The sequence below is a fragment of the Centropristis striata genome, chromosome 20 (genome assembly GCF_030273125.1).
Source record: "Centropristis striata isolate RG_2023a ecotype Rhode Island chromosome 20, C.striata_1.0, whole genome shotgun sequence".
NCBI lineage: Eukaryota > Metazoa > Chordata > Actinopteri > Perciformes > Serranidae > Centropristis > Centropristis striata.
The window spans coordinates 10142241-10213349 of NC_081536.1; the positions used below are offsets into that span (position 1 = coordinate 10142241).

The 71109-nt window shown below is 39.6% G+C and overlaps 4 protein-coding genes and 1 pseudogene across 7 annotated transcripts in view; 4 read left to right on the plus strand and 1 right to left on the minus strand.

The window, feature by feature from the left end:
* The first annotated feature begins 2965 nt into the window (after positions 1-2965).
* On the plus strand, positions 2966-19502 carry thbs2a (thrombospondin 2a). Its single transcript, XM_059359668.1, has 23 exons — positions 2966-3315; positions 3651-3719; positions 3982-4535; positions 4980-5064; positions 7808-8007; positions 9310-9450; positions 9536-9629; positions 10008-10178; positions 10958-11134; positions 11438-11611; positions 11966-12093; positions 12202-12354; positions 13934-14152; positions 14243-14350; positions 14438-14597; positions 14703-14821; positions 14908-15142; positions 16598-16825; positions 16947-17218; positions 17298-17395; positions 17820-17959; positions 18607-18637; positions 18994-19502. The coding sequence occupies exons 2-23, from the start codon at positions 3656-3658 to the stop codon at positions 18995-18997; spliced, it is 3555 nt and encodes a 1184-aa protein (XP_059215651.1). The 5' UTR covers positions 2966-3315; positions 3651-3655; the 3' UTR covers positions 18998-19502.
* Positions 19503-33539: 14037 nt separating this feature from the next.
* Positions 33540-37640, plus strand: agpat4 (1-acylglycerol-3-phosphate O-acyltransferase 4 (lysophosphatidic acid acyltransferase, delta)). Of its 2 annotated transcripts, none has more exons than XM_059359414.1 (9): positions 33540-33772; positions 34543-34721; positions 34888-35057; positions 35144-35305; positions 35393-35546; positions 35683-35785; positions 35877-35952; positions 36057-36255; positions 36864-37640. In XM_059359414.1, the coding sequence occupies exons 2-9, from the start codon at positions 34544-34546 to the stop codon at positions 36953-36955; spliced, it is 1134 nt and encodes a 377-aa protein (XP_059215397.1). In that variant the 5' UTR covers positions 33540-33772; position 34543; the 3' UTR covers positions 36956-37640. The 2 variants fall into 2 exon arrangements, with proteins under 2 accessions (XP_059215397.1, XP_059215396.1); XM_059359413.1 differs by having other exon boundaries at positions 33542-33772; positions 34540-34721; positions 36864-37639.
* Positions 37641-40980: 3340 nt separating this feature from the next.
* On the plus strand, positions 40981-43735 carry LOC131993893 (tubulin alpha-1 chain-like; annotated as a pseudogene).
* Positions 43736-47189: 3454 nt separating this feature from the next.
* Positions 47190-71109, minus strand: part of map3k4 (mitogen-activated protein kinase kinase kinase 4) — a 26612-nt gene continuing 2692 nt past the window's right edge. For 2 of the 3 annotated variants that reach the window (XM_059359361.1, XM_059359362.1), the window contains exons 2-27: positions 67646-67836; positions 65686-67094; positions 64052-64312; positions 62772-62924; positions 62485-62642; positions 61764-61880; positions 61570-61669; positions 61334-61417; positions 60965-61234; positions 60731-60880; positions 60235-60396; positions 59258-59391; positions 57407-57485; positions 57229-57307; positions 56037-56130; positions 55568-55690; positions 53875-53972; positions 53704-53784; positions 53078-53269; positions 52917-52987; positions 52707-52823; positions 52460-52619; positions 49588-49710; positions 49271-49377; positions 48481-48660; positions 47190-48088 (exon numbers count right to left, since the gene is read on the minus strand). In XM_059359361.1, coding sequence (XP_059215344.1) covers positions 48068-48088; positions 48481-48660; positions 49271-49377; positions 49588-49710; positions 52460-52619; positions 52707-52823; positions 52917-52987; positions 53078-53269; positions 53704-53784; positions 53875-53972; positions 55568-55690; positions 56037-56130; positions 57229-57307; positions 57407-57485; positions 59258-59391; positions 60235-60396; positions 60731-60880; positions 60965-61234; positions 61334-61417; positions 61570-61669; positions 61764-61880; positions 62485-62642; positions 62772-62924; positions 64052-64312; positions 65686-67094; positions 67646-67836 — 4714 coding nt within the window. In that variant the 3' untranslated portion in view covers positions 47190-48067. The remainder of the gene's footprint in view (positions 48089-48480; positions 48661-49270; positions 49378-49587; positions 49711-52459; positions 52620-52706; positions 52824-52916; positions 52988-53077; positions 53270-53703; positions 53785-53874; positions 53973-55567; positions 55691-56036; positions 56131-57228; positions 57308-57406; positions 57486-59257; positions 59392-60234; positions 60397-60730; positions 60881-60964; positions 61235-61333; positions 61418-61569; positions 61670-61763; positions 61881-62484; positions 62643-62771; positions 62925-64051; positions 64313-65685; positions 67095-67645; positions 67837-71109) is intronic. The other variant, XM_059359363.1, reaches the window with a different exon arrangement.
* LOC131993447 (caldesmon-like) lies at positions 50480-51790 on the plus strand. The gene is made up of 2 exons (XM_059359364.1): positions 50480-51464; positions 51579-51790. Exons 1-2 carry the CDS (start codon positions 51011-51013, stop codon positions 51686-51688), a joined length of 564 nt encoding a protein of 187 aa, XP_059215347.1. The 5' UTR covers positions 50480-51010; the 3' UTR covers positions 51689-51790.

A 71109-nucleotide genomic window follows, 5' to 3' on the forward strand; every position in this document is an offset into this window, starting at 1 on the left:
AGTGGAGCTTTTAGCTAAAAACAGATGCCAGCATGCTAACATTCCCACAATGAAAGAAGCATGGGTAATAATTACCATGTTCACCTCTTAGTTTAGTGTATTAGCATGCTAACATTAGCTTGCGCTCCGCTGTGTTAACACATCAGTTGCTTTGGTAAAACAATCAATCACAGAACCGTAAAGTCTGGACAGTCTGAAAAATATAGTATTATCGGCTTGAAAAAGTTTAAAGTATTTAGCTAAAAGTTGTGGTTTGGCGTCCTCTAATGGATATATTTTTACACATGATGTTTTTAACTAAATATTTCTGTCAGAAAGTCCTTTTGGCTAACTTCTCCAAATGTCAAATCTCTGTCAGTAACTTTTCTTCTGAAAAATAAAACTATTTTTCTTATTTTGCATTTGTGCACAGCATGGTGTCCCAATCTCTTTCTCCAGATTATTCATTATATCCCCAACCAATGAGAATGCCATAAATTTGACCAGTATTTGTTCATAAAAGTATAGGACGAATTGAAATTAAGACCTGATGGTGGGGCTGGATGTAAAGGTATCTAATGGTCATGGCAGTCCATTCAAGAATCTTCTCTTAAAACATTGTCTTAACATTATCAACCTCCTGGTGGCGCTAAAGGGAAGGTCAATTACCTTAGTCTGGACTAAAGCAATCTTGGAACCCATTATCATTATCATTATCATGAGGGTAAGGGTTTTTCGGGGTTTCCATTTATCGAGCAGATATCTGGATAAAAGATATCTGGGACCGATCAAAGGTGTATTATGAGTACATTCTGATTTGTTATCTGATTTATAATTAGTTATTTGGCAAGACTGTCAGTTATTTTGCATGTAGAAGTTTCAACCTTTTTTGATAGAAACAATAACACATTAGAGGTTATGATAAAAAATACACCTCTACAGTATCTATAGCTAAATGGGTATAGCGGGAAGAGTCATGTGGACTTTGGAGCAACAAAGATTCATTAGATGCCACTGCCATAACTACAAGCACACTTGTGGTTTCTTACCACTAAAATACTATTATTCTATAGTAAGTGAATAGCACAGTAAATGACTAATGAGGGCAGTAACATCCAAAGAAAATGCTACTTCCCTCCAGATATTTAAATGCATACTGTACATTATGGTGCAATTGTCATCCGTCATTCCATTTGGGAGATTATACAATGATATTTTACAATGCCAGACATTCTGGCCAAATTTGTTTCATTGGCATTACTCAGCTCTTGGCATGATCAATTAAATGGGCTATTTGAAGTAAATCTTAACGAAAAAGGCCATTTCTACAGAACCTATTTATTTTCATCATTCCCAGAACTATTGTATTTTACAGAGGACGTGAGATTTGCATGTTACATGTGTCACTCTCTCCAGTTCTCGGTACTTTAAACATTCCAGGTGCCAGATTTCCTTTTTGGATTGTGCTCCTTAGTCACACTGAACCCATTTTTTTGTTAAAAACACATAAACCTCCATGGTGAAGTCACAGCTTGGAGAAGGGAGCTGGAAACTACAGTTGTTTATCAACCTAACTGACATCCATCACCTTCATTTCATGACTCTTCCAGATCTCTGGATTAAAGCATTAAAAAAGGAGGTGACATTTATGTGTGGATGTCTGCTGTCTACTAGGTAAGCATTCAATGGTGGCGTGGTCTAATTGACCCAGAAGGTTTAAAAAATATATTAAAAAATGATGGAAACCTGGACTGTGTCAGTACTGTGTTTGGAGTGAGATATTAGAGGAGCAGTGTGTTCTTGTCTCTCCCTTTATGGCACAGTTTGTTGTAAACAAGTCTGACATAGATTTTGTGCTACCATTTATTCTTCCCTTCTCATTTATAAATATTGCATGACAAAAAAAAAACCTTGCTCTGCTTAAAGCTCATACCAGCAGCATACTTTTTCGTTCCATAGCAGCATTACAACTTTGATGATTAATGATTTAAAAGATATTCAAACTGATTAAAACCCATCTTGAGAAACTCCATCTGACAGCTGCACTACCACGTTTAATGAGTGCAAGTCTGTGGAGCATTTAAACTTTTTCCACCCCTGACAGCTTTAATCTGATGTTCTCTGGTCACTGCAGAATGCTTTTATCATCAGCGAGCATCGTCATATTTTTGTACGTCTGACTAACTGTTCACTACTGTTTCTAATTTCTGTCAGGTTAGTGAATCCATGTTGTTGAAAGGCAATCTCCCCATTTGGTAAAAACTGTCTGTTCTTCACCCCCTTTTTTTCCTCTGGATGGAATGCACATTTCCAGTTGACGCAAACCATCCCTGAGACGTAGCCTATTGGTACACAAAGGCCTACCCACATCTAGCCCTATGATCCCTCTGCAGGGCTCCAAGAATGAGACGTTGTATCAGCTTTTCTTTCCCTGACACCGCAGAGGGAAGCCTTGGCAAAAAGCTGACGATCTCCAGGCGCAAGACACTGCTTGCCAGCACAGTGGAAGCATCCAAAGTATCTATTGTACTAAGGGTCATTTTCATGTTCTTTTTTAGTCTCACATTGCAGACATAACTGGGATTCTCACTTTTGAGTTATTGGGCTTTCTGCAAGTTTTGAATTAGTTTTAGTCAATATATTCAAAAGTTTTACAATATGCTTGTGTCAAGTTATTGCTTTAAAAAATAACTTAAAGAAGGCGGGGGTCAAAGCATTGTTTTGTACCTAACAAATATCTTTGTGTTAAATGTGTTACAATTTGACTGTCATTAATTTTATTTTCAAATGCTTCTTAGTTACTGACTAACTTTGTCCCTCCAGTGTAAAACAGCCCACTTTACTCCATCTCTCTTCCCCAGTGAATGTGACTTAGCCCCAGACAGAGTGGGAAGGTGGGTTTGATAGAGAGGGGATGGTGGGCATCACGGTGTGAGAGAGGAGGGGAGGGGTCACGAACCCCCATACCAGCCTCTGTCTGTGTGCGAGCTCGGATAAGAAAATTACGCCATCGGAAGACAAAATTATGTAACTCTGTCTCCTAACAACCGGTCGCAAACGGTTCATACCCAGAAGAGTTTGATTGACAGGCTCTGTGCGAGCCTCTATATAAGAGCAGGGAGGAGGGTGCCTCAGTCACTGTTGTGCCGCAAGTCCTGCAGACTGTGGATGTAGTGAACCAAAGTGGACTTACGCTTTTTACGCACGAGGTTTAAAGGAGATACTACTTCTCATTCATTTAATCATCGGCTTTTTTCCCTCCCGATTTCATCCTTTTTTTATTTTCTTATTGTCGGATATCTGACCGAATTTCAAAATAAAGGCTGCATTCGTCAGGTAAGTGGACGGAACTATTTATCGTTGCAATTTTCTGTCAAGAGATAATACAACGAGAGGCATTTAACAGCGCAGCTCGTAAAGTAATTCATTACCTGTTGACTGAAAACAGTTATTGAGCGAATTAAACTCAACAGGCTTGAGATGCTGTGTGCTGCTGTGAATTGTATCTGAAAAGCATCTACTGAAGTATTAGTATCTCGCTTTATCTTTTCCCTAATTGTTCACTGAGAGGCTCAAGTGCAACATTTGAGATGGACCCAGGTTGTCGAAAATTACGAGGCATTTAAAAACAAAACAAAAAGAAAAAAATCTGTTCTTTGTTTTTTTTAAAGGAGATATGATACTCAGGAGAAGTCTCTTGCTGCTCCTATCATTTACTTTCCTCCACGCATTAACTCAAGGTAAGTGGGAAATCTTTAAGTGACTATTATGTTGAATAATAATTATAAGAGTTATTTAAATGATTATTGAAATTAAGATACATTTTTAACCTGAGGTGATATCATCCATTACAGTTAAATTGATAAAACCTAAATATTTTGCCATTTGCTGCCTTTGTCTTAAAAAAAACTATTCTACTTTTTTTTTAAAAAGGGCTTATGACCTCTAATTCTTTCCCCTAAAGTAACGGTCCATTTGCATTTCCTTTGGTCTGATTTGTAGATGGTGAGCAGGAGGATGAGACAGCGTTCGACTTGTTTGAAATCTCCCAAATCACTCGCAGGACTCTGGGGGCCAAACAGTTCCGGGGCCAAAACTCAGATGCCCCTGCTTACCGCTTCATCCGTTTCGACCACCTGCCCCCAGTGAGCCCCCCCATACTTAAACAAATACTACGTCAGATCCAAAACAATGAGGGCTTTGTGTTTGTGGCCAGCATACGCCAGGACCGCGCCTCACGGGGCACCCTGGTTGGTTTGGAGGGCCCTGATGGCCGGCGGCAATTTGAGATTGTGTCCAACGGACGGGCCAACACTCTGGACCTGGTATACTGGTTTGATGGCTCCCAGAACGTGGTTTCATTCGAGGAGGTGGACCTGTCTGACTCACAGTGGAAGAATATCACACTTCATGTTCATGGGGAAAATGCAAACCTGTTTGTGGGCTGCAACCTGATAGACAGCTTCATCCTGGACGAGCCTTTCTATGAGCACCTGCCGGCCGAGGGAAGCCGCATGTATGTGGCGAAGGGATCCGTCCGGGAGAACCACTTCAGGGTAAGACAGAGACTACGCCTTATGGGTAGCTAAACAAGGATTTCCCAGGATCTGGAAACTTAAGTCTTTCTACTTCAGTCCTTTTGTGGCCCTTCACTATTCTGTCACCTCTCATACGTTACAAGAAACTGTGGTCTCAACTGAGCTTATAATAAAAGCACATTTTACAGTTTCCAGAAGTGGAGACAAGCATACTCCCTCTTCAAAGTGTGGCAGAGTGGCTCGGTGTTGACCCAGTCTTTTTGTGTGGAAAGGACTCCAAATTTAGACTCTAAATTGCCCCTTGTGTGCAAAATTGAGTGAAACAAGGTTCAAGAGTGATTTCTTTGTTAGAATGTTTCCCAATGCAAGCTTGAATAGGAGTAAGTGGATATATGTCACTTCTGAAGTATGCCAAAGTGGCCAAAATATGTAATAAGATACACATATTTTCTTTCCAAACAGGGGCTTCTGCAGAATGTGCGTTTCATCTTCGACACCACAGTAGAAGACGTCCTGCTGAGCAAAGACTGCGAGGTCCCTAAACAAGGTAAGAGTGGACTTCTTTTGTGGTTATCTTCAAGGTGTTTGAACCAGCATTAACCTCAAAGGCTCCATACTGGAGCAGTGGGAACCATTTCTATTTGTGTGATTTTTATATGCCAAATGATGAGTCAAAATAATTATATTTGCAAGCTGGATACCTTGCAGATGTGATTGGGAAACTCTTTCACATGCAATCCTCCACATCACGGTATCTGTGTTTTGTTAAGCATCAACCACAGCAACTTTCCAGACCAAACAGTTTAGCATTCTCAGTCGACTCCCTCTGAATGAATTCAGCTTTTTTTGGTCTTTTCTTTAAGTGGGTCAAGAAACTCACAGATTCGATATGTGGCCAGATCCCCCACCATTACTTCATGTTTACGGAAACAGCAGTGTCGATGCAGTGGCTTGAGGTCGAGCAGTGTGCGTGGTGAACAAAAGGAGATACAGATGCTTACATTTATTTCCATTGGCAGTGGACTCTGGATAATGCCCTGGGAAAGAAAAGACAAAAGAGAAAGTGAATGCTATACTGCAGAGCGGGGGAGCTTCCACTTCCAGCTGCACACACAAACACACACACACACACACACACACACACACACACACTATGAAGTCATGAATTGGCCGATTGGGTTGCTTTTCTCAGCTGAAGCTTTGCTCGCATGAGGAATAGTCCTCAGCGGGGCTCACACGAAGAGTGACTAAAAAGATACAGATCAGATCTGAGTAAATATGTACATAATCATCGTTTACAACGCTGAAAGGTCACCAGATCTGGAAACAGACCGGCAAAGTAAATCCATATGCGGTGTGCATGTTTGTGCGTGACAGGGAGGTTGTTGCATTTCTGTTGCCACAAGCAGTGTTGAATTCCAGCTCAATGAGTTTATTTGTTTAACAAGTGTCACCAAAGCCTGGAAGTTTTCTGCACACTGGCTGGTACCAGTCAAGGTTCTGCCCTGGTAGCACTTCTAACGCCAAAAGTCACTCATAAACCCACATAACCCACGCTCATAAAACCTGTCATGTTGGACATTAATGAGGAGCATTAAAGCTACCCAAGCTTTTTGCTATTTTTTAATCCTTTCTTCTATCTGCTTTGAGAAAATAAGAGAACGTCTATCAGGGAGAGAAGAATGTATAAATGCTTTCACAGACAAGCTTGCACGCGTTCACATGCACACGGCGTGAAGCCCTCCTGAGATTTGAATGAATCCAGCAGGCTGAAAGGGAAAGAAAACATAGCACTGGCTACAGTGGGACATCATTGGGCAATTTGGATGACTACTTGATTTAGTGTCCCCCAGTCTGCTATTAATCTTCACCAATTTACATAGCAAGAGCCAAACCAGTTGCAGATATGTGCTTTGCTTTGGCTGAATGACAGGCATTCCATGAGGCTTTGATATGTGTGTTGTGTGTTTGTTTTTCAGCATCAGACATTCATAAAGCTCATCATAATATCACTGATGTTCAGTAGTTGCAGATACAAGCTGCGGAAAATTGAGGGCATGCAGATGACAGACATAATTTCATATTGTTTAGCCTAATCCAAACACACAAAAATATATGGTAATGGTAATGGTGGTTTTGAAAGATAATTAGAAATCCCACTTTTTGGAATAAAACACTCCCCTTTCAAAATCTTTCAGGTGATATTTTGACATCTATCAGCAATACAACATATTATACATATATGTATTTTAACATCATGAATGCAAAATCTGCTTTGCAATTTGGCCTTGCCTCACAGTGCTGAAAAAGGGTGTGTGGTTCTACTGCAGTCCCTTTTCATTAATGTGTAACACTGTGGCTTGTAGACATCCAGTTAAATAGGTTTGTGCATTTTGGTATCAGAGTCAGATGCAAGTAATCGCAGATTCGACATCCTAGAAAAGTCATGTCCATCAGAATGGATGGGAGATCTTGACAGGTTAATGCACCCCACATTAGATGCCCTGTCCTGCTCTGTGATTCGTATTTTTGTCTGTCCATGTTGTACAGAGATCACAGCTGGCAGACACGTTACTCTGAGCTGAACTTCCTGTTTCAGATTTGCAGATTGTGCTGAGAAGACTCAACATTTAGCCGTTCAAACAACCCTGTGGTTTAAGATTGCTTTCCCTTTCACATTATGCACTTAAGGAGAAGAGTTTTTTGTGTTAGTAATGGCTGATAAAAGCTGTGACTCAAGGGATTATCGCACACTTTACTGTGCTGACATCCAGATGAGGGTATCTCTAGTGCCTGTGCTACCGATCAGCAGCAAGGACAAGACCGTGAGCTTCACAGGCTCCTTGTAAATCCGTCTGTGTGGTCACTCCGGTCTGTTAAGTTCATATTGGAAGTGTCCACTTCTCTTCTAAAGGTCGTGGAGATTTATGACAACGGTGTGGTTTATCATCACTCCAGGAACACCCAGTTCTCTGCCATCCCCTCCCGTCCTCCCACAGCCAACCCTGCTGTCATCTCTGGTGGAAAGATTTACCGTCACCATTTCAAACACATACATTTTTCAAATCAAACACACGCTGACTGAACATCTGTTTTAGGGAACACAATAAACATTGTAATCACCGCATTGTTGTGATCTCTTCGCCGGCTACAGGAAAACAGGAAATCACTCTTTTCCCTGATCAGAGTCCTTGTGTTTCAATCATCATATCTCTCAAATATGTTTTCCATCACCATTGTCGCTCATTCATTCCCTCATCCACCCTGACGTCTCTTTTTTGCCCCTCCAGATGATGCTAATATTGTGAGTGAGAGCGCGGAAATCGTGGATGTGAGTCCCTCCATCACTACAAATATTATTGGTCAGAAGACAGATGATGTGGGCGCAGAAATGTGTGAGCGGTCCTGTGAGGAACTTAGCACCATGTTCCAGGAGCTAAAAGGCCTACGAGTTGTTGTCAGCAATCTTATTGATGGCCTGCAAAAAGTGGTAAGTAGTAGAATTTACATTGTGTAAATCATCGAGTTTGTTTTTTGCTGTGCTTTACGGGCCAGTTTCAATGATGAATGTGAAAATTCTGTTTTTGTGAGAGGGAGGAAAACATTTCAGAGAAAATTGACATTTAAGGAAAACAAATGATCCAATCGTCAGCGCTGCGGCCAGGAGGTAAGAGGTTTGAATGAGGTTACTAGGTAACCTACATTGGTTTGAAAGCAAACACCAAGTAGCCGCAGGGCTGTTTATAGAGTCGCCTGTGATGGCTGAACCGGTATGACTCCTGCTATCTGTGGCAGCGTGAGTCAGACAGATTTTATGACATGTTACATGTGGATATAGGAAGTGTTCCCCTGGCAGCGCTGGGGTCCAGTCTAATGTCTGGCTGTGTTTAAACAGCCCATGTGTTTCCTCTGGGAGCCTCCCAGCAATAAGAGAGTCTGGGCATGAACCTTGGGAGAAAAAAAAACGTCTGGGATGAGAAGGGTCCCTGAGGCTCTTCCAGATCGAGTGGTGTCTTAGATTCTATTGCTGAGCACTGCTGCCTCCCTTTTCCATCAGGAGGATGCACACACACACACATACACACAAACCTTTGGCAGTGGTTTATCGACTGACAGCTCCCAAGTGTTCAGGAGTCCAGCCAGAGATCCCCTGGTCTCCAATTGGGTTGGAGGTTACAATGTGCATAACTAAGCAGCACTTTTCAATGGGCTCTTTTCCTAGAACCATTAGAGATACAAAGACTTGTAGTTAGTAGGGTAATGAGAAGCACATTTTAAAATTCAAATTTTCTCATTAATACAATGGTGACACTTTTTTGAGTTTTTTTCTTTTCACTTTTCTGATCCATTTAAAAAAAAAAAAAGATTATTCTCTTGAGGCGATCTGAAAGACAAATATTTTATAATGATATGATGACATCCACTTCAGAGCTTCACTGAGCTGGAGAGGGGCGGATAGGTTCGATGATAGGATGCTACATTTGACCCTTAACCATTACAATATGTGAAGTGATGTTTGTGCTCAAACCTGACCACTTTCAACCTAAGTAACCTCACTTTTATATGAATCATTTTTAAGTAAAAGCCAGCACTTCTACTGGAGCAGGATGTGCTATTCCTCTTGCCACACCTGTTACAAAGTAACTCCACATGTTCTCCTAACAAAATCAGCTTCTCAGCAGGTGTATACCTTCATAATGCTCCATGGAATGCGACGTACCTTTATCATGTCCTAATCGTTTCTGACTGATCTCTTTTCTGACTCCAAATCTGTCTGTTGTTGTATGTTCAGACAGAGGAGAACACCGTCATGAAGGAGGCCCTTGGGAGGATGAAGAACTCTAAGGAGAAAAACATGTGCTGGCAGGATGGCCGCCTGTTCGACGATAAGGAAGACTGGGTTGTAGACAGCTGCACCAAATGTACCTGCCAGGTAGTGCCAAGACATATGGAAATATGTACAGATTTAATGTGGATATCAGTGACCCTGATACATGTTTTATATTTATTGATGGCAGGAGTCCAAGATTGTGTGTCACCAAATTACATGCCCCCCAGTGGCATGTGCCAGCCCGTCATTTATCGATGGCGAGTGCTGCCCCGTGTGTTTGCGTAAGTATTCAGAGCTGCCTATTAGCCAATGCACCCAGCATATAAACACAATTATAAACACATGCAGTTTTATGCATGCATGCTATTTTAAATTATGCCATAAAAACAATATTCCACGCGTATTAAATTTTAATACCGCAGCAGCCAGTTTCACTTTTTGAGCGACCCACACATTTATTGGTCAAAATATGAGACACTCAGGGTGGCTACTGTGGGTTTTTTCAGATGAGGTCATGTGATAAACAAGCTGACGTAAAGGATACAGTGCAGTCATGATCCTTCGCCCTTACTTTTATTATTCTATTTTAACATACAGGAGAGAGGGATTGTCTCTTGTGCAAAAAAAAAAGTATTGAAATGTTTTGCTTTTACTTCAAGCTCAAGACAGTGATGATGGCTGGTCCCCCTGGTCAGAGTGGACGGAGTGCACAGTGACCTGCGGGACAGGAACTCAACAGAGGGGTCGGTCATGTGATGCAACCAGCAACCCTTGCACCGGACCTTCCATCCAGACCCGCAAGTGCAGCCTGGGCAAATGTGACAGCCGTGGTGAGGATGTTTTTTAAAATCTGCTGTCATTCAGTTTTCATTTTAATAAATGGCATCCAGTAGTTATTGGTGTGGTATTATCTTGACCACTGCGTAATAATCTTTAACAATAAACAGTATGGCATATGGGAGGGAGGACTATGATGGAACTGTGGAAAAATTGAGTTTCATATGCGATGAGATCCCCCAAAGTGCAGAAGACCGAGTTCACGCCTCCATAAATCTGTTGAAAATGGATCCATCTGAGTGAGTCCCAGTGAAGAGCTGGATCGCATGGTCGGGTTGCTGGGTGTGCCCGGTGAAAGTTAATTCCAAATAAATCACTTGCTGAGAGGGTGTTCCACAGTGCAATGACTCACCACTGCCTGCCATGCAAAAGAACTATATTAATGAATCTGATCATTAGATGTTCTATTTATGAAGTAGATCCTGAAACTGATGGATTGTGTGTTTGATAAATTGTGGGATTAGCATGTGTTATTACTTGCAGCTAACATTACTCTACATCTGTGTGAGTGACTGAATCAATCTAACCACTGGAGGATAGTTTACCCACAATGACAAAAATACTGGCACGAGCATCTTAGAACATCTTTGAAAGTGAGCCATCGTCGCCAGCATCAAATAATGTTTACTCGTAGAAAATGTGGTGACCGTTTTTTTTGCTTTTGCAAATTATACATGTCTGTAACTATTTGACTGAGTGGAAATCTAGAGGATAATATGGGACATGTGTTTTGGCGATCTCTGCCTGATATGTTTGATGTTTGATACCCCAGTTCGCCAGGATGGAGGGTGGAGCTTGTGGTCGCCATGGTCGTCCTGCTCAGTGACCTGTGGAGAAGGACAGATCACCAGGATACGACACTGCAACGCTCCCGTGCCACAACTGGGAGGTAAAGACTGTGAGGGAAGCGGAAGAGAGACTCAACGCTGCACTGCCAATCCCTGTCCCAGTGAGTACTTCATTACAGCAGCATCCGTGTCGAAAAATCTGACTTTCTTGTGCCTCATGGCTCCCCTGAGGCAACATTCCCCATGTGTTTTTGACTGGCCTTCTGTCCGTCGTTCAGGAAATGTTGATTCAGATCAGCTCAGAATGTTTTCTCTTGTAGTATTAGGTTCCAGGCTTCTGTCTCTGGCTGCTTTTCAGATTTAAAAGTTTACTTTATTTAGAAAACAACAGTTTGACTATTTGTGGAATGAAATGATTTGTGGCAGAAATTAACCTCTGTACATCTGTCTCCATATCTTTTTAGTTCATGGTGGTTGGGGTCCTTGGTCTCCATGGGCAACCTGTTCAGCAACATGCGGAGGGGGACTGAAGAGTCGGGCTCGTGTGTGCAACAGTCCTCAACCTCAGCATGGTGGCAATAAGTGTGTAGGGGAGGCCAATGACAGTGACAGCTGTAACAAAGAAGAATGTCCTATTGGTAAGCAACAAGCGATCAAGGCTCGACAATGGCATAGCCTTCAGTGCAAAAATCTTATTAAATAATGGCCTAAGAGAATTGTGACATCCCTACCTTAAGCTCAAAGCAGCGCTAGCATCTCTACATGTCGATAGTCCCTTCACCATGTTACTTAAGGATAATTTCATTTCATTTTCATAATTTCATTATGGCATATTTTTGACAGAATGCAGCTTTTCTCACTTCTCAGCATGAAGTTGAGATAAAAAACACCACAAATCAAAGTTGAGAAATATAACCATAAAAATATGTACAGTAATGTTGAAATCAATGTTCCTTGTTTGTACCAATTCTTGTCATCTAAATGCCTTGCAGATGGCTGTCTGTCAAACCCATGCTTTGGGGGAGTGGATTGCAACAGCTCTCCAGATGGATCCTGGGAGTGTGGCCCATGCCCTGTTGGTTTCCGTGGAAATGGTACCCACTGTGAAGACATCAATGAGGTAAAAGTTCCTGTTATTCACATGTGCATGAACCAGAGGTGTATTTAAGACTTCATTCATGTAATCATTTGTCTGCATTTTACTGATACTCTTCATTCCCTCCTCCAGTGTGACATGGTGTCTGATGTTTGCTTCAAAGTGAGTGGAACGCAGCGCTGTGTCAACACTGATCCAGGTTTCCACTGTCTGCCCTGTCCGAAGCGCTACAAGGGCACCCAGCCTTTTGGTATGGGTGTGGAGGCTGCCAAGAAGAACAAACAGGTGAGTTGAAGTTACTCTCATTCAGAGCCAATAACACATTGTATGCCATTCAAACAGTCATGAGAACAAAATGCAGTAAAGGAAAGGATAAAATGTGGTCATTTAGCTCCAAGTTAAGATTCTGTGGTATCTTAGCTCCAAATATATGACTTATGGAAGCAGCAGCTCTGGGGATACAAAAGCCTTATGTAGAGAGAGCTCACCTTGACCCAGTATCAGCAAGCAGAAGGAGAGGGAGGAGAGTTGGGCAACTCTTAACAACAAACATATGTTTCACATCTCTCTTACTTTCATTGTAAAGATCAGAGGCAAGCTGAAACTGTGTTTTTACTGTTGAATGGATCAGTGGATCAGTTTAAGCTTTTTCATAACCTTGGCTCTGCCCACTACATCTTTAAAACAGCTCAGTATTTACACTCAAGTCATAACTACTAACATATAACTGTATCACAGGTTGCACAACATGTAATATGTGAAACATTAATTACTTGCTCGGAAAACAATTTTTTCTGCCCCCTTGTGATTACTGAATTCACAGACTCCCTGGAAAACTACAAAACTTCCCCTGCTACTCTCACCGGCTCATGTATAACATCCCACATGGACTACATTGTCACTCTTTGGCCTCTGCAGCTGCTTTTCTTTGATATGATGCCCCAATTTTCACTAATTGATTTGGGAAAAAGGGAATTGTATCATCGCTGGCATTAAGGGGGCTCCATTTCACAGTTTTGATCAAAGGCCTGTCCTTGCTGTCACTCTGTGCTCTATGAGCTCATGGAGTGGCATCCAAACTGCACTTATGTTCATCCTCCCTTAATGAGTGTCAGCTGTGAATACCTTGTGCTTCAACGAAGGGGCAACAGTGGGTTGTAGTCGGATGTATGATGCATTAAGTGGGATTTTACAAAAATCAACTGTGCACAGTAGTGCCCCACACTTTGGCTTTGTCCAAAATCTCCCCCTTAAACCTTCACCTTGATTTGGAGTTTGGGGTGGCCTTCCAAAAAGAAAGCTACAAGGAGTAATGGTACAATGAGTGCCTCGACTGTATATAGGAAGTGGATGTAGCCACAGTAACATTGGTTTGTGGACCACTGTTTTGAAGCCTTAAGTTTGGCATTTTGGCGATCACCAACTTGTTTTTTTGGAGTTACCATATTTGAAGAGAGTGGAGCTAAGCTATCAGCTAGCCCTAGCTTGATTAACCATGTGCACAAATTAACAGCCAACTTCTTTTTAGTACAACTGAATGCTGAGAATGTTTTAGGTGACCAAAATGCTAAATATTTTTGAACTGATAACAAGTTCCAAAATTAAAACACGGACAACACCCAAACCAGACAACACTGTGGTAGTACCTTATCAATCCTAGGGTAGCCCCACCATAAAGCACACAAAATGCACATCATGCTGCATTGGAGAAGACTTAAAACCAACAATTGAGACCATAAACTCATTAGGAACATATTTATTGAGGTAGCAAATCAAGTTAGAAAGGTGGCATTTTCTCATAGACTAATACACAATCAGACTTTTTCTTATACTAACAATACGTATGGCCTGTCTTGTCTTTTAGGTGTGTGAGCCAGAGAACCCATGCAAGGACAAGACCCACAACTGTCACAAATACGCCGAATGCATCTATCTCAGCCACTTCAGTGACCCTATGTACAAGTGTGAGTGCAGGACTGGTTACGCTGGAGATGGCTTCATTTGTGGAGAAGACTCGGACTTGGATGGCTGGCCCAATCAGAACCTTGTGTGTGGTGCCAACGCCACATATCACTGCAAGAAGGTATTTTAGTGAACTCCATTACTGTATTTGATGTAGCCTTCCCTGCAAAATTAAAAACTACTGGATCTGTAAATATCACTGCTGTTTCAGGATAACTGCCCGAGCCTTCCCAACTCTGGACAAGAAGACTTTGACAAAGACGGTCAAGGAGATGCTTGTGACAAGGATGACGACAATGATGGAATTCTAGATGAGAGGGTACGGGATTTTTTTACACATTTTATTCTATGATCAGATTCATGATACTTCAAGACTTCCCTAACATTTATTTCCTTTCCACTACAGGACAACTGTCCCCTCCTTTACAATCCTCGCCAGTTTGACTTTGACAAGGATGAAGTTGGCGACCGCTGCGACAACTGTCCCTATGAACACAACCCCGCTCAAATAGACACCGACCAGAACGGAGAAGGGGATGCATGCGCAATTGATATTGATGGAGATGGTAAAATAGCCAAACCTAAACAGATAAAATACTGTAATTAATCCATTTGGGGGCACTAATTATTCTCTTTGTACCTTAAATTCATCACCTGTCCTTTTTCCTCAGAAATTCTGAATGAGAGTGACAACTGCCCCTATGTGTACAACACTGACCAGAAGGACACTGACATGGATGGAGTTGGTGACCAGTGTGACAACTGTCCATTGTTGCACAACCCTGACCAGGTACCATATCACGCTGCATATAATGACACAATCCAGGACAACAGTAGGTACACAGAGGGTTAATAATGTCTGTATTTATCCAACAGACTGATGTAGACAATGATCTGGTCGGAGATCAGTGTGACAATAACCAGGACATTGATGAAGACGGCCATCAGAACAACCTCGATAACTGTCCTTATGTAGCCAACGCCAACCAGGCTGACCAGGACAAGGATGGCAAAGGAGACGCATGTGACTATGATGATGATGATGATGGTATACCTGACGACAAGGACAACTGCAGACTGACACCCAATGCAGACCAGCTGGACTCTGATGGTGAGGATGCAACATTTAAAGTGTTGCAACATCGGGTGCATGCCATGTACTTTTGATTAATGTGTGAATCCTCTCATGATATTTGCCCAGTCATATACCTATATATACTTCTTAATGTAGTCATGCAAAAATGTTCCAGGTAGCTAACTTAAGAAATTTTCAGAATTAAGTTACTAGGTTACTGTAGTATAATTTTGTTATCATAAGTCCAGCAAACGGAAACAAAACTAATGACATTATCATGTCTACACATTTTAAGCTTTTCGTGTCTCATTAAACACCCCATTTAATGGCTTTTAAAACATTGTGAAACAGTCACACAGCTGCTGTTCTTGTCATTTTAGGGATAATGGCCCAGTATTTTCTGTCTTTAGTCTCAGTCTCACTCCCATGGACTCCATGCACTCAGACTCTGGACTCATTACTTTAACTTTAACTTCAATATGCCTTCCCCCAGATGTTTCCACATTCAGCAATTAGCTCCACTGCAGCAGGTGTGAAATATGGTGACTGTGGAAAGAGTCAATGGCCTGGTTGGCACAGCTGATGTCATTCTGAATGACTTCAGTGAGCTGACCTAGGAGGGCACACGCTGTTTTTTTATTTCCTTTAGGCTTTGCTCATGATTAATCCACAGTGCCCAATTTAGGCAGGGTTACCTGGAGTTTGTACAGCTGTCTGTAACTGGAAACAGACCGTGAAGGAGAAGGGCCCTGGAAACTGACGCTTTCACAGCTTGTCAGATAGTGTTTATGTGATAGGATCATTTTAGCTCCTTGTGCAGCAACAAAGATGATGACAGAAGGCAGCTAGCTACTTCCACGCAGTGGTCTTCGTTAGTCACTGGCGTCCTTTCCTCTGTGAGCTCCTGGCTTGCAGTCTGGCTCTAATAGACTTCAGGCTTCGGATGGTTACAAGTATCAGTAGAAGTTGTCACAGCATGAAAAGATGGCTGATTTGCCTTAGTAGACTTGGCAAAGGTATGAAAGCCAGTTTCCTGGGAGGATTTGCTATTTTCCCCATTCATCTTTAATATTAACTTGGAGGAGCTCCTCAGTACTCACTGCAGTAGGATTTTTTATTATGATACTCACATTAGCTGCCATAGAGATTTTTCCATTCTATGGGAAAATAGGAAAAAAATGAGTTTGAAGCATGCATATCTAAATTAAATTAAGCTGGGCTCAGACAACAGGAGTTTTGGGCCGATTTATCCCTGATTCACCCCTCTCGACAATTGGATGATAAATCTGATCTGGGACCTCGGTCATTACTGACGTCAGGCCCAGATTTTCTGGTCATGTGAGGGGTTTACAGATTCATTTATAAACCTTAGCAGATTCATTCCGACCACCCGAATCATTTTTAATATCTGCTGCTCTGGCACAGTAATTAGGATTTAAAAACTACTTTCGTCTTTGGTCAAACCAATTTTTTTAATGTCTTTTTTGACAGGCGATGGAAGAGGGGATGCCTGCAAAGATGACTTTGACAATGATAGTATCCCAGATATTTATGATGTGTGTCCGGAGAACAGTGGCATCAGTGTCACAGACTTCAGGAAATTCCAGATGGTCCACTTGGATCCTAAGGGAACCACTCAAATTGATCCCAACTGGGTGGTCAGACATCAGGGCAAAGAGTTGGTTCAGACTGCCAACTCTGACCCAGGCATTGCAGTAGGTAAGCAGCACACCTATATTTACTCTCAAACAACTAATTTGCTGCTCTTTAAAAGATTTAAACCTCCATTTGACTGCACAGCGCTAAGATTTAACATCACATTTTTTTCACATCATCACAGGTTTTGATACGTTTAACGCTGTGGACTTCAGTGGAACGATGTACGTGAACACAGACAGAGATGACGACTATGCAGGCTTTGTGTTCGGCTACCAGTCGAGTGGGCGCTTTTATGTAGTTATGTGGAAGCAGATCACACAGACTTACTGGGAGGATAAGCCCTCAAAGGCCTTCGGCATCTCTGGCGTTTCACTCAAAGTCGTCAACTCGACCACTGGTACAGGAGAAAACCTCAGGAATGCTTTGTGGCACACGGGCAACACTCCAGGACAGGTGGGCTTTCAGTTGAAACGCTGTTTGATCTGTTTTAAAGGCTGATGCAGTATTAAATGTTTTTAACCATTTCACATAGGTGCGTACTCTGTGGCATGACCCCAAAAACATTGGTTGGAAGGATTACACAGCTTACAGGTGGCATCTCATCCACAGACCAAAGACTGGTTTTATAAGGTAAGAAATAAAGACCAGAACAGCAACACACATTGTTTTTCTGTCTCAGTGAAAGAAAACTTTGATATTGCTGTCCTCCAAAGAGCTACAGTATATATACATATGTATATATATATATATATATATATATATATATAAGTTTTGTTCTAGAAATAATGATGTGTACATTTATGTGATTGGACACTTGTCTGCTAAATCTCATACGTCCATTTTAAAGTATTAGGATACCTTATAAAAGTTTCACATATTCTTGCAGTGTTTGCATATATATATATATATATATATATATATTAGTCATATTACTTACTCAATATTTCTCTCTATTGCAGTTTTTCTGTAGTTCATATAGAGACGGATTATACTGTGCAGTAAGCATCATAATCTTAACACATTAAGAAGTTCATGTCTGTTCTGTTTTTTGCAGGGTTGTGGTCTATGAAGGTAAACAGATCATGGCTGACTCAGGACCAGTTTATGACAAGACATTTGCCGGAGGAAGGTTAGGTTTGTTTGTCTTCTCGCAAGAGCTGGTGTTCTTCTCCGACCTCAAGTATGAGTGCAGAGGTTAGTACAAACACTTTTAAGTTTCAACCACTTCTGTTTTGTTCTAGAAATAATGATGGGTACGTTTATGTGTTTGGACGGATGATGTAACATTTTATGTGACAGCTAAGACACTTGTCTGCTAAATCTCATATGTCCATTTTAAAGTATTAGGATACCTTATAAAAGTGTCATATATCCTTGCAGTGTGTGCATACAAATACTCATCTTGGGCACTAATTGTTTAGGCAACCATACATATAGAGGTTTCAGGGTTTTTGGATTGATGTGTGTGTACGTGTATCCACATGTTCATGTGGAATGTGGGCACATATACAGTCATGGAAAAAATGATTAGACCTTTGATAATAACCACAATCATTATCAAGAAAACCATGGAAAATGGCTAGATATCAGCTCTTAGATTAAACTCTTTTCGCTATTTTTGTTGTTATCATTATATTTTTCAAAACAAATGTACCTTTAGTTGTACCAGACATTAAATAAACAAGAAAGCAAGGAGAAAACAAGGGTGGTCTAATAATTTTTTCCATCACTGTATGATCCACGTGTCAGTAAGTATAAAGTACAAAGACCACAGAGTGGGGGTGAAAACCCTCTCCGTCCTCTCCAAGTCTTTAAACCTTCAACATCTTTTTCAAACCCAGATAAGCCGGAGTTGCCAACAGCGTTCATCAGGTAATAATGAAAGGGGTTATGTGTTGTGTGTTGGCTGAAGCAAAAAAAGAGTCACGCTATGTTCCTGCTTGTCAGCTTGCCCGTGTACAATGCCCCAGATGCATTGTCAAAGACCTTGTGTGTTGGTCCAAGGTCTTCACATCTTCTTCTAAGTGCTAAACAGTGGAAAAAGAGCCTGCAGCCTTTTCACAATCATAGCCACAGTAATTGAAGACACGCTTTTTTTTTGACACACAGTGCAAATTTTGTTGCTGCACTCTGGCACTTAAGACTCTCACTTAAGAATCTCAGCGAGTGTCCTAGTTTTGATTATAAATGTGGCGGTAATGGAAGCTATTTTCTCAATCTTTCCACAGATAACTGAATGGAGTCTGATCGAGAAAAAAAAACGTTTTTTTTGAAGAAATGAACCTCTGAAAGTAAACATCACGTCATCACTAAATCCAAATCTACGTAAATGAGACTTTCCATACTTCTCCATGCTTCGCCTTGATCCATCCACTGGGGAGGAAACCATGGCGGATTTCAGATTTCCTGTTGACTTATGTACATTTCCCAAGCTGGGAAAGAAAAACTGACGATCTTAAAAAAAAAGCAGATTATCTAATTATAACAAATGTACCAATTTCTACATTTTAAAGGTTTTTATTGTACAACCACTTACATGCTGTATATGCTTTCCTGCAGTTTCTTGTAACTTGTAAGTGATCCGGTTGTTTTCTATCCTTAATACGTTTTAATGTGTTTGGGATCATTCATGGCTAATCAAACAGTGTCTGACAAACATAAACTGTAACCAAAGCATAATCATTTAGCTGTCCATTACTATATTGCTCATTCTTTTCATCCTGAATGTGTGTTTTTTTTTAATATGGAGAACGATAAGCCATTTTAGTAAATGCCAAAGATGTTTATACTAAGTCTGTATTATAATTCCTTTTTGTAAATTATTTATGCTGTGCTTGTTTTGTTTGTTTGCAATTTTTGCTAGAGTTTGTAAATAATTATTTATTTGTTTACACTGACAAAACGCATAATTGAATATCACAAACGTCAAGATAACACAATATAGTATTGCAAGATTTTTTTTTAAATTCAGTGTTGTCATGCATTTCCTTTACTTGTTAGTTTTTCAAATCTTTCACATAAACTGTAGCGGAAAAAGCGCTTGAGAGGATAAACATCAGCTGCTTTTAAGTAATGGCAGACATAAACGCAGCATGTGTTTATGTATGTGATAGTAGCTGCCAGAGGAAGTTAAATCTGGTAGTATGTGTATGTTACAAAAAAGCTACTGTTTATTTTCTTAGCTGTCCAGACAAGGCCTCATTGTCCTCAAAGTGATATTTCACTTTGGTACACCTGGAACATTTTTCAGTGCTCATACTCTACAGGAGCTCATAAATGGTCCATTGCCAAAATCGGCTGCAAACACTTTTTTATCTGTAACAAAAAAATAACATTTCAACATCCATTTTAAAGGTATTAAAAATAGAATTACAGTTTTAAGTGCCTGATTTCTTGTAGCTCTAATGTTTTGTACCAAGCACCAAGTGACATATCAAATCAACAGCTGAGCTCAGATACAGTGAAAATATTTTATACAGATTACTTTTTCATTCATATGTTATTCACAAGTATCACTTATGGATGTTGTGAAACTTTACAGTGTTGGTTGAAGTGGAATCCAGATGAAGGTCTCTAAAAACAAAGTGTGACTGTGTGGCTGTATAGTGAGGATCCAGGACGTGTCAGTGTATACAACCTTCTTGTGGTTAGTCTGTATTGCAGCCGTGTTCTTCCATTTTTGGTTTCCATCCTGTTCATTTTGTTGAGAGTTTGCAATGCACAAAATGTAAATGTTTTTTTTGTATACTTTGTGTTGTTAGATATACATTTTCTACAAAAAATAGTGTAATATTGTTCTGTTTCATAAATAAATCTCTTGTACACCATTTTGTGGACATAAAGATTGACAGTTATGTCATTATAATTACTGTCACACTATTGAAATAATGCTGTTTCACCAACCGCACACAAACAGTATGAACTATTAGCTTAATACATTTTAAAGGATAAGGCTAGTGTTCATTTGAACAAGACTGGTGTTACAGTCTCTCGATAATTTCTATCATCCCTTGTTTGTATCTGGCTCTCAGCCCTAAACTTACATCTTTTACCTAAGATGTAAAGTTATTAATCTCTGTGAACAGTTGGACACTAGTTTTTTTATCAAATGTCACTCAAACAGGAGAAAATTGTACATTTGTAGGGGACTAATTTAAGTGATGGATTACTGAAACACAAGGTGTGCTAGTTAGTATTTATGGTAGCAGGAAGGTATTTGTTGGATTGACGTAATATAAACTCGACTGCCCACATTCAGGAGAAAAAGTCCTCCAAACCATACAAACACATAGTCTGTTTAATCCCTATAATATCACCCAAAGGACCGTCAACTAAATTAGCGCTCACTACCTGTAGCAGGAGATCTCCTGTCCTAATACCGAAACATAACGCTGTTAACTAATGTACATGGTTAGGCTTGGGAAAACATAGCTTGGCACAAAAAATAACCACTGCCAGACATAAGTAGTTACAGTAGTTATGTAGATTAGGCAAAAACAAGTTAAGTAGCTTCGCATCGGAAGCATATACCTAACTTAAAATAACACTGCTGACTTTTGGTTTAGGGACACGAACACTAGTCCGATATTTGTTTAACCCACCCACCCTAATTGGACTTTGTTGTTCTTTATAATCCATATCCTCACTTCCACTTTCCGACTTGTTCACACTGCCAAACTTACACTTCAAGTTCTAAATTTGATACTTAATTTTAGTCGTTATTTACATTTTACACAGCGTCCCAACTTTTTGGGAATCCGGATTGTACAAACAACATATGGAAAGAAAGCTGGGGATTTATTTATAATACTTGTTAGTGGAATCATTTCATTGTTGGTTTTGGTCCTTTTTAGAACATGTTGACAATAAAAGAAATAATGAAGAATATCACCAGATATCCTTGATTGGAAGTCCACCAAGTCCAGTTGCTGTAATAGCCTTCATAGTAATATAAAAAGTGAAGCTTTCATTACTCAGCAGAGGTCTTTATGATAATGTACCACTGAGTTTGCAGAATCTTATGGTTATGAAAGATAAATTCGTCTGTGGTTTTGCACCAGACCATCTGTCTCACAGTGCGGAAACCAGGCAGTGAAGGGGTTAAGTAAATGATGGTGAGGCCAGGAAAAAAATGCGCTATTAGGGAAAATGGGGAAGTCAAAAAACTTGCTCTCATAGCTCTGTGGCAGAGATATTTGGGTTGAGGCTCTTGGAACAGTCCACGTGGCACACACCAAAGACTGGCTATATGGGTCTGGCACTGGTGGCTGGTCTCAAGCCCAGAGCACGTTCCAGGGTGGTTCATACTGCTTTGCCAGAGGATGTCAATGTGTGACACACTAAACCAGCATTTTCTGCTGAGGCAAGTATTTAGAAACCGGCAAGCATCTTAAAAGGATGAATAACCTTAAGCAAACTAGCTGCAATTAGTGGAAAAGTCCCCTTAAACTAGTGTTTTTTAAGAAAAAGTGTCACAAAGTGTCTCTGAACGAGTTGTAAATCAGATACTTTGGTGTTGGTATGTATTTATCTTGGAGGTACAGATGTGGAGCTCAGCACCAGATTGTCAGTTTTAACAGCACAGAGAGACACACAGAGGGAAGCCTCTTATTCAAACACGGGGAAAAAACTGCCTTGTGTGTGATGTTCTCCTTCAGTAAGTGATGTGAAATACCAGCTCATCCAATGCTACTGTAACTATAGACAATATTACTCTCTCCAACTCCACTGATTGTTTCTCTTTATGTATATTTTTCATATTAGATAAAATGTAAATAAAATGTAAATTAAAAGACATGATAATGAAAAATAATATTTCATTGAGGCTGGACAGACACAAATGAGATATTTTATCAAACCTGCACTTAAACATTTCTGAATTAAAATTTAGCTTATAGAAAATATGAAAGCTCACTGACAAAAGTCACTGCTAATACAGCCAAAAATATCTGTTTAAAAGTTCCTTTAACGTGGTTCAAAAACTTAAACTGAACTTGAAAAATGATGTCTTGTCATCTTCATTCACAATACTTCACCAAATTTTTTTTTATTGCTAATGTGGCTTTCAAATGCATATAGTCCTTTATGTTTACTTCTATTATTCATTAAGTCTGGTATTATTTCCTTTGGAATGTCTCTCACTGACATTGTTATAAATTCCATATTGATTTAGTATTGCTCTTCTGTAAAGTAGACAAACCCAATTTTATGGCTTTTAAATGATTAAAAGTGAAGCAGTTTTTCTGACTTTACAGCTCCACAAAGACTTCATACAATTGTTTTCACAGGTTGAATTACTGTTTCTGTGAAATCTGCGGAGTGCCCCTTTTTAAAATCAGCAAATCAAATCACAACCTCTCCTTAAACTCCAGCCACAGTCCCTGTGCATCAACAGAAACATATTTTTTCATTAAAGAGCAATAGTAGCTCTGACTCCCGGGAAAGCATGCCTTTTTTTTGCTTCCTGGAAGTAAAATCAGCGTTCAGTGTTCCCACTGGCTCCTTTAATGAGTGAACCTATGTTGCTGCCGAACAAAGCGACGGAGCTGCCAAGGGCAAGTGTGCTAGCAAAGAAGTGGGTCTGTCATTTGGAATAAAGTAAGTCATTTATTTTAGGGCATGAGTTCCTCTAGTCATTGGAAAAATATCCATGGTCCTTCTCTCTGCCAACCTCAGGGGCGCACACTCATTGCTCCCAGAAAACAGAGGTGCCAGAAGTGTTGGGCTGCAAGTTGAAGTCCTGCAGAACTGGGGCTCCAAGCTGTCTGCATGAACCCAGCTCTTTGATATTACTCATGGCTTTGAGATGCTTCACTTCAGATGCTTTAAATGATTGACATCAGAGAGTGGTGCAAGAGCTAAAAAGTAGAGGGAATTTTTCAGTAGAAAAGAGGGAAAAAATAAAGTTTTCCCATGCAGCAGTAATTATACGTTTGGACCTTTGCTCAAATCCAGGCTGAAAAGCTCAAAAACCAACTGGAACTGCAGTTTCACAGATAGCAGTATGATCCACAAAAATGTCCAGGGTGTCAGAGAGAGGCTTGTTTCCACTTAGGTCTTGATGGCACCGGTGTGAAACTGGGAACAGATGCATTGGGTCTCATTAAATCAGGTTGTGAAGTCTTGGCCTGGCAGTAACCTTGCACAAAACAAAGCCAGACAGTGCTGATAGCTGCAGGCCTTCTAAAGTCTGATTTATCTCACTTACACAAATAAACTCGGATCAAATACAGCCCTCATATCTTTTGGAACGCAGAGGCAATCAAACATATCAGCTTCTCCGCGTTCTTTTGAGATAAATTACCCATCTTTTAATTTTATTTAATCAAGAATGCAAATATCCATGAAAAGTTGAATATTTGGGAACCTGTGCATTGTTGTTGGAGCCAAATCAACACAACAAGAAGTCAAGTATGACAAGAAAAGGTTTTATCCTGGACTGGATTATATTTTAAATCTCAAAATAACATGATATATGCTCCAACCATCAGAAAATCTGAAAGGTCAATCCAAGTCAATCCATACATTGAGCAAGACTCAGCTTCCATCTAAAGAGATCGACTGTCCGGATCACATAAAGGTCAAACTGAACCATTCTGAAATGAGAACATCTGACATCACCAGTATGTTTCACATACAAAGATCACTATGTACAGCTAAACATTACGTCTGAATGAGAGTTGAAACGCGGAGAGTTTGTGACAGATTCATAAATTCCAGCTGGAAACCACACATGTGCTCTGCCATGCTCAGTGATGGGTGCTGCAGTATGTGCTGTCTGCAGGAGGCATGTAGAGGAGTGTCAAAGCCTTTGGCACACATAAACACTTTTACACAGTCCAGACATCACGTTACATTATTCTCCACCTACACCTGAAATAACAGTGAAGCCAAATCTGCATGTTGCTGAACTGTCACAAGGCTGACTGAAACTGTAAACTAACAAAGGTAAGAAGAATCAATCACTGGTGATGTAACTGTTACTGGTGTATAAGCAATTAATGAATGCTTGATAGATAACATGGCTGTAATCACGATTCATCACATATGATTACAAAGCATAGTCCGTAAAAGCAAGTTTTTTTTAAATCAGAGACTGCACAAAAAATAATAAACAAAATAATATTACATAAATTAATATTAACATATTACATAAACAGTTCTCCCTAGCATTATGTAAACAAACTGGGTTGAAACCCTCAAAGAAAAGTGAATGAATATTTAAATGGGATAATGTTATTATTATTATTATTATTATTATTATTATTATTATCTATTTTCATTTTTTTTATCCATCTATTTATGTATTTATTTACTTATTTCTATGTATTGAACTTTGTATTGTATTCTATTGTTTGAGTTTATTTATATAATTTTAACAAATTTTTCTTCTGGTGTTTCCTATCTGTAAATTGATGAGATTTAATATAAATATATATAATTTATATAAATCAAGAAAACAAAAAAATAATCAAATATAAACAATACATTAAAAAAACCTGTTTAAACAAAAGAAAAAACTAGACAAAATCAAGTCAGAAAATGTAAATAACAAACACACATTAAAAATGAATGAATAATAAAACATATATCTGCTTACAACTACAAGCTGTTTTCAGTATGTAGACATATGCACACTGTGTTGGTGTCAGTGCAGCAGAGGCACTGTGGGCCGGCCTGACGGATCAACACGACAGGAGACGAAGGCTCTTTATAAGCATGACTACAACGCTACAAGCTCCCCTCCCTTTTTTCACCAGTGGAAACAAGTGATCACACCATATCCTTTTACATCTCTGATGGGTTTTTCAGCCATGTTGCGCTCTGCAGTAATGGAACATCCACTCATGAAAATACACATGGCAAGCTGTTTGAAGATATCAGCCATTCTCTCCTGTCTTTACTTTTTATTTATTTATTTATTTATTTTTTACATTTTCCCAATATAGAACTGCTGGAAAATCTGTCAAAGTTTTCCACTATTCGTGCCAAAAGTGATTTTAATAATATATTAATAAAATATAAAATATGTTTCTTACAAATTTAATAATTTTCTTACCTTTTAAAAGTGATTCTAAGTTTTGGTGTAGCCTTCTTGAACTTTAACTTTCAATAGAAAGACACAAAACTTTTTTTTAAATTTAGGACTGAATTTTAAATCCTTTGAGGAAATTAGGCAATATTGCTTTAATAATGATGTGCGGGCAGCCCCTGCATAAATTCTGATTTCACTCTAAGCAACTTAAATCTTTAGCTTTAACTGATAAGAACGGAGACAGCAGTTAAACTGGTGTTAACATTTTCCATGTGTCCTCAACAGACCGTTCCCTTCAGTGCCAGCCCTTGCTGTGTGTTGATTGATAGAAGCTGACTTATCTCAAAAGTGAGAAAATGAGAAATTACAGTGGCTTTCAACATAAGTAATACATCTTAAATAATATGTGGTGAAGTCTTTGACTGCACCACAGCATGCACCACCTCCCAGACTAATGATATAGCTGGATATATATAGTCTGGCTGGTTGTAAAGTCCAGTCAGGTTTTTTATACGTTAACAGTCTTCCGACTTCTGTGAGAAGGTTGTGGGCTTGTTCAGAGGCAGAGCTGTTGGCATTGTCTAAAACAATGTCAGAATGTGTGTGATGGAAATCTTTGTAGGCAATCACGACCAAACAGTTGGAATAGTCTTCACACGCTGTTTGGAAAACACATAATGGTCTTTTCATGCTTGTTGGAGCAGTAAAAAAAAATGGCCCTGGTGACTTCAATCATTTGTCAAAATGCTGACAGAGAACTACAGTGAGAAACTCACTGTATCTGCTGCTCCTGCATACTTTAATAGTGCTTAGAAAGTAGGTACTGAATTTTATTTTTGAATGAACCGTCACCTCATAAACTTATCATCACACAGATCTGAAGGGCTGCAGTGCCACAAAAGCCCAGTAATACTATAAATACTAATATTACATTTTATTATTATGCCACTTTTGGCCTGTATGGTTTTAATAAAGGTTTTTTGCTTTTTTTAAATCTTTTTGATGTCACTTTTATCTTGTAATGTTTCTTATAAACATAACTGCAGCTTTACATGCTTGCAATTAATGTGTGATATCATCTTTACATTTTAGTTTACACTTTAAAAATATATAAATACAGATTCAAAATACAAGAAACCAGATCACAACTGTTTCCATGCAGGTTTTCCATATCAACTTAAATGAATTAATGTGAGGTTTCAACTTGTTGATGTTTTAAGTTTTAAGTTTTAATATACTGTATGTATTTTATTGTCATATGGAAGTGATTGTGTTGTGAGTGCATGTAATGCATTATTTTCAGTAGTTGCACACATGAATTTCATTGTACTGCTGGTATAATGACATTTAATATTTCTACTATTCTATTCTATTCTATTCTATATCTATAATATGACAGTGATATGTACACAACTTGTTTCTGCTGCCCCCAAATGGACAAAAAAAAATTGTAGTTATTGCAGTTTTAAGTAATAATGACCAGCAGGGGGCGACTCCATTCAAAAAATAATAAATCAGATTATATGAAAGTCAAGTAGGGAGAATGAGCCAACTTCTTACTTACTTATTATCTCAGTAAACATTTTCCTAATGAGTTTACCTGAAAGTTCCTTGTCCGGTTGTACAAGTTTAATGACTTTATCGAGTCGGCTGTTTATTTTTGCACCTAGCTCCACCCTCTCGTCCAAATATGGTCACCTCTGGCTCCAAAAGGAAAAAACCCCAAACCCCTAAGATGGCTATGGCCACAAGGCCAAACTCCAGGCTTCCAACACAGTCCACAAGCCAATGGGGGATATCGCTCCAGCTATGTCCATTTCTTTTATACTGGCTTTGTTCGACCACAGCCACTGTTTGTGGTCACATGTGCATTTTGTTTCACCTGAAACCTCAACCAGCAATGACGTCACAGGGTCGTGAAGTACATCACAGCAGCAAGGTGAGAAGTTTTTCAGACTTTGAGGACATGTTAAGTTACTTTTTAAAAGGCTATTAAAGGTAATATCTTAGCAAACAGTTGCCTATTTACCTACGCTATTTACACATACAACAGGTAGCAACAGCTTCTAAGTTCATTCTAAGTTCAATATTCACTCTTTTTTGTTGGTCTGTTTTGACAACTCCTTCAGGTGATTAAATGGTTCTTTAGCTTCCAAATGCTCCACTGTGTTCACATTATATGGTTTATATTGTACAGAAAACAATTATGCAGAAAACCCTCTTTCAGACTTTATTGTGATATTGTGTTGTTTTTATTATGATGCATAGATGTGCAGTATTGCATTAGAAATTGAAGCTTTCTCACATATGCAGTGATCAGCATCCACAGTTCTGCACATGTCCTCATGCTGAATTACTTTCTCATTCCTGAGCGTTCAAATCCCAAATCTGACATCTGTCAGAGGAGGCAGGAGCAAAGGCTGAAAAAGAGGACATGTAATTGCATAACCATGCAGTATTTTAATCTTCTTCACCTTGGTGATGGCATTACATCAAATAACTTCACTCAGGCCAGTACTTTTCTGGCGCTTGAGTCTGGCCTCATGCATGGGCCCCAGAGAGCAGCAGAGCAGGTGTCTCCAGAAAACCTCCCAGCGTTTCACTGACAGTCGGATGTGTTGGTGGGGCCCACGGTTTCTTTGCCTGATGGACGAGGTTGCGGAGCCGAGCCCTGGAAGAAACAGACACTGCATACATCAGGATCTCATTACTGGCTTACTGCACATATACACTGTGTCATATAAAGTTTAGGCACTGGGATATGTTGTCACTTTTTCTGCCTTGTACTTTTTTCCTACAGCCAAGAGCCTAATGCATGCATTCAGAAAAGTTGAGCACATTATCTCTTTTCATGACATTCCAGCATGCAGGCATCCCAAATTACTTAATCAGATTTAGCGCCTTATTTACTAAAGACTGAAAGCAGCTTTTTCCAGGTCAGAGTTCTTCCTGATCTTCACAGACTGTTTGATCAAATGCAGTCACTCAGAGTTTTCCAGTCAACAAATGTTGCTGACTGAGCAATCTGCTCAAATCATTTGCATCAAACGGGTTGTGCAGCTGCATTTGTGTTCCAAACACGGCTATTCTCTATTCTTGGCTAATCTCACTCTCTCTCTCTCTCTCTCTCTCTCTCTCTCTCTCTCTCTCAAAACTGTTTTAATATTGCCTGCATATCTGTTACTGTGTCACACATTGTACTATAATGAATGCATTTCCTGCATTATGAAAAAAAATGCTGGATGTAGGCTTTCTCACGGTCAGACCCAAAATGTTGAATGTTGAGAAACGTCTTTCGAGTTATTACCCTAAAGAGTTGTGTAGAGGGGTTGAATTAGTGTTAATTTGTTTCGGGGCGAAAGGAGTCTATTGACGCAGAATGGCTCATAAATCACACTTATGCAGTGATTTCACTTAATCCTCGGTGCATTCTTTATGCAGCATGCTCATCCAAATCGCCCCTGTGTTGCAGAGCCAAAAGTATACTTCTTCCTGGCTGAAAGATGTTGGCTTTGGCCCGCTGCATCAACCTGATTCAGTCTTGACTGAAAAATGTCAGCTGCAGCCACTGATTTTTATAAGAGTAAGCGATTAATTTAGAAGTAAAGGCATCACCTATTAAGAATTTGTTCTGCACTCCTAATAGGGTGAGAGATTTTCGAGATTAAAGCGGATGTTTTGGTGCTGAGTTGGCCAGCTATCCCACATGTCAAAGAAGCATGTAGTCCAGCTTCATTACATCTGGTCTTTAGTTTGATCTAGCAAGGAAGCTTTTTCAAATTATTTTTATAGCCTCTCTGCTTGATTTAACAGTGGGCGATAAATAAGAGTAGGGGGATGTCACGCAACAAATGTCAAGAGCCGGACTCAAACTCACGACATCACTCTTATATGGTATCCAGTTGCCTGCTGTACCAAAGAAGGGCCCTAGAAGGGCAACTTTAACAGTAACACATAACTCATTTAATGAAAGCTGACATGTCTTGGAAAGAGGTAAGTTCTTGTGGTGAGGTGCCCCCCACCAAACACATTTTTAAATCCAGTAACCTCATATCAACTGCACTTTTCCACTAAAGAGCCAGTGAAATGTGAATGAGACATTCTCCTTCCTGGCTACCCACACTGGGTAGGAGGCACGCTGATGGTTAGTCGTTTCTGTTCAACAACCAATTTAAAGACGTATGTTTTTACTGTGATTTACATTTTCCATTTAACAGTCATGTACTGGCCTCCAGCACATGTTGGCTGCAGCACGTTCTGCAGTGCTCCAGCTCAGGCTTTTCTAGGAATACATCCATAAAACAGTCAGATATTGAATTGTAATTTCAGAATTACTTTGTTTTTGTGCATCTGTTGTACATTTATCTATCTATCTTCACATTTAACTGTTTATGATTATGCAATAACATGTCTCCTTGAAACCAAAGGTTTGGGATGCACAATTTAAGTCCCCCTCAAATCAGAAATACTCCTCTTTTTTTTCACGTTCGGTTTCACAACATCTGCGGATTCTCTGTTCTCAGCATAAATCTGGGTTGAACACATCATGCAAAAGCACATTGTTGTGACATCACCACTTTTGTTGCAAACCAATATGGTCCAATATGCAACTTGCACAAGTGCGATGTGAAAACTTGAAGTTCCAGCCCATGTGTGCTGTGAACAGATTAATCAGTGAAGAATGAAATGTCTTGCAGTCAGCAGTTAAGATTTGAAAGGTAATCTTACAGATTTGTTGTCACAGCCCCTAGAAAATGGGTTATGTCTTCTTTTGATATTTTCTTGGTAAGATTATAATTTTTTTTATTTAAAAAAATAGACAAATCCAAAGCAAATTATTTTTTATTTATCTTAAACACATCTGGAATGTAAACTTTCATTTTATAGTAATAAAATCAGCACATGATAAAGCACATATCTCTAAAGATACTGAGAGCATAACTCTGGATTACAACAATAAAGAAGTAAATACTTTACAATCCCTAAAAAGAAGAAATGCATTGTTACTTTTAAATGCATGTATCAACCAAGTATTTATTCTCTGTTCTACTACTTTGTCTACTGAAACAAACAGAATGTAACCTGACTTAAATATACCAAATGTAAATGATCTTACTTTATGTGTCACAACAGCTTTACTCTCTCCATCTCACAAAGTCAAATAAGCATACGTTTGACGATTCTAAACCAGTCTGATGAAGGTGTTTGACAAATGGTAGCATGAAAGGGAATTTGACATACATCAATGTTGACTTTGGCCACTTTGTGAAGGTGCTATGGGATTTTAAATAGTTCAGTTCAGCTAACAGTACTTCATCACTTCTGAAGCTACAAAGTGACTTGCACATACTAAACTTTACTGAACATTATTCCCTAAAGACCCTTTACACTCTTTGTCTTTGGTTTTTGAACATAAAGAGCTTCCTGAGCTACTTTACTGTATGTGTGGACCTCTGCAGACAGACACGTCCTCTCTTCAAGGTTATTTGGTCGTAAAGGACATGAGAGCTGAAGCGTTATGGGACCTGTAAAAAGAGAGCTTGGAAACACGTCTCAGCAACCCCCAAAAGTGGAACGGTCACGGGACCTCATTGACCTCCTTTCAGGGGTCCCTGGGTTACAAAGAAAAATAATCAAACACAGTTTGGTTTGGAATGGAAATTCCATAAAGGTAACATATCAAAACATGCTTGTTTCTTTTCAGACAAAACAGAAAATACATGTGCGCACAATAAAAAGTCAAAAAGATTTGTCATTTGCAGTTTTTTTTTCATCTCAGGGAGCTGTGTTCAATGTATCTTTATTTCCCTCTGGAGTTGGCAATAGGAAATTGTTTGAGATATTCTTCTTGGGGGAAAAAAATTGAAGCAAGCATTAAAATTAAAATTCTGAGTTTGACATCAGTCAGGAAAGGTATTGAGTGCAGCTGTCTGCCCTATCTTACTTTCAGATGAGGAATGGGTCTTAATTTTCTGTAAGAGGAGAATGTCTATATAACTCAGTGTTTCCATGAGCCATGAACTCAAACTGTTATAGTTCACTGTGAAAAACCTTATTGATGCCCGAGTGCTTGACTCACTTGATTGTGACTCTTTCTCTTTCTGTGCCTCTAGAAACCTCTAATTTTGAGAAAGTGTATTATTTAGTATGTTTAATGTTACAAAGTCAGATAATATATACAGTATATAGTTGTTTTGGAGTCATTAAGAATCAACATCTAACTTATGTTGCAGTGTTTGATTTCAGTAACACTTTTAGCTTACTGTGAATAATAAAAAAAACAACTTCAGTGATGCTTACTTGATTTTTTACTTCATTAATTTTGAAGCCAACTGTTTCTCTAAAAAAAAATACTTTTTCTTATGCACATACAATGTATCACCAGCAGGGGGTACTGTCCACCAAGACAGCTGTTTACCAGCTGTAAAGTCCTCAACATGATGGCTACACATTAAACAGAGCTGTGTAACCACTGTTGTTACCTGAACTTAGTCGAAATTAAATAAATAAGTCACATTATTGCTCAGACTTTGTTCTTTTTACTGGCTTTGTGACACTTTTATTGCGTTTTTTAGGAAAAGTATTTTGCGCATGTGTCCCACTCCCAGTTTGACATCCTCGTGCGTTTCCTGATACCAAATAAAGGCAGCGCAGAGAGGAAGAAAATATAAGGAGGTCTCACTTGGTGCCAGTTTGTGGAACCATGAAACGAGTTTATGCCATTCTGATGAAATTCGGGTGAAAACATTGGACTTAATGTAGGTAATTAACAAGGGATGTGTCATGGTAATATCAATAAGTTAACAGTTTTACCCTTTTGCCAGTTGTATCTCCTCTTAAAAAAGTGTACTTGGGCCAAATAGTCAACAAATATTTGTATCGGATTGACTATAGCGCTTTTGCAGCTACAGTCATGGAAAAAAATATTAGTCCAACATTTTTCTTCAATTTCTTGTTCATTTATAGAACAAAGATCGTTTATATTTGACAGGATGAATAAAAAAAATAAATGAGGAAAAACATCCGCTATGTTGCCATGGTGACCGATATGCATTCTAACAACATACAGTCATGAAAAAAAAATATTGGAGCACCCTTGTTTCCTTCCCTTTATTGTTCATTTTATTGCCTGGTACTACTAAAGGTACATTTGTTTGGACAAATATAATGATAACAACAGACATAGCTCATAGGAGTTTAATTTAGGAGCTGATATCTAACCATTTTCCATGGTTTTCTTGATAATAACCAAAATCATTTTAAAGTAAACCATGAAAAATGTCTAGATATCAGCTCTTAAGTTAAACTCTTATGAGCTGTTTTTGTTGTTGTCATTATATTTGTCCAAACAAATGTACATTTAGTAGTACCAGGCATTAATAGACTTTATCACAATCATCTTGCCTTATTTCACCATGCATTATGTTTTTATTTATTCTATATCATTTTATTCTTCATACCATTTCATTTTATATGCCTCTTACATGACTTCATTACCTCTTTTATTGAGTTTAAAATTAACAATAAAGTGTAGAAAACAAGGGTGCTCCAATATTTTTTCCATGACTGTATGTTGTTAAAGTGCGTATCGGTCACCATGGCAACATAACGGATGTTTTTCCTCATTTAATTTTTCGAGTCATCCTGTCAAATACAAGCGATCTTTGCAGCCCGCCCGGCTCCACTCCTTTCTGTTGTGTGTTTGAGGAAACACGCAGTACAGCACCGTCTCCATCCTCGGGTCCAGGCGTGGCTTTCAGATGGGTGTGGTTTCTTGTGAAGGAAGTTTTCTTTCGGCAGTAACTTGACTGGCGAGTCGGCAACACATGCTGGTTGAATCTTGACTGAAATCTGCTGAAGAAGAACAAGAAGAAGATTAACTCGAGTGGAATGGACATACAGTAAAGACTGTTTTTTATGTGCCACCTTTGAAAGGTTAACGGTCTCTGGAACAGGGGAGCTGTGTGATCAAGGTAAATGTCACGTGTTTCAGAATAATTTTAGGTGTGTGTCTGAGTTTTATGTTTTTATTGGTGACTAACAACTTGATCTTTATCACACTCATGTATGTTAGGAATAACATTTGTTCTAATTTGTTTTCAATCTGAGCTCTCTGATTTGTTCCATTGCATCTCACCTTTCACCTAATCCCATGTAAAGGCTGCTTGATGGTTGTAAATGTGGTTGTTTGTTGTCATGTATAACTACTTTAGAGACTGGCATGCCTTTTTGGTGGTAAGCCATAAGTGCTTCTTAGTGCTGGGTGTGTAAAAGGGAAATGTGATCTTCCTACTAGCTGCTTAATTACAGTATGATTGACCTGACCTTTCAGAGCAGGTTGATCCAATAACACATGCATAACCGATACTGCCTTGACTTTTAAGAAATGTCTTAAAAAAACAACAGTTATTGCATGGCCTTTGAAAAGTTGATGATATAGTGCCCCATATCTATGCAAAAGTCCCTGTCAGGAATACATTTTCACCCTGTAATCTGCCGTTTATGCACAGTCCAGCTCAAAGGCTCCATTCAGCCGATGAAACCAGAAAGTCCAGTCAAAGGAAAGCTTTATGTTAGAGTGGGCTGGCTGCTGTGTGAACAGTTGCTGTCACACCCCGGGGCAGCACTAGCTGATATCACTGTCTGGCAGCTGAATGACGAAATGTGTACTTTCAAGTCAGGTGTGTCAAATGCAGCAGTGGTTGTATTTTAATTATTTCAGTTGTGCAACTTTTCACAGAAGGATGGGCCTCTTGCAGCTGCTGAAATCCCAGTTCTTGAGCCACCTGATCATCTGCTATGTCTTCCTGGTCAGCGGCCTCATTATCAACCTGCTGCAGATCTGTACTTTACCTCTGTGGTGGGTCAGTAAGCAGCTGGCCCGCAGGCTCAACATCAGACTGTCGTACTGCGTCAGTAGCCGTAAGTACTGTTCTTACTCTCTGCCACATAGATGATGCTGAACCGGTTGGTGCTGTTTTTGTTAGCGAATGGAATGAAGAAATCATTAGTAACTTTGTTGAAATCATTGCACAGACTTAAATATTAGATTAGACTGTTCACATAACTTTCACTTATTGATCCTTAGAGTTGGTAGCTCTCCTGGAATGGTGGTCCGGGACTGAATGCACGCTCTATACAGACCCAAAGAGTTATCAACTGTATGGGAAGGAGAATGGAATTGTGGTTCTCAATCACTGCTATGAGATAGACTTCCTGTGTGGCTGGACCTTCTGTGACCGGTTCGGAGTTCTTGGGGTAGGAGAAAAAAATCCCTAAAATCTCCATGTTTGGGTTTTTTCCATTCAGTTCCTTACATGCTTTAAATGTTCATCTTTTCCCAGAGCTCAAAGGTGTTAGCCAAAAAGGAGTTGAGTTACGTACCTATTATTGGCTGGATGTGGTACTTCCTGGAGATAGTTTTCTGCAAGAGGAAGTGGGAGGAAGACCGAAGGACGGTGGCACAGAGTCTTCAGAACCTGCATGATTACCCAGAAAACTTTTGGGTAAGTTTGTGCTGAAATGAACATGTTGATATCACAGAGCTGTTTTGAATAATCCCATTAATAAACAATATGGTTTCCTGGGGCTAGTTCTTGCTTTTCTGTGAAGGAACACGCTTCACAGCACAGAAGCACCAGGTCAGCATGCAGGTGGCTGAGAGCAAAAATTTACCCAAACTGAAGCATCATCTCCTGCCCAGGACCAAAGGATTCTGGGTAACCGTCCAAAACCTCAGAGGAACTGGTGAGTGTTCCTCATTGATGGTGTTTACATGTGGATACAGATAAACATCAGACACTGTGTGGATGTCGTTGTCGAAGGATTTGCAAATCAAATGAGTTGTACAGTTATTTATTGCTGTGTGTTTTGTCTTGTGTAGCTGCAGCCGTTTATGATTCCACACTGAACTTTAGAAACAATGAGATGCCAACCTTGCTTGGAATTCTTAACGGGAAGAAATATCATGCAGATTTATATGTGAGGTAAGAAGACATGTTTTTCTTGCATTTCATTTCCTGTTTGCTGGTGTAATCATTGATATCTGTAGGATCTGACTTCCCCTCTTCCTTGCAGGAGAATCCCACTGGAGTCGATCCCAGAGGATGAGGCAGAGTGTGCTGCTTGGCTGCACAAACTCTACCAGGAAAAGGTAAAAACGCTGGACATGGACATGGCTTACAAAGCTCAAACTTAGCCATGTTCTTCTTTTTACAACTTTGGTGCTGAGTTGTGTTTGCATAAATGTGCCTACAGGACAGCTTTCAGGAGCACTACACACAAACGGGGCGTTTCCCTGGCCCCACGGTGAGCACCCCAAACAAACCCTGGGCCTTGATCAACTGGCTTTTCTGGGCCTGCTTGCTCGTCTACCCGCTAGGCCTGCTAGTCGCTCAACTGATCAGCTCTGGATCGATGCTGACCATCTTGGCTTCTGTGGCTCTCTGCTCTGCAGGTTGGTTTCAAGCATTCATGTCAGAGTCTCATGTTTGAGTAAAAAAAGCCCTACTTTCAGTTTAACCAGCTCCTTTTTGTCCAAATGTTCCATAAAGCAGCAGATATGCCAACTCAAATGTAAGTCCCCTTTTTTGGAAAATGTGATTTTTCTTTTTTTGTCTCGGGCGCATGTCCCTAACAGTGTTCAGGAGTGTGCTCACTCTACAAAGTTAAACATTACATTACACTATCTGAATAGCTTTCATTGAGTTGTTAAGTGGAGAAATGGTTTCTCTAACAGCATGGGTTTGTGAGGAGCATGTTACAGTTTCCACAAAAAAATAAGCACCCCTGTTTGTGTTTCAGGGTAAAATGACAAATTTTGTTTAAACATTTATTTAAAAACTGTCTGTTAAATTTGACCTTAATTTCAGATTTCCTCTTGACATGGTGTGTGACAAATGAATCCATGTCACTATGTTCTGATCCTGAAATCTCCATACTACAAGGAGTAAAATTATTAAATAAAAAGAGTACCTTACAACTAAAATAACCACTTCCACCATTTCTTTGTAACTCATTCAAATAATATTCTGACTGTACCCTTTCTGAATCTTTCTTTCACAGCTTCACTGGGAGTTCGGTGGATGATTGGCCAGACTGAGATCGGCAGAGGCTCCAACTATGGGAATAAGGAGGTTCCTCTAAATAACAACTAAAGACTCCTGCTCAGGGCTGCTTTTTTTGCACAGTTCCTCATCTGCAAGCTGCTGCCAGCAGCAGCAAAACATGTAAACACCGGTCTGACAGGACTGGTCTGACAAGTGCAAACCTGCTTTAAAGCACAGTGCAGCCTCGCACATGCACTTTGCTGCAGAAGCTTAAGATGTAAGAACATGAAACTTGAGCGTGGTGGGCAGCGATTTTTGATAAACTTAAGATAAGAATATGAGGCAAGAGGCGTTGCTCCGTTGTCCTGAAATCAAAGTGCAATTATTTGATCAGTCAACAAACATTTCTGCTGATAAGTCAAACTGGAATTAACCAAGCTTAAAATGGTCTACCTCTTTGATTGTAATGTAAAGCACGAATGGAATTTTAATGTTGGAATTAAATACATTTTGCTTTTAAAAAAACATTTGTTTAATATAAGTGTTGTTTGTACCTAGCAACAGGAAGAAAAGCAGAAGTGGTGTTGTGTGTCAGCGTTTGTTTTTGCCTTACTTTACTTGACAATTCATAAGAGATAAATACTATGACTAGAAGATTATTTGTGAAGCAGGAGGGCTTTAAAAATACACGCTGAAGCAATACCTTCCTCTCAATTCTACATAATTGTAGGATAATACCCATGCTTCTGCAGACTGAAATAAAAATGAGGAAAGAATCATCATCTGAGTTGCAAGTCACTTCCATGTGGTTTTAATAAAAAAATATACTGCACTGTTATCAGTCACTCCAGTCATTAGAGACTGAACAAAATCATCACATTGTGAAACAGAAGATTACTGGTAGAATTTATTAAGCAGTATTATGTTCAAATACGAAACTGTCAAAACTTGCATGACATACCCATCACTCGGAGTACACGAGGCCATACTTGCATTATAAAGACATTGGTTGATGGACATTCATTGAAAAAAAAAGAAGTAAAAGTGAGCCCTGTTGGTGCACAGTTGTCAGGAGCACTAGACACAAAGTGGTCCCTCCATGCCATACAACATATTGCAAAGCTCATTTCATACTACACCTATATTAACCCTTTATCAGGCAAATAACTATATTTGGTAACTTCAGGTAGTATTTCGAGAAAAAGTTGCAAATTTACCAGATAAAAGTGGCAAATCTACAAGAAAAGAAGTCGCATATTTACGAGAAAAAAAGCAACTTTTTTCTCACAGATTCACCACTTTAAATCTCATAAATTACGCTTTTTTTTTTCTCGTAGATTTGCCACTTTAACCCTTAATAGGCATTGAAATACTTGCAAATTCCAAATTTCAACCCTAGAGAATATTGGAGGATATTACATACTGCCAGAATGTGTAAAAAAAACCATACGAAAATTATATTTTGAGAAAAAAGTTTACGAGATTAAAGTGGCAAATCTATGAGAAAAAATGCGTAGATTTATGAGATTTAAAGTGGTGAATCTAAGAGAAAAAAGTTGCTTTTTTCCCACTTTTTTCTCGTAAATCTGCGACTTTTTTCACACAGATTTGCCACTTTAAATCTAGTAAATTTGCAACTTTTTTCACGAAATATTACCTGAAGTTACAAAATATAGTTCTTTGCCTGATAAAGGGTTAAAGAAGGTTCATTATTAGGTTTCTCGCAGTGGTCACCCCTGAGGTATGTCCCCTATTCACAATAAGCACTACAGTGACAAGGAGGTAAAATACAAAAAAAAAAAAGGAAAGCTGCACAATGAAGATAAAAGTTAAAACATAATTGTGTAAACTAACACTTGACCTCATTCATGTGTGTCTTCATGATAAGACAGGTTATCTCTCACATGTCTTATCTGTTGATGGTATTGCAGGTTATCTTTGAATCTGCCTTGGGGTAGTATTTTATTTTGTATGCTTAATAAAGTAAATAAGGAGTTCCTTCTAAACTCATTCGAACATAGACTGTAGACTATGAAGCTGGATTTGAGGGATAGCGATGTAACTTCAGTTCTAACCCTGGGTTTTTTTGGTATCACAAAGGTGGTTCTCTTTTAATCTCACAATGGCAACTCATGCTGAGAAGCTTATCTGGTTGGGACCAAGTCATGTTCTAGATAAGAGATCAGAGTTGTGTAACATAGCTGCATTTACAATAGAGTTGTGTAACATAGCTGTATTTACAGTAGAATAGTTCAGTGAGAACTACTCTACTGTAATTGCAGTGTGCAGTTTGTAGTTCTCTGGACATTTGACCACAGTCTCTGAAATTACTCTCCTGTAAAATAAGGTAGCATACATTAAATACAATAGACAAATGGTTTGTTTTTGTGGATGTCACGTATGTATGTGATATCTGGCAAGAATAAACAGAGAGATTACAATAAAAAGTTTTTTTTAAGATCAGGAAATAGTGATAGCCATACAGTTTTTGTTGCCTTTCATTGCAACAAAAAACAACAACAACTAACATGCAATAAACAAAATATATACAGTATATACCAAGGGTTAAGTGGAAAAGAAATTATGTTGTGAAAAGGCTTGAAGGCTCTGGGGTGCTTAGGAGTTTGTATGAATTGCTGCATTTCTTTTATAAAAAAACTTAATTTTTTTTAAAATTGACTCTAGTGGGTGTGAAATGTTAACAGCCTTGTTTAAAATATAGTGTTTTTCTGTCATCTCTGACCATATTATGCTTTGATACGTATCAACAGACTATAATGAGGCCATTTTAAGCATTTGTCAGCATTTTAAAATTTGACCATTTTTGACAAAAAACAACATGCTATAGTATGACTTTTTGTTTTTTCTCCAAATTTTGGACATCCATTATTATGGGGTTTATTATATTATGCTCTAATATGTATCAACAAACTATGATTGGGCCATTTTTAGCAATTTAAAATTTGATAATTTTGACAAAAAAACTACATGTTATAGTAGGACTTTTAAAAAAATTGTTTTATCTCCAATAATATGTTTTTTGGTCATTTCTGACCAACTTATTCTCTAATATGTAACAACACACTATACTTGGGCCATTTTTAGGCATTTTTAAAATTTGACCATTTTTGACAAAAAACAACATGTAATGTCATTTCTGCATAAATTATATGATAATATGTGTCAACAGACTATAATTGGGCAATTTTAAGCGTTTTAGGCATTTTAAAATTTGACAATTTTGGACAAAAAACAACATGCTATAGTATGACTTTTTGTTTCTTCTCCAAATTTTGGACATCCTATAATATGGTGTTATTTCTGTCATTTCTGACCATATCACGCTCTACTATTTATCAACAGACTATAATTAGTAAGTAATAATAAGTAATAATAAGTAATAATAAGTAATAAGAAAACCACATGCTATAGTAGGCCTTTTTTTAATTAATTTTTTTTACCTCCAATAATATGTTTTTCGGTCATTTCTGACCAAATTATGCTCTAATATGTAACAACAGACTGTATTTTTGACAAAAAACATGGAATGTGTCATGAACATTAATGACACTTTGAAGTGACATTAACGCTCATGATACTTGTCATGTCATGTTTCTGACAGGCTTGTGTGACTCTTATGTAGACACCTTCAAAATAAAGTGTTACCATATCTTGCTTAAGTCACAAAGGCATGTTCAAAAAATTGCCTAAGTCGTTTATTTCTCTTAAGTTACATAATTTACACACAGTGTTATTACTATGCCAATAGCCATCCTTTGTTATACCTTTTTGAGTTAAATTATCAATAAATGTCATATGTTACACTTTTGGTGAAGTGTTTTGTGTTTCCTGCAAAACTTGAAAGGCGATTATTTTAACAGGGTGATGATATAAAACTACAAATCCTATGAGAAAACCAAACCATGTGGCAGTCTCAGACTTATTTTTACAATTTGGTTACTTACATAGCCATAAAAGCTTGCCAAAACTGTCTTCTTATGTCCTTTTTTCTTTTTAGTAATTATGAGTTTACAGACCCCCTCCTCCCTGCAATTGAATCCTACTTCATCATTTTGGCTGTTGTCAACATGTGTTGGTAATTTGAAGCATCTTAAAGACAGATGTAAGAACAGATGCCCAGTGACAAGAACAACAAGGATGATTCCTTCAACTGCAGCTGGAAAGCATGTCCCCAGAGCTGTTTTTGTGGGCCTGGAGCCAACTGTCATTGGTAAACTAATTATAAAATATAGTTACTGTTTGATTTTAGTAAGCCAGACCCTTTAGTATTTTTTTTTTAACATTCTTTTTATTCAAATTTTTCAAAAATATAACAGTCCAGCACAATACACATACAGATAGTATAAAATATGTAGCAAATCCTAAAAACGTCCACAGCAATGATCTCGAAAGTCCTTATTAGGTCTTTCATTTCAGGCAGTTGCACTCGCAGTTCCAAGATAGTCCATCACTTTGCCAAACTTTACTGTAAAGAGATCCTTCTTATCATTTATACAAAATCTTAGTCTTTCCAAAGAAATATAGTCTGATAACAAGGACTTCCAGAGATGTATTGAAGAAGGTTCATCTCCTACCCACCTTTAGTAATTTTTTATTCAACCTATTTCCTCAGATGAAGTGCGAACGGGGACCTACCGGCAGCTGTTCCACCCTGAGCAGCTGATCACTGGCAAGGAGGATGCTGCCAACAACTACGCCTGTGGACACTATACCTTTGGCAAAGAGATCACTGATCTGGTGCTGGACAGAATTCGCAAACTGGTAAGTTGCTTCACAGCAGGGGGGATGCTTTAATAATGAAGCCAGGAGCCTGTGATTAATTATTATTCATAATGACTGACGTATCAGGAAAGTGCAAACAGTGCAGTGCACGCAGTGCCATCAACTCAGATTAAAATCATGCAGTTCACCTTTGTGACACCAGAGGGCAGCAAATTATTTTCCATATAAAAAGTAGGTTCATTTTCTCACTTCTAATGGTATCCTATCCATTCAGATATTTAGCTTAAAAAATTTTCAGGTATTAAGACCTGTTTTTGAGATTTCTGTTATTGACAATAACTAACAGGAAGTTTAATCTCACCAAACAAGAAATACATTCTTTATTTTGTAGTTTGACTAGTTCATAGGTTTAATGTTTTTTTATAAAGGTGCCTGCAACAGCTGTCATACAAGACCTAAAAAAGTTAAGATAAAATAATTAACATTGACCCTGAGTTAACAATGACACAATAGGCCATGTATACATTTAAGCTTTATGTCAAATTAAGGTTCAATTGTGGCTTTGACTCTTCAGTTTACTGTACAGTGTCAGGTCAGTGTGAAGAGGCATTTTTTTTTATGTGAAGAACTTATGAAGTAATTTAATATTACTGTGTTATACTAGTTAATAAATAATTTGGTCTAAAGTGATTCTCATCATCTAAACAAGGGATGGGCAACTTGCTGGAGGGGCCCACAATTTTTAATTGACTACCACAGGGCTACATATCGGATTGTGCACTTAACCAAATATGATGAAACTGCAATTTTAATTATGTTTACAGTGCAGTAACTTAACATATTTCATGCTCAAATGCATGTATAACGGTATAAATAGGAATACAAAAGGTTTGTAGCAAATAAAAAATAACCACTTACTGTGATTTCTTTTTTTTTTCAGTGCAAGAACAGCAGACCAACATTAATTGCAAGAAGTAATTTTGTGCATTTTTACACAGCACTTTTAAGATTTCATGCTCAAATGCATGTAGTTGTATTGAGGGCCACTTCAAGTGAGGGTATGGGCCGTATGTGGCCCCCCGGGCCTCCAGTTGCCCATCCCTGATCTAAACTATCTTACTGGATTCTGCCCCCAGGCGGACCAGTGCACTGGTCTTCAGGGATTCCTGGATTTCCACAGCTTTGGCGGTGGCACCGGCTCTGGTTTCACCTCCCTGCTGATGGAGCGTCCAAGCTGGAGTTCGCCATCTACCCAGCTGCCCAAGTGTCCTCAGCTGTGGTGGAGCCGTACAACGCAATCCTGACCACCCACACCACCCTGGAGCACTCTGACTGTGCCTTCATGGTGGATAACGAGGCCATCTACGATATATGCCGCAGGAACCTGGATATTGAGCATCCCACCTACACCAACCAGAACAGGCTGATGAGTCAGATTTTGAACTCCATCACTGCCTCCTCCGTTTTGACGGTGCCCTTAACGTTGATCTGACAGAGTTCCAGACCAACTTGGTGCCATATCCACGTATCCACTTCCCTCTGGCCACCTATGCCCCTGTCATCTCTGCTGAGAAGGCTTACCATGAGCAGTTAACAGTGTCAGAAGTCACTAACGCCTGCTTTGAGCCATCCAATCAGATAGTGAAATGGGACCCTCGCCACGGCAAATACATGGCCTGCTGCCTTTTGTACCGTGGTGATGTGGTACCCAAAGATGTAAACGCTGCCATCGCCACCATTAAGACCAATCGCACCATCCAGTTTGTGGACTGGTGCCCCACTGGTTTCAAGATGGGCATCAACTACCAGCCTCCCACCGTAGTTCCTGGTGGATACCTGGCCAAGGTCCAGAGGGCCGTGTGCATGCTGAGCAACACCACTGCCATCACAGAGGCCTGGGCTCGGTTTGATCACAAGTTTGATCTAATGTACGCTAAGCGTGCTTTTGTTCACTGGTAAGTGGGCGAGTGTATGGGGTAGGGAGAGTTCTCTGAGGCCAGAGAGGACATGGCTGCTCTGGAGAAAGATTATGAGGAGGTTGGAGTTGAATCTGTTGAGGGTGAGGGTGAAGAAGAGGGTGAGGAGTATATGAAAGAACGTGAGGCCATTAGTGTAACAGTACAGGTAATCTCATTGCGGTTTTAAAAACATTCCAATTCCAATGTTTGTGCTGTAAAATGCTAGTTTGGCTATGTTCTTAATTAAGTTCCTGTGGCATATGAAGCTGTGCATCTGTTTGTTTAATCTTTATTACTTTGTTCTTTTGGGTGATGAATAAAAATCAGTAGTTCTTTAATTAGTCTTTCAAAATCTTGAAATTCTGAATCCAGCTGTAGACATAATTTTAAAAGACACCTGTATAACTGAGTGAAAATAGCATGCATGTTTTGCAGAAAGTCTACAGTACGGTCCATTTAAAATAATACATTTTGTAGTTTAATAACTAATCACTTTATTTTATTAAGACATACCTCACCAGTTTCACATTGATTTCTGCTTTCAGCATCTGTTCATTTTTACAGAAAACTGGAAAATATGTTAGTCATGCCATGGTGCACAATGAATAACTACCATACCACTTTAATCAAATAAGTAAAAAAAAATGTAATACTCCACTACATGGCAAAGGGCCTTTCTGCCTGCCTGCCCGATTCCAATGCTTTTGTACTGAAATACGACTTTGGTTAAATTAAGAATACAACTTCTGAAAATGTAAGTTTGGAATATCCTAAAACTGTCAGTTTGGGTCTTATGGCATAAAGTTGGGTCTGATCTTTATAAATCCTGATTTTGTCTTTTAGTGAGAAATGAAAATCCAGGCTATTTGATAGAAATATGAGGAAAAACCTGCACAACAACGAATGTCATAAATTAAGTTTTGCAGAGTATGCAAACCTTTTTTCATTAGGGCCCGAGCAGGCAACGACCTGCGAGGTCCCTATTGTATTTCGAATGATTCTTTATTTTTATTCTTTGTCCCAAATGATCGCATTTTTCACTGCCTGAACATACCCCAAAACTCATGAAACTTTAAATATAAGTCACACCTGGCGAAAAATTTTATAATCTATTGTCATCCTGAATTTTCACCACTAGGTGGCGCTATAATAAAGGAACGTGTGTTTTGGCTAATAACTCCCACATACTTCATCGAACATTCAAAAATCTTATATCCACGCGTTCACTGAGATTTGCTGAATCTCGTGATATAGGCCACGCCCATTTTCGCCAAGAGTTTTTTTCCCCGCATATTTGCGAAATGTCGCAAACCTACTTTTTCGAACTCCTCCGAGGCAATTTCATCGTTTTGCACCAAACTGTGCACACAGCATCTATGGACCCTCATGACAAAAAGCAATGTATCATGTTTTTCATTTTAAATCTTGACCTGAAAAGTAATTAAAGCTGTCAGCTAAATGTAGAGGAATAAAAAGTACAATATCTGTCTCAAAATGTAGTGGAGTAGAAGTATACAGTTACATAAAATGTACATAAAAGTACCTCAAAATTGTACTTTAAGTCCAGTACTTGAGTAAATGTACTTATGTACTTATACATATCAGTTAAGAGTCCTCCTTCAGAAACTGTATGAGGATTAAAGGGATAGTTTGTGCTTTATTATACAAAACTTGGCACAATTATTGTCAATGCCCTCCTGAGGATAACCCTTTAAGGTTTTATTGATCGGCCCCAAGGTGGCACTGTGGTGGCAGTCTAATTTCATATTTGGTACCGTGGCCACACTATAACACTTAAGGCAATGAAATTCATAGGGGTGGTATAGACTGGCCCCTGTAACGCACACACCCCGACGGCAGCATGCCCCGACACGAGTGTACTGCGAGGGCCCGTTCAGTACTGCTTGTTTTATTTATGATGTGAATCATAGGGTTGCAGTCTGAATGTTTGAATGTTTGAAGTTTTTCTTTTTCTGTAATAACATGATCATGAGAAAGGGCCATGTCTGAATTAATTCAGGATTCACAGAGGAGCTACTACAACTGAGCTATGAATATGGAGAAACTGTGAAGTATTACAAACAAAGGGGCTTTCAGTTTCATGTTTCCCCCATGGCTGCAGAAACCCTGTATATGCAACCTTGCCAAGCAACCATTTAACTAACAGATAGATGAAGGAAGGCAAATAGCACAGGAGCACAAAACCCCCCTAAAAGTAAAAAGTAAAGTAGGTAATGTCAAAAGAAATTCAAAGAAAGTTTTAGTTGTTTTTTAATCAGATGAGCTCAAATAAAGCTATTTAGTGTCAGATAATTGTAACACTTCACTATATTATTAATCAGTGTGTTTACACTAATACTTCACTATATTATTATTCAGTTTGATGTTTACTTTTGCATATGAAATACTGTATAATTCCTTTAAAACAATGATATCACATTGTTTCATGCTCTAAATGATTACCGATGTTCGTTTTAAATTGCCAGTATTACAGCTAATATAATTAAATTTTATATAATTTATTTTGCAGTGGGCAAAAACGAAATATCTGGATGTATCATTCATTATGGGATCTAAATTCAGTTCATGAAAATAATGTTTACATGTACTGCAGCAGTTTTCAGTGTAACAGTGTTACTTTTCAGATCGAGATTTGATTAAAAATTTGACCGTGCAGGACCCCAGACTTTATCTTTTTTTAATATCATTATCAAAGCAGGCATTTGAATATTGAAACACTCCAGAAACCGACTGATTGTGATCGACTTTAGTTAACACATAACGTTAACTCTGAATTTCAGGAGGAACTGTGCAAAGCATGATAACGTTTACTAACAGGCTATATTGAGAGTAGTTAATACTGTTGAATGTGTTTCGTTATTCTAAACAATAATCAGTATATTAAAACTGAAATGAAAATAAAGCCTGTCCGTTGTAACACATACTGATGTTTTTATGTATGTGTAGTTTGACTTAAATCTTTTGCTGCTGTAGTGTTTTTACGTTTTTGCATTAAATCGCATGCGCGATTTTGCTGCATCGTGCATGCGCAGAACGCAGCAGATCCGCGCATGCGCAGAACGACGCAAATTCGCATTTCTTTTCATTGGCAAGGAATATCCATTACTTTTAGCTGCCTGTTTGAACAACTTACTTTGGCTAACGTTAAGCTAACAACTTTTGTTTCAGCTATTAATCCATTTTTCAAAAAACTTGAGTGATCTAACATCACTTTAAGTATCCCTGGTAACTGTTGAACTACCTCCTGGGGTACAATTACCCCTGGTTGGTTGGTTCATTGGTTGTTACCTGCTCAGAGCTGCTTCTTTGTACAGCTACTTATCTGCAAGCTTCTGACATCAGAAGAGTAATCACCAGTCTAGACACCTGCAATTTTAGTCTTAACACATACTTCAGAAGCTTAAGATGCCAGATAATGAAACTGGACAGTGCCAGGCAGCTTGCTTGGGAAAACTGAGAATAACAACATGAAGCAAGACAAAGTTTATGTTAATAAAAATCCAAATATTTCAAGGCAGGTAAAGATTTTACTGTCGACTCCAAATGGAACACCCAACTATTTGATAGTAATGTAATACTATGAATAAACAGCATTTTCATGGTAGAAGAAGACAAACACATTTCATTAAAAAAACAAAACGATTGGTTTATTAATATTGTTTGTACATAGCAAACACTGTAAGAGCAGCAGAGGACCAGAAGTTGTGGTGTGTGTCAGTGTCTGTGTTTGGTTGTGTGGATGTTTCATGTTCAGCAGCAGGGAGGGAGAGCAGGCCCCGTTTCTCCTCTTATAGTTGGCTACACTCCAGTCACATGAACGGCTCTTCACCGGCGACAAGTCGACTTGAACATTGCTCCAACTTGACATGTACTCCTCAGCAAAGGCAAAGAAAAATACATTAAAAAATCCTTCCTAGTGCCCATGCCAAATGACAAGTGATAAATTAATTTGAATATTTGGATGGTGTTCATTTCATAAAGGTAAACCATTCAGTGAGGCTTACCACACCTTTTTCAGTCTCAAAGAGCGACTGAATAACCTCCCTCCTGTACTCAACTGCCCCTTGGGTAAACAGTTTAAAAGTGCCATAGATTTTGTCCCCTCCCCCCACCCATCCCCTCCCCATTTGTTTTAAAAAAAAGTATTCCTCAATGCCTTTTGAGAGGTCTCTTTACCAGTGAGAACAACAAATGTGGCAATAGTTACTTTAACTTTACAATATTGTTTATACAAGAATTAAAGCCAATCCTATTCTTACAGTATGTACAGTCCCACCCTCTTGCCCCCAGTCCATGGGTACATAAAGACACAACAACCCTATACTCCGTAGGTCCAGTTGTCCTCTGAAATGATATAGTATTAGTTCCTCAGTTTAACTCCATGTGCCTTCAGCCGTAACTTCCTCTTCTCCGTGTCCACAGTTCTTTTTTCTTTTGCCAACAGCATGTACAGTAGTGCTTTAATTTGTAAACGTAAAAGCTGCAGAGGAGGGTCCATTCACTCTTCATCCGTACAAACCTGAAGCAGACAAGAAAGAAGCTGTAATGTAAACTTATTGGATGAGCAGAAACGTGCAGTTAAGCTATGACACTTCCATCATGAGAAGTTGTGTTTAACATGAGGTTTTAGACAGGGTTCAAGTAGAATTCAAGCTTTTAAGATACCTAATGCAATCAGATTACATATATGTCAGGAGACAACAAACAAATATGAAGATGGGATTGTTTCATTTCATTTAGGTTTACATGCTGTGTAGTACACCATATACTGTTGAAAATCAGGCATTTTTCAAGGAGTATATTCAAATCCAAGCATATGCCTTACCTCAGAAACAAAAATTAATTATTTTCCCAACTGTCAAGACTTTGTATAAGCCTTGCCTAGAAATGTATACATTAGCAGCTTCTCACCTTGACAAACGGGTGGTCTAGCAGCATGCTAGCTGTCCAGCGGCGTTTGGGTTCGCTCTCCAGACAGTGACCGAGGAAGTCCTTCCCCTCTGTGCTCAGCTTCTCCGGGATGGGGGGCTTATGGCCCATGCCCACTTTGTACATGATCTGGAAGTTGTGCTCATACTCGTGCCAGGGTCTCTGCAGGTTGGGATAAAGGTAAGAAAATGACATCATTTCCTTGTGTGTTTTTTTTGTTTTCGATTCCAGATTTTTTAACATATACTTTAAATAATTTTGCCAATAATCCCTTAACAATTAAAACAGGGAGACAAAATTTAAATTAAAAACATATTTTTCATTTCACTACATGCCTTGCAAGATTAACAAGCAATAGGGAAGCCATTTTAAATAACCCAAACATCATTTTGCTACTCTAGGAATGGAAGTCTAAAATTAAGTGTCACAGATATTGCCAGACTGAAAAGATTAATTTGTTACCAAAGTGTTATCGTGTCTTACGGGCATTTTTTAAATTTAAAATCTGCTTCATCAAATGGAGAAACTACTCGATATAAATGTGCATTAAATTTCACTGAACAGAACTGAAACATAATCACTGGATGTGGAAACCACAGCTGATCTACAATGTGTCTTTTGACAACAATACATGTATGTCAACGTGTCCTATTTACAGCATGGTGTATTTGCAGCATAGAAAGAAATCCCTGAACAAGATACAAGCTGGTGTGGCTTTACAGGATCTATGACTGAGGCGAAACACATGTTGTGCTTTTCTTTCACTCCTTACTTTTCCAGTCACCATCTCAATAAGGACGCAGCCCAAGCTCCAGATGTCCGCTGCTCGGCCATGACCTTCACCCTTTGCCCTGGTGATGACTTCAGGTGCCATGTATGCTGTTTAAGGCAGGAAATAACGAAAGATTAATAAACACTAGAATTTATGCACCAGTGAAACAATAATAAATAGACAACAAATACATAAAATGAACATTGCTGTATCCAGTAGATAAGTTACATCACAGCTACACATAAACACACATTTGTAAATCTCAGCATGTGAATGGATAGCCATTATAGAAAGGGGGGGGGAATATAATTTCTTACCTGCTGTTCCCAACGTGCTGTTCACCTCCCCTGGCATGGTGTGAGTGTTGTTCCTCAACTTGACTGAGCAGCCAAAGTCCCCCAGCTTAATCAGGCCTGATGATGTCAAAAAGATATTGGCTCCTGAAAACAATAAAAAGTGGAAAAGAAAAAGGTTAAGGAAAGTTTAATACACAAATGATATACATTTATGTCTATGTTATTCTACATATGAGTTAATAAGAATCATAATTATGCTGCACAAAGATACATTTGCCCTTGCATCACAGTCCTGGAATATATCAATAATATATCAATATTTTGGACAACGATATGGTATTTGCTGATATTACAGTCTGCTGCAACACGATTTTGAGGATAATAACAATAATAATAATAATAATAATAATAATAATAATAAATGTTATTTATAGAGCACTATTCCGAATGCTCAAAGACAGTTTGAAAATGAGTAAGCACAATTTTAAAAAAACAGCTTAAAAACACTGTCAAAAAACAGAGCTATATAACACAAAATAACTAAAATCAGTCACGCATTAAAAGCCATTCTGAATAAGTGAGTATTTGTGAGTTTTTTGAAGGTGGGCAGGTCAGAACAGTCACGGATGAGTTTTGGCAGGGACTTTCAGAGGGTGGGAGCAGCTCTTGAAAAATGCTCAGTCGATTTTATTCACTTCAAGAGGAGATGATATGGTGCCCATTTAACACAAACAGTTACATTTACATCAACTCACAAAAAGAAACAAGAGAAGTGATTTAAATACACTGTCTTTTGAAAAAGAATATATTTCTTTACTGTAATGAATTAAATGTAAATGTAAAACCATGTCTGATAATGTTTAATATTCTTTAATAAAGTTATTTGTTTGTGAAATCCTCCTTTGAGTAACTTTTAAGAGTCATATAAGTGCAAAAGTCACATGGAAAAGGTCTATTTTCATTCCAGCTCAAAAACTCACTATCACTAGTTGGGCTCTAATATAATAACAGTATGAAATTCACAGGGGACATTTTTCCGCTTTCAGAGCTTTTACTTTTTTAAAAATATACTTTTACTTGTTTATATACAATTTTTAATTAATGCCTTTACCTTTAATGAATTATTTTACTATGTGGGTATAGTACTTTTATGGAAATCCATTCTATATTTTAGATATTTCAGTGTAGATTATTACACATGAGGCTGGAGTATATACAGTAGTTAACAGAGTGTTGCCTTATATGGAATATAAAATATATGGAATATACGGAATTGTATGGACACAGTGTTCTGTTAGAATGTTCCCAATCCAGAAAGTTAACGAAAGATTCCATCAATTCACCAGTTGACACAGAGATCTCCGGACTGGGCATTAACCACAAACCTGCTGAAGTGAATACACTGACTCAAACTATCCTACAAGCGTAGAGAAAGAATATAACGATGAACAATAAGACGATGATGGCTAGAGCACACCTCCTTGCTGAAGTGGAGGCTGCGAAAAGCCTAAACAAAATGACCCCAGAGGAGAGAAGGGATGAGGTCAGAAGACGAACACATGTCGAGTTGAGAGCAATGGAGATGGAACGCAGACAAAGAGTCGCGGAGAAGACCAACAGGGACAGGGAGGAGAGAGAAAGAGTGAGGAGACAGAGAGAAAAAGTTGAGGAGGAGAAGATGAGGCTGGAGGCCAGAGAAAAGAAAGAAAGAAAGCAAGAACTTGGCCATCCGTCAACTGTGAAAGACAAAGCCGGTCCAGTGAGCCTGACCTCTGACCTCAAGTCAGCTGGGATCAAAAAACAACCTCTGCACAACAACTGGATTGAAGAAGAAAAGACCCACCACAACAACTCTGTGTATAAACTCTTTGCTGCAAAACCAGGCCCCAAGCCTGAAGGTTTGTAACCTATTCCCATCACATCCCTTCCAGTCATGTACACAGATATATTTTACCTTGTTCTTCTGTAATTAAATGTGAGTGAACTTACAAAGTATTTTCTGTTGTCTGAAGAAAAAACAAAAACACCCAAACCCAAGTGCCGTGACCATAAAGAGAAGAAGGATGAGAAACACAAACGCAATACAAAGCAGCCACGCAAGAAAGCATTCCCAGCTGAATGACTGCTGCACTGGAGGATTCGCTACTAAGAGCAATAGCATCCTGACATCCAGTTTCTAGTTCATTTCATTTCTTTGTTATTGTGATATGTTAAGCCATATTAAAATTGTGTTGCAAGTTGTTCTGATTGCTGTTTTACATAAATAGTGGTTAGGATGTGTTTTAATATATTGAGGTGACAGAAAGTCTGGAATTGTGTGGTCAAATCCCCCCCAAAAATAAACTTGAGTCACAAGAATTCACTCTTGAATACTGCAGCTGTAACAGATTTCACAGCAACCCAACCAATAGTTCACAAGTGCCAGGCAACTTCACAGTGACTTAAGAAAGTTAATGCTCTCAGCCAAGTGAAACCATCATTTGTTTTTGTTCAGTTTAAACCAAAGAGATATAGTATAATGTGTTCATTTACGTTTCTAAGCTAACCGTCTTGTGGCTGTAGCCTTATATTAAACGTACATATATATGTGATATTGCAGGACCTGAAATACCACATGCATGTGCACGTTAGTGCATGTGACATTTGAGCCGTGCACGTAATTCTCAAGTCTAATTGCACCGGTGCATGTCATTTGGCACAGACTATGCTTGCAGGGCTGCTGACTGTCATGCACTTTTCTCACACAGCATGACGAGATGTTTCAGGCGGGGAAACACAAATTCATAACAATGAAGTCGTGGTGCAAAGATAGCACACTGACAGCTCAACAGCAGCACCATGTAAACGGATGCACCTGCACTCCTGAACAATAAAAAATGCATGTAACACTGACCTTTGATATCACGGTGGACAATGCCGTGTTCATGGAGGACATTGATGGCTGTAGTGATCTGTTTACTGTAGAGCCTGATGACGTGTTCCTGCAGCCCCAGCCTGGACACCTCCTCCAGAGTGCCCTCGTCACAGTACTCCATGAAGATGTACATCTCTTCCTACAGGTGAGAGCATCAAAGTTTAAACCAAACTGCTTCAGGTGTACCCATGTGATGCCTGGACTGACGGAAGTGTGCGCCTCTTACCCGATGGAGCTCGACTCCAAAGTATCGCACCAGGTTTGGGTGTTTAATGCCTTCAAAGATTTTCAGCTCATCTGCGGTCTCCTTTATTGTTTTGTGATCGTTCGGCTGGAACCGAATCTGGTTGAAAAAAAAAAAAAAAAATGTTACCACCACCCGCAGATTTTACTATTATTTTGAAAACCACTGAATTGACCTTGCTGGAATACAAACCTCTTTCATAGCCATAAGTTCACCAGTGTCGACGTTGATGCAGGTGTAAACCTTCCCATACTGGCCCTCACCTGTTATGATACACACAAACGTTACATCACCGTACGTACGTGCGTTACAAAACAAACATGATAGCGAAAGCAGTCAGCAGATAGACACACCTATCTTGTTGCCCCTCTGCCACTTGAAGGTCACCTTCCTGAGCCCGACATGCATGACGTTGTCATAGGACTTGGGCGTGTGACACACTTGGCCGATGATGTTGCGCTGCTTCATCACAGCATAGCGCTTGTCCTCAAACTTGCGAATGGAGCGCCGGACGGCCTCCATGGGGCTTTGCCGGGCTGCTGTGTCTGAGATAGAAGTAGTTATTATTTTCATGATGGAAAAACTGTGTTTAAGTCAATCCAACGTGCCTCCTCACCAGGGTTGCAAAAAGGTTTCCAAGTTGGAAACTTTCCATGGGAATAACAGGAATTTATGGGAATTAACAGGAATAATTGTTCAATGAAAGAATTCAAACTTGATAAAGTTCTACTTACAAATAAATCTGTTGAAATGTCAGGTTTTTTTAATTGTATTATCTTACATGGATGTCTGCTTATGACACAACAAAATGTTTATATTTATGTTTGTGTATGATACAGTTCCCATAAATTCCCATAGAAAGTTTCTGATTTCAAATATTTCCAAACTTCCCCAGCCTAACTTCGCATGGAAAGTTTCTCAAAATTTACCAGAAATGTTCCACCCCTTTGTAACCCTACTCCTCACTCAACAATCTCACCTTTGGACTGGCTGATAAAGGTGCGAAGCTCCCAGCTTCGGCGTGCAGCACTGTTCGGGTCTCCCTTAGGATAGGAGGGTTCTGCAGAAATAAATCACAAGAGGGGTCAGCCAAGCAGAAAGATTAATATTCCTAACGTGGATCAAATCATGCACGACACAATGCACCCACCTTCTCTGTCCTCTGTGGGGCTGGAGTGACGGCTCAGAGATTTGAAATGCTCTGCGGCAACCGTTGACAGACGGTCATTCTCATGGAAACTGGATCCCCTGCAAGAACATGGAAGAAACTGATGCAATACTGGTTCAATCGAAAGCTTAATTCTGATAGTATGTTTCAGTCTCTGGGTGTTTCTCTTTTTATGGCCAAATTAACGCAGAGTGCAATCTCTTATGCCAAGACTGCACTTTATTTTTTTATGCCCTCAAAATGAGTATGCTCTTTATAAAATTCCATGCATTAAGTGAGTCCTTTACATTTAATTAATTGTGGAAAAAGTACAGGGCATTGCTGCCTAAAAGCATTTTAATGATATGAAACCCATTGACTTGCACAGGTAGAGAGCTTATCTTCATCTTGAGATGCTTTCGGGGTAAAATGTTCCCAGACTTGTGCCTAAAATATACATAAATGCTGTAAACTATATAAACAATTCAACCAATCCAATACAGCACAAATCTTCACTGGATGGCCAGCATTAGAGGTTCAGGAAAACTGAAGAAACTGATAAAAAACCATCTGACCTTTCAAGAGAGACAAAGATTGAGCAGTATTTCAGTTTGCCTTTTGAAACCCATTAGCAGCATGCATCAGAGTCATCAACAGCTCAAACACATTTGAAGGTTAGATCTCTAGAGTGCATGTTCTGATTTCAAAAGCACACACAAATAAGCCGAAAATCTAATGGGAGTGAATCACCAGCATCAAAGCAAGACTGATGTTAATAGCACTAAAAAGCAGAAATCATACCCCACTCTGTCATTGAGGGAGTGTGTCTTTTTTCCATTTCCACACCATGCACAACAATCACAGTCTCTTCCTTTGACCAGTAATAAGAATTGTGCGAGTCATTTGTCTGATTCTGTGACATTTGTCGGGGCTTGTACACACTTGTTAGGCTGGAAATACTGCATATTAACTTTATTCTGAGGTTTTTCCTTTAATTAAAAAGCATTGATTAATTTTCTCTTGTAGCTTACATCAAAGCCAAGCATATTATATCGATGCATCTTCTAGCACTTTATTTAAACTGTAGCAAGTCTTTATGTGATTAAAATGATCGCATCTGGACAGCCATGCTGTAAATGCAGCTTCAATGCATTAATAATCTATTTCTTCAAGTAAAATACCATTAAAGTCAAAAATAAAGGGGAAATGCCTCATTATTTAGTTGAATAAAAAGGGTTCATGTCCAAAGATCCAAACTATGAATACAAACATGAACTAAAAGTTCTCTAAAACTACAAAAGATTAATGTAAAAAGCCTGGAAGTGCTCAGTTTACAAAGAACGTCAGACTGACTTTAGTTAATTCAATGCATGTCTAAATATTAAAATCTATACTGTTTGTTAAGATGCAATCAGACATCTAAAAGCAGGAAAATCTGCAATCTTCCAATAAATTGTTCAAAATCAAATCTAAAAACATAATAAAACTCTATAAGAGCACTGTAATAAGGACAGTGTATTCTCTATTAAAAGTCAAGTGCAATTAAGAGATTTGCAAAATCTGAACATGAGGCATTTCCTCCTTCAATTTCAAGAAGCCTGATATTATATTTAAAAAAAAATAAATCAGTGGTTGTTTGTATCCGAGGCTGTGTTTTGACAGTGGTTTCTACCAGGTGACTTGGGGGCAAGGCTACCTGACGTCATTGGGGCTGCTGCTGGGTGCTTTGGTGTGGCTGTGTTCCCCCGGGCCCTGAGGGATGGGCCGAGGGCCGTTGGGGAACAGCTGGTTCCGGAGGTCGCAGGGGAGACTTCGAGAGCTGTGTGGTGAAAAAACAAACTGAGGAGCTCTGCCTTTGGGAGGTGAGGAGGCTTGACTGGGATGTGTGTCAATGTCTTTATGTGTGTGACTGGGTGGCTGGTTGAGGGACGGACAGACACGCTCACTCACTCACTCAAACACTATTCAAATTAATAAAAAAATAAAAAAGACCACTTACATACTCCACATACAAAACACGCAGAAGCTCAACAAACTACAGAGCAAAAACAGCAGTAAGCATACAAAGCAAAGGTGATGAGGCACAATGAGCCATGCAGGGAAAAGAGTTTTTAAACACAGTAGGCACACTGATTATTGCAGAAACTTCAACTGTAACCACCTACCTGAAACCTTCGGCGTTAGGGATGAACAGATTGGGGTTTGGTGGGTCACTATGGCAGCGAGGGACTTTGACAGGACGAGGACTATTCCTTGGAGCTTAAGAGAGGAGCACACAATTTTAAATTTAGTCACGCCACCCACAAAAGGACACCTTGTTTGAAGTTGAGGAGAAATCTACAAGGAACTAAAGATCACAGAAATAACATCAGTTCTGCAGTTGGAGGGCAAAGTGCACAGGAAAGCAATTGTAGTCAAGTCAACGGCAGACATTTAGTTCTGTTCAGCTCCTTATCATAATTTGCACAGAAGAGATGCAGCGATAACGATGTCCGATGAGCTGAAACTGATTTAAAAGCTGGATTGGGTATTGAAGATGATGCAACTGATCTATTGAACTGATTACTATTATATATGATTTTAATAAGTAACACAAAAAAATGTATAACTATGTATTAGTTAAATGTCGTTTTAAAACGTTAGGACAGCAAAGTCTAATTCAAGTAAGAGTGCAGTGTCTCACAAAACTCAATGATTTGGATTGTATTGAGTTGCAGATCGGATCATTTTTCAGATAAAAAATAAGGGAGATAATTATAACTTTCAAAAGAACCTTATTCTTTACTTTTTAGTGGTCGGGGGTTACGGAATTTGTGTGCAAAATAATCACTAGGATAATGACGGGGTACGTGACAATCAGGAGCTCAGGATGGTTGCCAATAAACCTTAGACTGCTGATCCCTCAGGCACATTTAAATCAGCAGTGACACACTTCAAACATCCCGTTTACAACGACATTAATCTAATGTGTCGATTCGATGAATGAGACAAAAAACTAAGGCGAGTCCTTCTTCTTAGGCGTCCAGGCAGCCTCCCACTGCAAACTCAGAGCATTTTAGGGTAAAAAAGTAATGATATGGAGTGTTACTTGCTGCTTAAACGCGACAACACTGGCGTAAAAGATAAACAATGTTGTTTCAGAGTTTATGCTCTAGTAGACTAACAGGTAAGCAAACCTCAGGTCACAGAGTTGCTTCTTTGCTATTCTGCGGGAACTGAATTGTTTTTTTTACTGCAGTCGGCCTGCTTTGTGTAACGGCCCGTCCCCTTGACACCCAGGTTATACACTCACGGCAGAATGTAAACACTGAAATAAATCCTGAACTCCAGATATGGAAGTCAGTCCGAGAATCTTACCAATGTACAGGCCAGTGACCGGGCTATGAGGTTTTCCAATCACGTGTCCAATACATTCATTCATCAACGCTTGTAAATTCTGCAGGAAGATATACATGCACATTCATAGTTAATAGATAATACATCATATTCAAAACATTTTTAGAAACAACTGAGGGAAGAAAACAGGCGGTTTTACCAGGAAGTCGTCCTCTGGTAATGCTGATATAAAGGCAGGTTCGATAGCCTGAAGAAAATCAAAACCCTGAGTTGCCCACCTGTGGGTTAAAACAACGGTTAGACAGTGTACGTTTTCAACAACATTCAGCTCATCGTCAAAACTTTAACGATCAGGTAGTTGTGGTTTTCTGAGAAGCTTGTCAGCCCATGGTGTTGTATTGAGCACGGGTCTATCTGCTGTGATTAATTATGGAATAGGTTTCAGTATCTTCATCTCTAAGAGCTTGTTCTAAGTAGCTTCTTGTGTTCTCCTCTGTAGAAACAGTAAGTAATACAGAGACAGACTTTGAAATATTTAACAAATATGAAAGCTGATTCACTCACTGTTAAATGTGTCTATTTTTGGTTGCATATTTGTCTGTTATGTCTCTAAAATGCTCCTGTTGTAATTGTTTTACTTTTTTTTCTCCCATGAAATTACCTAAAGGCTTCACTCGATTATATGAGTACAATGCTGCCATGGTAGTAAAAGCTCTTAACAGAGAGACATCTAATGTATTTCAAGGCCTTACTCTTACACACAAGACAAATATATACGGTTTTACCTTTGTAAATATACAATGGAGGAAATTAGTTGGTTTTTTTCCACACAAACAAACCAGCCAATTTATCAATTAACTCTGACTTATGGCCTTTACACAGCAGGGGGCGTGCTGAATAATCCATACAAAATACAAATCTAGTTTCATGAAGGAACTTTTCCTCTTTCTAGTATCGTTTGTATATGAACTTGCTCACAACAGTGATGGGGTACGTCACAATGTGGTGCTCAGGATGGTTGCTAAAACACCTGAGACTGCTGATCCCTCAGGCACATTTAAATCAGCATTGACACACTTCAAATATCCCATTTACAACCACAGTACCCTAATGTGACGATTAGCAGAACGAGACAAAAAATTCTACCTAAGGCGTTCAGGCCGCCTCCCACTGCAAACTCAGATAATTGCAAAGGAAAAACAAATTATATAGAGTGTCTGAGTCTGTGGATTATTTGAGTAACCAGGTCATGTTTTTTGGAAAGATACATTATTGTTGAGTTTGAGAGCTTTGAGCACCACAAGCTAAGTGCCATCTAATTCCATTGGGGAGTCACTGGAGGCCCCACAATACATTGTTATCGCGATACTTAAGTCACGATACGATATTATTGCGACCTTAAACATTTTAAATATGCTAAGTACAGTGAATATATACAGTATATTGCAATATATCATGATCAACTAGCTTTTTTGAAACTGCATATTATGCCCCCCACAAAAAATGTTTGTCAGCATCTCTTTTATCTAATAAATTAAGAGTTTTCATTGAAATTGAGCGATTTTATTATTCTAGTACCAAACACCTAAGTTACTATTTGAAATATTAATAATTTTCATAAAATATCATTAATTGGCATCTATATATTAATACAACACTGCCATATATAGTATTCCAATATTATGCTGTATCTTTTTTTTTTTTTTTTTTACTATTTCTTTCCCCTCCCCTATTACATTCAATTTGTAAAAGAGCAGACATCTCTACAGACAAAATCTCCAACACTTGCCATCTTACACCAGAACAATCTACACTGATAAACAGCACTACTCGTTAGACAAAAAAATATTTTTAATGGGGGTGAACTGTCCCTTTAACTCTCTTCGCAGCGATGCTCCAAATAGCATCCCTAAGCAACATACTCAACCCTTTAATGCTGCCTCAGGAAAACCACACTAGCTGGCAGATCCTGTTCTCAACCAGAATGAAAAAGGAGACAGGAGTGAATTAATTAGAATGAGTACACAACTGACAGAAGGCAAGGCCTTACCTGGGCTTGGTGCCCCTGCCGCTCTCACATTTGGTCAGGACATAGTTCATCCATTTGCGGGCAAAGGTTATGTAGCGTTCCCCGATCCTCTGCCTGAACTCCCCTGACATCAGGCGCACCACCTCCTTGTGGTACTGTAAAGAACAAACGGGATGATATTTAGGATTATTGCCTGAATCTGCCTCATCTGATGACATCACAATTAATTCAGTCGTTCAGTCCATTACCCATAACACCAACACATTTACAGGGTTCGTACACTTTTTCAGTGGTCAAATTCAAGCACTTTTCAAGGACTTCCAAGGTCCATTTTCAAGCTTTTCCAGTACCTTTCAACGGTTGTAAATGGCATGTTTTAGATGAGTACTTCGATACGAAAAGGGGTAATTTCACTTAACCATACCACCAGCAATGGTATTACACTTTTAACAACTAAAAGTAGTTTGCTAATCTCATAAAACATACTGGTATGGGAATCTAGGGGCTAGGAGCAAAAGTAAGCTCAGATAATTCATCAACCGGCAGCTGGTTGAACTATACACTAACCAAACTGGGAGGAAAGTCCCACAAATAGGCCTACTTCAGGACCCTCACATCCACTAGGAATTTGAAAAACTCCCTTCACTAAGAAGATACAGGGTAGTGCAACAAGAAACATCTCAGAAACAAGAAGACGCAGGCGGAGCGGTTTTCATTTCAGATAGGCTATAGGCTGTTCAGTTTATATATTTTTTTTCATTGAAAATGCGGTTATCTATAGTCAGACTGCAAGAGAAATACAGTAAGAATTTGAAGCATTTACAAGCACTTTTCAAACCTTGAAATTCAACATTAAAATTCAAGCATTTTCAAGGACTTCAAGCACCCGTACGAACCTGCATTTAGTGTAAAAGTTGGAGGAGGGGACAAGACACATCTGACAAAAAGGAAGGTGAAGTGTGTGCTTATTTGGGTAAGATTCACTGCGTGACTGTTACCTCAAAGGCAAAATTGTAGCCCTGTATCATTGCCTCCCTGTAGTACTGATGCAGAGTGGCTGACTCGGACTCCTCCACCTCTGCCTCAAACTCTGTGGTGAACATGTACTCCACTCGGTCGATGGCAGTGCTGATCTTAATGCATAGCTGTAGTGCCTCATCCTGCGGCAGGAGAGAGGAAGATGGGGGAGAAGAGGGAGTTTTATTTATATTTTCGAATAAGAAGTTTCTAGAAAAGCTGAAAAGTCACAGTGATCAGCATAAACATTTAAAACTTTACATATGACACGTGGCTCTGAATTTAACAAATGTGAAAATGTAGCGATTTTACTTTTGAGAATAACCTATAGAATCTGGCCTATTATTGGTCTCATGTGTTCTTTTTTATTTTAGACTGAGTAGTAAGTAGGACACCGACATGCACCTGTCTTTACAACAACACAAAATAAGGCTTGAGGTCAGGTTAGAAATCATCAACGTGTGGTTAAGTAAGTACCTTGAGCTCTTCTAGAGCACTCGCGATGAGAGGCTGGCTGGATGTTTGCTCTCGGCTCAGAGTGAGCACATCCTCCATCGACTGCTGAAAGGCCTTTCGCTGCGCCACCAGATGAGCTGACTGCATCACTATCAGGAGCATGTCCTCCACCTGAAAGCACATTGTAGCAGCAGGAGGCTTGTAAACACTGGATACAAAACTAATGCACTGATTGAATTAGAAAATATCACGTACCTTCATGGCTGTTAAAGTGTCAACGGTTTCCATCTGGGGGACCAGTTTGAGCATCTCTCCATCCCACTGAGCCCAATCAGAATCAGTAGTGGAGTCCCCAGCTCCGTGTTTACTCATGAGCAGGTAGGCCTCGTCTTCTGCAATTTCGTCGGGCTCTTTGGAGCAGTCTTTGCCAGCAGCGGCGTTGAGAAGCTGAAGGATGAGAGGCCGCTGATTCATCAAGCCACAGGGCACGAAAACCTGAAGCTCCTCCAAGCCCAGAATCTGAACCTTTTACATGGAAAGAGGAAGTTAAACCGGTACATAAATGACCTGTGGACAGAGAGGAAAGATCAGAAATGTTTCAAATTAAAAAACAAACAGACGCACCTTGACATAGTTTCCTTTCTTCAGTGCCTCCAGCAGGCAAGTCACCCCATTAGTGATACTGAAAACCGCAGCAACCTCCAAGTCCTGCACAGGGAATCAAACAAAGTGTGTGTGAGAACGGACAGTCCCAGTTCTATGGAGTGCAGGGAAAACAGGGTCACAGATAAACTGCAAAGTCAGGACTGTTGTGGCTTTCTATTTCAAGGGAGGGAAAATTCTTAACTGGTGCCTCTCACCTTGCGCAGCATTTTGGCAAAGCCCAGGGCCTTGGACGCTCGCTCCCTGGCCTCATGGAACAGCTCTTTAAGTGACCGACTCGTCTCGATGACTGACCGCCTTGAAGATTGAAAAGGGGCAAAAGTTTAAAACACAAAAAAACAATCAAAAAATAATTAAGTAAGCATAAAAAAACAGATAAAATCCTCCTTACCTGATCTCATCTGAAGCTGTGCTGTCATCTGCACATTCCCAGAATTCATTACCACTCTTTTGCAGGCCGGCATCGAGGAACTCTCCAGTGGATTTAAGCAGCATCCCGGCAATATCACTGCAAAGAGCAGAATAGTCCTCAGTGTCATATAAATCTTTAGTAACACTCTTAACCCTCCTGTTACGTTGTGGGTCAAACTGAGCCATTTCAATGTTTAAAAAAAAAAAAAAATCGAAAAAAAAATCAATGTCATGTAAAACCATTGTATTTTATATGTAGGTCTTTTCAATGTATATATATAAAAAAAGTTTTAAACATGAATGATTTATGAAAAATGAGTGAATTATCCTCATTGAACCATGATCTGCAAGAGGTAAAGAACAACACTGTACTAAATATTATAATACCTACATTTTTGTTATTAATGAAATACAAACAATGTTTATTGGGATATTTTAGTTTCTGACACTTTTGGATAATTAAACATGCCCTGGGTCAAAGTGACCCACGAACATTATTGCTTATCGCTTATTAACAGGAGGGTTAAAGGACATTTTTTAGATCTATCGTGAAAAAAAGGTCTGGTGTCCATGAACACTAAAACAGGTTTTCCTGCTGTAATCATATATCCTTAACTTCAAAAAGCAGAAAGCTATTCTTTATATTAAATAAACGCAAAAACAACATTTATTTCAGTTTGGTTTGCAAGCAAGTTACGGACCAAAAAAGCTTCCCGGACTGGGCTTCCCCTCCACGGATGTAAGGAGTGATGACCTTGGTGAAGTGCCACTCCTCCTCTAGCAGGTTCTTTAGGCTGTGAGAGGCCTGAGGCAGCTGCTGCAACATCTGGATCCAGCTGTGCATGTAGTCAAAGTAGACCTACAACAAACAGGGACGGATGTGAGATGTAACCACATCTTACTTTTCGATAATGCAGCCTACATCTACAATGACGCATTTGAGCTCTGTGACTTCACATAAAGGAAGTAGAGAGGTTGGGAGTCTTACCACGAGCATCTTGTGAAGGTCCTCTTCGAACTCATCAATATTGGCATTTGTCTGCAAGCCCTGAGCATCAGTCACCACGCCACGCAGCATGAACTGATAATACTGCTTCATCAGAAGACCACCTTTAAGAACCTCTTTACACTCACGCACCAACTGCAGAGCACAAACAACACATGGAAAAGCATTAAGATGAGCAAAAACCTTTAAACCCCTAACCCTCTCTTGGTTGGTTTGAAAAGCATCTTTAAAAAAGAAGCCAAAATGACACCATTTATCATGGCCAGAAACTGTAAAAACAGAAATTATAGTAGGATTATTACATTTTACAACAGTGTTTGGAATGATTCATGTGTCACAAACACTTTGTCAGAAAATGTAAACCAAATCTAAGTATCTAAAATAGTCATTTTTCATCAAAAACCACTAATCTACAAATGTATTTATGAATGCTCCAGAAATAAACCATTTGCAAAAACATTTTGGCTTCTCTGTGCAACTAGATAGTCATGAATGACTCAGCTGAGACAAACAGATGCGTAATAAAACAATTAGCAAAACTTTGCTCTGTACAAACAGCCTGCAGCTCCCTACAGAAGCGAGGACAAGAGAGGTCGGAAGTAGAACTTGTAAAACTTTAATAAGTTCAATATGTTCAGCATGCTGAGCCCCCTTTTCCAATATAAGTAACACCAGGGAATGTTGCATATAAAGATATCATTTTAATGTGTAAAATAAATTGTTTAAGAAATTCAACTTTTCCATTCTAGCTACTCTTAGCCTGTGCTATTCCCATAGTGCAGGATAGATATTGCAGTGAAAAAAAGTCAGTAAGTGAGTAAGAAATGTTCACACGCCCTGAAACTTCTCGGGCTTCTGAGGTTCAAACATATGTGCAAGTCACTCTGATCATGTTTGGAATGGGACACTAATCACACACTGAATGCAACATGAAACTTGATTACACATGCAGTACTGTATGCACTGCATGGCCCAAACATAACCTCTGTGCTCTTGATGAAGCTTTTAGAGGGTTCAGAGGGTTAAGACAAAATTAGAATAGCCTTCTATAAGACAACCAAAGATCCAATCAAACAGAGACACATGTGCTACTGGTTCTAACAAGAGTACATGTGTTTGCAGGCCATGCCATATGACTGGTCTCTTTAATTTGAACAAAATAAGCATGCAGTGGAACTAAGATACACGTTTGTTTGACACGTTCGGCATGATTCTAAACTAAATTCTAATGCTGTATTGAGAGTGTTTCAACAGCTGCTTGCCTGTTTGATACTGAGCAGTGAGGGCTCTCCAGCAGGCCTCTGTTCAAGTCGCAGTTTAAGGCATTCGTGAATGACGTTGAGAAGGACTCTGCAAAGCACGAGGAACGCTGGCCGGAAGGATGGGAGGTCCATGTCCAGCAAATCCTCCCAGGAAACCTGGTCTGCCCCGAGCTCTGGATGAGCCGGACCACTGCAGGACACGTGGCGCGACAGCTCTGGCAGGTAATCACTGTACATCATGGGGTCTGGGAAGTCTGCAAACTGCGGGCGAAAGATCCAGTATAGTTAATTCAGCGTGCCTTATAGAGCTCTATGGCTGCTATATCAACAGAGTTTGCAACATGATAAAATTCTCAAAAATCTGTTTGCGGAGCAGTTCACATTACCAAAAAACATTGACTCGCTCCAGATTTATGCAAAAAAGATAATCACAAATCAGCACACCAAGTCGTGTTCACACTCCTCGTTGTCCCTTTTCAGGTGGAGGTCAGTGTCTGAGCCTCTTTAAGTGCTCCATTAAATGGTCAGAGCTCACCATTTCCAGCACCCAAAAGAGCTGATTATGCATTGCAACAAACTCAATAACAACCCTCTCCTCTTTATTGCTCGTTTTTTCTTTTACTCTCGTGTTTACTGATCGTCTGTTGTTTTGCCCTGGCTTCTTGTAAGTTCCAAATGTTTCCTCAAGTGCCTAATAAAATTACCAACATTTGCACTGCAAACATTACAATTAGCTGTTTGCTGTCTGGAGTTGCTGTAAAGTGGAGAGCAAAATCAGTTAGACATGATGGCTTTGAAACAGTGCACCATATTATTATTATTATTATAACTGGAATATGACACCATTATATTTTTTACATAAATTAACACGTAACGTAGGATCACATCTCACTGCATTTCACCACACATTGCTGCATGTGATAAATGAACCTCTGAATTCTTGAAGACAGTTCAGGAGCTAATATGACTTACTTCTACAGAATTCCCTTTTCTTACAAATATAGTAAAGAATTCTGCATCGAGTTCGACTGTTACGTAGGGATGCTCGATATAGATTAAGTTGATAAATTATTGGCTGATAATGATAATGTATACTGTGTGTTATCTTCTAATTTGACTTAGCATAGCTGACCCTTTTCCATTTCTTTATCAGTCTAGTAATAGTAATAATGGTCTAATTCAATATATTGATCTTATCATTACGTCAAAGAATCTAATTTGAATTCTCAGACAAAATTCTCTATAAAAGCCAAAGTATGTGTATGAAACTTTTTTTTAGACCAGTTTAGTTGATTTTTTTTGGCTTTTTAACAAAAAAAAAAAAGAATTAACTTTTGAAGAGTCAGAACTGTTTTTGCTGTGTAAACAATAGTGATCAGTTAGGTCAGTTAGATATGGTTTGGTGAGAGTTATGGAATATACATATGTATATATAATTTATATAATATTTTCATTCATTGACATATAATTCAGAGCGATGAAAACCCTTGAAAATCTTAAAGACTCCCTTAAAGCAATAAACTCCCCAGATTGTTTAATGTGTGTGTGCGCAAGAAGTTTACTCTTTACAGTGCACCAGTTATGTATTAAAAAAAAAGAAAGACACAATGCCGTTAAAGAAACGACAGCCTCACCTCCAGTGCAGGAGTGTGGCGGAGCAGCGCTGCTCTGGACCTCTGAAGAGATCGGTCCATCAGTTTGTGCAGTCTGAGGATCAGTTTACGCAGTCCCATCTGTTTCAGAGCTTTATCCACAAACGGTCTGTAGATGGCTGTGGGGCAGAATACTCCTCCTCTCGCAAACGCTTCTGCACTTCCTGCAGCAGCAGTCGGGAGAAACTCCTCTTCTGACAACAATCGAGAAAATTTAGGAGTCAGGGTGGGAGACAACTCTCCCTCTGCTACATGTCCCAATACCCCCTCCTCCTCCTCCTCCACCTCAACATCCCTTTCCTCTCCATCGCTTTCAGCTGTAAAAGTGGCGGTTGAGTCATTCTCCTCATCATCCTCATTCTCCTCTTCTTCATTGCCACGGGAGCAGCGAGGTGAAGGGATCTCAAAGACAGGCCACCCGATACGGGATAGATCATGAAGGCCAAGAACAGTGGCCATAACACGCAGCTTCTGGTTGAGGTCCTGGGTGATATTGAGCCACAGACAGAGCGCCTGCACCCTGCCCTGGAAGTCCCGTGCTGCATACTTTTCATAGTCTTTCTGCAGGGCTTGCAAAGAGGGGTACAAAGCTTCCACAGACTCCAGCAACTCAATAACACGCTTAACCTGCTCAAATGCAAGCCGCTGGCGCTGAAGGTGCTCCCTGCAATCAGCGCCAGAGCCCAGAGGCTCTGCTGCATTCATCGTTGGCGAGGGGAAGGCGCTAAAGCCCCAGGGATCTACTCCACAGTGGTTGGTCTCTGCTACAGCAGGCTCCCTTTCCTCTCCGCAGACTAGATCGGGGACACTCCGATAGTCCTCCTCGGTTGTTTGTGACCCTAAACAGTGGGCCCCTCTCAGGCTGGCATAGTTGACCTTAAAGTGCAGCACCTCGTTGATGATGTCGGGGATGGCCTGTCGGGCAGTGAAAAGAAAAAGGTCTTGGTCGCCGGTGGAGCGCCGTGCATGCCAAGCCTGCAGCTCCAACCAAATGACCTCATTGTTGTGACCCATGAAGGCCATGTTCTCCAGGCCTCTCTGCTCCTTCTCCTTCCTCTTGGAGGACATAGATGTGAGCTTGAGCAGCAGCCGCAGAGTTTCAAAGAACTTGAGACGGTCCGCGGGACAGTCTGTCCTGGAGGTCTGGCGGTGGGTCCGCAGGGGCATAGACACAGGAAGTTTGCAACTGCTGCAGCCCAAACTCAAGTAATGCTTCCTGGGATCCATGCTGAGGGCACCGAAAGGCATAAAGGGGCTATCAAAAGCTTTCTTGTGGTCTCTCTCTGTGGAGCGCAGGGTGGCCCTCTGCTTCTTGCCCTGCTTGTAGCTGTGCTCCTCAGGGGGCTCCGCTGGCCTGGGACTCTCTCTCAGGACCGATGGGGCAGAATCCACTGAAATATACACAGAAAATACACATTTCACATATTCAATTGAATGTGGGCTGCAAAAGGTTTGCAATTAATTGCATTCTGTTTGTATTCCCTTTTTCACAGCATCCCAACTTTTGGAATTGGAATCTGGGTTGTAAAGAAAAGTAAAACAAAATAATTTCTATATATACACTTCAGTAGTAGGGATGCAGAATTTATTGAAATTTTATCAAAAATATGATATGGAGTAGTTCAATATCCAAATAAAGGTAAGGCTGGGTATTTGTGAAAGGCAAAATATATGTCAAAATACCATTCTGACTGTTGAGCAAATCCCCCCCCCCCCCCCCCCCCAAAAAAAAATAAAATAATAATCCTAATAATAAAAATAACACCAAGTTCATTTAAATATTTTTTTCAAAGAAAATGAGAATATCAATGCAAAACTTATCATACCCTCCAAAATCATGAATCCTATCCCAATACAACTCAAAATAAATGTAATTAGATATTTTTTCCAAATAGTGCAGCCCTATTCAGTCAAATAGTTTATCTACAGTTTATTTACTCACACTTGTTGGGAGATCGACCAGCACTCCTCCCCTGGGAGTTTCGTTGATGTTTGCCAGACATGCGTTTCATCTGGCGGGAGGTATAAGGAGGTGATGTGCCATACAAAGGTTCCTCTTCCTCACTCGGAGAGTCCCAGGATTCATCCATCTCAGAGTTCTGTTGGGATGCATCTTCCACTGGCTTGGCCTGCCTGTCAACATTAAATGACATCGTGGCAAAAGCAAACGGGACAAACTATCACCACGAGTTATCTTTGCACCTTTACTATAAGCATCATTTCCTGAAGGTGATGTTAACAACGAGACAATAACATAACGGAACTTTTTCAATCATTGCAAAAAGAAACCAAATAAATGTGTGCGCAAGGTCAAACGGTGCTGGCTTGTTTGTACCCATAACAGTGTGTGCTGCAAATCTCCTCTAATGCCACGGCAAACAGGTTGCTAAACTGCAACTAGACTGAATGTCTGCTGCTACCTACAGAAGACTGACGAGTTGTCTGTCCCTTGGAGCCTGACTGGCTGCCTCCCAAATTTACAGCAGCAATGCTCAGTGCACGACCACAGCCGTCCAGACGCAGGATAATAAGCTGTGGGTTCTCTGCTGGCACCCTCTCTTGGTCTAGGTAAACATAATGGCTCAACCAGAGAGGGAGAAATAGTAACCCTCATTAACTCTGTCTGCAAAGTCATCAACCACTGCACAAGTCAAGATCTCATGGAGCACTGGGACTCACTCACCCAAACTATGTAGAAGTTGTTTGACCGTATGCAAACCCGGTGCTTATGCAAAACACCATGTCACTTTTGTGTGTTTATAGTAAATCTAGTGCAGCAATGAAGTTGTGAAAATCATGATTGCTTAACAACATTCTTTCTGCAAATTCCGGACAATGAGAGGTTACCGGAATATGATGCATCTAGTTCTGCAGAAAGGAAACACTATAATCACTTGAAACACTTCCTTCTGGGAAAAAAGGAAAAGAAAAAAACGAAAAAGACATCAGAAAGTGCAAGCAGCGTGCCTTTCCAGATTACAATGTCAGAGCTTTGTTCCCTAATGCCTTTCTGAGGGGTTTTTAACAGGATTAGAAAGAAAGGTTGGAAGGTCTGACCCTGCCAGAAAAAACAAAAACGAGAAAGAAAGAGGAGGGGCATGAAAATGGTGATCTATATGCTGGACGCCATGTGTCCCTCCATCGATCATCTGACTGAAAGGCATTCCCCAACACGCGCCTGTTTGCATAGACAAGGTTGAAAGGGACACACGCTCGCTGGGGGAGTCTGTGTGAGTGTTAAGGGAGGGGGGACTACTCTGGAAATCACTTGCTTAAGCTTTTCAAGAAGCAACATAGAGAGAGAGACTCCTGACTTCTATTGCCCATCTGCCCCGCTGAATCTGTCTCTGTGCACACACACACAGAGTCCCCTGGGAGCAGCTGTGGAGATATATGCGAGGAAGACAGACACCTGCTGCAAATCCTGTTGCTTCAAATGCAATAAGATTTCGGATGCAATAAACAAGATATACTGCAAGAATAATGTCAACAGCACAACCATGTTGACCGTGACTGGGTCTTGAAATGACAGAATACCACTTGCGTTGAAGAACACTAGTGCCTTTATGAGTGTATTGTACGGGAAACTGTGAAGGGGCTTGTTCTGCAGAAGCAGGACACAACAGTGATCTTTTCAGTATGCAGGCACAAAAAGGCACAGTAAGCAATCGTGTGTGTTGCAATTAGGCATTTAGCACAAAAACAACAGAAGAACTGCTGTGCTTTTGCAATGCAAAAATCCAGACAGGTATCAGAGAGCAGGTTACAGAGAAAGCAGATTCCATCAACCTCCTACTGCGTCAGTCACAAGTATGATCAGATTGTGCGCACAACTGTAAACATCTCGAAGCGTGCACCGGCATCTGAGGACAGAAATAGCCCATGCATGTGAGAGGGAATGGGACCAAGTTTAAAAAAGACACTTCTCTACGCAGAACAGCATGACTAAATCACTCGGGAATGACAGCGGAACCAATGACGCCATCACTGTCGGTTGTTTGTTTGGTTGCCATGAGACACTTCAAGCACAGATTGTGCTGCTGCAGTAAAGGCTGCACAAATTCCTCTTGTGAATTCTTTGCTTTTTTCCCTCAAACCTACTTGCAAGCTGCACAGAGAAAGTTACAGGCCTGTATGCCCTGCAGTTAACCATAGCAGCACTATGGTCCTCAAGCTGTCCCTGCCTGGCTGCCACTAGTAAATTATCACTGCAGATGGTGTCTGGCTGGTCTCAATGGCTCATCTGATGGCTCATTGGGGCTCCAATAAAGGCCAGTGGAATGCTTGAGCCCCTAGGCAGAAACACTGAGTGCATAATAAACAGCACAAAATCGAGAGTCTTTTCTGTATAGCGACTGAAGCAGTGATACCAAGGGCTGCCAGAGTCAGGGGGGCCTGACCTTTGACACCAACCATCCACACTATTGTACCAGGAAGGGGCACTCTATTGTATAGTAGTGACACGTGGCCCGTGAGGCCCACAGCTGAATAGCACACAGCTGGTTAGTGAGCACACTTGCTCACAATGGCCAAACTAAAGGGGATTTTTTTCAGAGAGAGGAAAAGGAGGAGAAGGAGGCCGGGGTTTTGTAAGAGCACACCCTCCACCAATTAGGTCATGCTGGCATGACTGATGCTCGGTAGGCTAAATCCAGAGTTTGATTACCCCCCACTGTAAAAAAAGGATGTGTCTGCTGGCTATTAATATCAGCCCAGAGTGAACTGGTAAGGCAACAAGAATATAAAACCTATTCATGCACAATACCTAAATCTCAATTGAAAGTATGCAGTGTGTATCTCTGAACACTGCTGTCTGTTCCTGATAAACAGGCAGAGCTGATGCAGCGATCAGAATTTGCGCCATAGGCTGACAGAGTTCAGAAACAATAAACACGACATACTTGACCCCACCCTACTCTGGAACAGTGTGTCATTGCCAGGAGTGGACCTCCCAACCTCTCTGTGCAGAGCGTACTGTGCAAGCACAACAGAGCAGTTTGCTTCTGCAAGACATGATACTATATGTAAACATCCAACTTAACTGAGAAGCAGAAAGTCTGTGCATTTCTAAAACACTGCTGCGCTTGCTATCTGGCCTTCATGCTCTGTCCAAGAAAAGACATTAACCTTACTGTACCAGCGGAAGCTCATTCCATTAAACACAGCAAGTCACATGATTTAGATGTATCTAAATGTAGACACTGATTGCAGACTGCGGGTGGCAGCATGAAGTAAATGGTGTAATAACATGTTTTTCACCTTATGCCTGTTGCATCATAAATGCAGTGCAAGCAGCAGTCTACTCCAACTATGAAATTTAATCTGAGACTGTAGAGTCATAAGCAACACCTTTATTACCTTTGTTTCGGTTTCTTGCAGCTGTGCACGCATAAATGTCAAGTAAAA

Excerpts from the sequence above, each read along its gene's own strand:
- thbs2a (XM_059359668.1), top strand. The coding sequence starts at position 3,656 with ATGATACTCAGGAGAAGTCTCTTGCTGCTCCTATCATTTACTTTCCTC. Across the intron at positions 11,612-11,965 it reads CAAAGAAGAATGTCCTATTG|ATGGCTGTCTGTCAAACCCA; the intron begins GTAAGCAACAAG and ends AATGCCTTGCAG. Across the intron at positions 17,219-17,297 it reads CGGGCAACACTCCAGGACAG|GTGCGTACTCTGTGGCATGA; the intron begins GTGGGCTTTCAG and ends CATTTCACATAG.
- agpat4 (XM_059359414.1), top strand. The coding sequence starts at position 34,544 with ATGGGCCTCTTGCAGCTGCTGAAATCCCAGTTCTTGAGCCACCTGATC. Across the intron at positions 35,306-35,392 it reads ATTACCCAGAAAACTTTTGG|TTCTTGCTTTTCTGTGAAGG; the intron begins GTAAGTTTGTGC and ends TCCTGGGGCTAG. Across the intron at positions 35,786-35,876 it reads CATGCAGATTTATATGTGAG|GAGAATCCCACTGGAGTCGA; the intron begins GTAAGAAGACAT and ends TCTTCCTTGCAG.
- LOC131993447 (XM_059359364.1), top strand. The coding sequence starts at position 51,011 with ATGAACAATAAGACGATGATGGCTAGAGCACACCTCCTTGCTGAAGTG. Across the intron at positions 51,465-51,578 it reads ACCAGGCCCCAAGCCTGAAG|AAAAAACAAAAACACCCAAA; the intron begins GTTTGTAACCTA and ends TGTTGTCTGAAG.